We start from the raw sequence: 72,089 nt of genomic DNA, 5'->3' as shown, positions 1-72,089 counted from the left end.
TGTTTAAGTTCGGGTAGTCTAGGACCCAAAAGCATGCTATACTTGGAATATTTGTAATCTTGTTGACAATTTGAATTGCTTAAATCACATCGAATTAGTAAATGAATTTCTAAAAAGATTAAACTTCTTTTCTTGAATTGTTAAAAAGAGATTTGGCTTTTATTTGGATAATTGTTCCCTGATGACTGATTGACTGTCTGGGTGTATTTAATTTTGGAACAGGTCGAATGCCTCGGCAGATTAAATAGATGCATCTATGGTTCGCGCCATTCGACCCTCTAGCAGTGCACAATTTAAATACCTATTGGATCGAGCCGTACGACCTCAACATGTTTTGTGCATGCTTGTAATGCTTGCTTGAGATTTATGAACTGATATTGCCCCCCTGGTCTGAGATAAATTGATAAATAATAGATTATGAATTTGAAGACTTCTTAATATAAAAAGGAATGTTTACTTGTTTCGTGACTTACTTAAATTTATTGCCGCTTTTAATAAATCCATAATTATTTGCATTATTAATATATTACTATTGGACCACTAGTAAGTGTCGAAGTCGACCTCTCGTCTCTACTTCTTCGAGATTAGATGGGATACTCATTAGGTACAAGTTGTTTTCGTACTCATACTACACTTGCTATGCATTTTGTTGCAGAGGCGCATGTAAGTCTAGTGTCCTAGTTTGGCGCAGCGACATGGTTGATACTGGGACTCAGGCGAGCTGTACATCTTGAGACGATCCGCAACCAGTAGAGTCTCTTTCAGAGTATTGTACTGTATTTTTTCTGTCTAACTGTATTCCAGACATTTATTGTATTTTATTTCATTCCCTAGTAAATGTTCATGCACTTGTGATACCGGGTGCTGGGATGACTAAGGGGTATTTGTATTAATTTCCTAAACATTTCTATTTAATTTGAAACGGTTATCTTTTACTAGTAAAATTGAAGGAAAAATCATAGTTTTTAAAACTATTACAACAAGGCCTAAATTAAGTATTTATGATTGGCTTGCCTGACAACGGTGTCCGGCGTCATCACGACCCTAAGTGAATTTTAGGTCGTGACAACATGGTATCAGAGCACTAGGTTACCTTAGATCTCACGAGTCATGAGCAAGTCTAGTAGAGTTTTGTGGATCGGTACAGAGACGTCTGTACTTATCTTTGAGAGGCTACAGGGTTGTTAAGAGTACTTCCTTTCTTGATTCCTCATCGTGCGATTTGATTCCTTTGAGGCTTATGCCCTTGTTTCCTTCCTACTCAATCTTACGCGCGCAAAACGCTTATTATAAATTGAGAATTGAAGAATTCTAGAGGTGCTACAAGATGTGGTGCAGTATGATACTCCCTGCATAGTGGATTAGGCTATTGTCGTCACCTGGCAGAAGGATATTCTTCCATTTCAGCTCGGTAGCTGCACTTTTGAGAGCTTTGAGGTTATACGTAGATTGCTATGATTGCTTATGATTGGTTATCGCACAGTATTGACGTGATAATAGGATACCTGCCTATGTGTTGGGGCAGTGAATAACTTGGAAGGAGGTCTACTCAGCACATGATTCAGAGATTCGGTATTTCATTACCGGCGGAGGAAAAACAGTTGGCTATGAATGTCCAGATTTGGATTGATGAAGTAATGAGACTGGTGTTTTCAAGTGTGGTGGAATTTTCATCTGCGACGTGGTATTGTCGTCCTCGATTGGATGTGTTATGTTCGCGGGTGTTATAATCTTCTACGATTCGCCTTTGGGGCATGTTATTGTGCAAAAGTATTGGAGAAGCGGCTGTCAGATATCGTGGGGTATGGTGGTTCAGGATTGAATCGGTGTTTCTAATGTTGACGGCTCGAGAAAAGATGATCTTCAAAAAAGTTTAAAGTTAGTGATGATCTGTTGGCTCAAATGTTACAAGGATAGAGATTGAATTAGAGCAACAACTGAGCAGCAAAGGATGAGGAAGGACATGTGGGAAGTGTCAGGCGGTGGCTAAATTTTCTAGAAAGCCAGGTGATAACTAGGGGTTTTGATACATTTTATACTCCTTCATGCTAAAGTTTTGATTAGAAATGTGTACAAACTAGTCCCAAAAGGCTCACAAGTTGTGCTTGATTGCAGGTTTGATCAACAAGGTAACAAGATGTCAAAGATCAGCTCAAAAAGGAGTGAAACTTGTACAAGTATCAAGACAAGGCAAAGCTCAGGAAAAAATGGGCCAGTGCGGCCGCAAACCATTCTGTGCAGTCCACACAAGTGAGGTTCAGAGAGGCTGCTATTCAGAAAAAAGGCAATGTGGTCGCACGAGGTTTTGTGCGGTTCGCACTGGGATCAATGCGGCCGCACTCGATTTAGTGCGGTCCGTAGAGCCAAGGTTCAGAGAGTTGCAAATTCCAAGTTTGAAGCCCAATGCGGTCCACGCTCCATTTCATGCGGACCGCACTAGAGGCCACCGCGACCGCACTCAATTTTGTGCGGTCCGCATTGCCCAAGTTTAGAGAGCCGTTTATTCAAGTTCAGAGCCCTAGTGCGGTCGCACGTGATTTTGTGCGATCCGCACTAACCCCGCAGGGGTAATTTTGTCCAGATTTTTCAGCTTAGTATAAATAGCTTCTTTTCCCATTTTTAGGTCATCAAATAGTTTTTGTATTGGGTTGCACTCGTGACTTCGATATGTTTTAGCTGTTTTGAGTAATTTTAGTTTCATTTCAACATTGAATCTTCTAGTTTAATTTAGTAATTAATTAATATGAGTTTTTCTTCATCTATTTCTTTGTTTTCTTCTCTATTTATGAGTAGCTAGACCCATAAGCTAGGGTTGTGGCTCAACCCTAGTGTGGGTAATTGATGGGTCTTGTGTTTTAAGGCTTGATTGGCTATGAGTGTTTGATATTTGGACTAATTTCATGTTTAATTGCTGAATTAGTGGTTGCAAACACTAGTTTGTGTTTAGTTGACTTTGACTTTTCTTGAGAAAGAGAGCCTAAGTCTCTGAAATTGGTCCAATAGGGAATTGGGACGTACTCAAGAGATTGATAGCCCCAATTAAAGGGTTAAACATAGAGATAGTAATACCCGAGTCGAATCTTGATTGCTTGTGCAAATTTGCATACCCAATTGGTCTTGAGAAAGTCAATTCGGGCTAAATCACTCGAACTACCGAGAGGTGTATAGTGAGTAGAATCGTGCAATGGGTATATCATACTCCCCAAATGTGACAATCTAGCTTTAGACCCAAGTATCCGTCAATTGACTACCTAGGCGAAAGTCACTACCTTAGTGCCTTTTAACTATTTGAACAACTCGCAATAGTTTAATCTTAGCTTATTTTAGTTTAATTGAGCATTGTAGTTTTATATAATTAGAAGTAAAACAAAAATCCAAAAATGTTTAGAAGTGCAATTTGGATCAAATACACAACTCCGCTTTAGATAGACACCCGACTCCAACTTCTAGCTCCCTGTGGAAATTGATCCCGACCTTAATCGGGTAAAAGCTGCTTCGACCTCTCTCGCTACTCAATAGTAGTGCAGGGTTGGCCACGATCGCCTTTTTCGCGCCGTTGCCGGGGAGTTAATGGTTTTGGCTATCTATCTAGATAGATTTGTGTATTGTTCTTCTTTCCTTCTTTGTTACTAATTTGTTTGTGTCACAACTTCAGGTATAAAATGGCAGCGAACTTAAACAATGCACCTCTTGGAGATCTTCTGCCGGGAGAGAAAGTAGATGATAATGTTGAAGATGATCTCCCTATTGTGCCTCACGGACAAAGGAGAGGCCACCAAGCTAATGATAATATTCTAGACCCTCCCCCGCCACCTCCAAGAGTGGCTTCTAGAGTGCTTCCGAACCAGGGCTATGCAAGTGCTATTGTGCCACCCCGAATCCGGGCATGCAATTTTCAAATAACCAATATAATGCTAACTTTGCTAGAGCAGCGTGGGTATATTATGGGTGCTGCAAATCAAAATGCTTACAAACATCTCAAGGGGTTTGTGGATACATGTTGGGGGAGCAAGCAAACTAATGTGTCCGAGGATGCTCTCTGGTTGAGACTCTTCCCATTTTCACTTAGAGGGAAAGCACTTGATTGGCTTGAGAGACTTCCCAACTATTCCATCATTACTTGGGATGAGTTGGAGGATAAGTTCATTGCAAAATTTTCTCACCGGGGCATATGGCTGCATTGAGAGATGAGATCTTGGCGTTCAAGCAAGAGCTCACGGAACCTTTGCATGAGATTTGGGAGTATTATAGAACAATGGTGAAGGAATGCCCCAACAATGATATGACTGAGGCGATGATCCAACAAACCTTCTACCGGGGCATTAATACAACAAACCAATGCATAGTGAACCAACTTGCTGGGGGCAACTTTATGAAGCTGTCTTATGATGATGCTTGTGACATTCTTGACGAGATGGCTGACAGTTCTTCTGCATGGCAAAGTAGAGCCAATGTGCCCCAGGGTGACCCTACAGTTACTCATTTGCATAAGAAATTACATGATCATGGGCAGGCTATAGCTAAGTTGACAACTACGATGAACCAACTAGCAAAGGCACAGTTGCAACAAGTTCAAAATCCTCGCCAAGTGAATGCCATGGAGGGTGTTAACATGCTTGTCAACAAAAGAAGACAAAGAGGTCAACAGAACTAAGGAAATTTGGAGCAATTTGACAATGATTGGGGTGGATTTCAAGATGATGTTTTGATGGACAAAGTGAAGAGGTGCAATACGTGAGTAATTATCAAGGCCAAAGGGGCAATTCTTCTAACCAACAACAATGGAGACCCCAAGGCAATTGGGGCAATCAACAACAAGGCAATGGTAACTGGGGGAATAACAACCAAAACTCTAACTGGGGCAATCAGAACAACAATCAAACCAATCAAGGAAATTGGAATGGTAACAACAATTGGGGTGGTAACAACAATCAAAGTGGATAGAATAATGGAAACCAAGGAAATCGGGGGAAAGGCTTTCAAAGGCCCCCAATGTACCAACAACTGAACAATCCACCCCCATTTCCATTTCAAGGTCCAGTTCTTCGAGCAATGATATGGGGAGAATTGAACTGATGTTTGAATAGATGATGAAAAAGAGTGTGGATTCCAATGCTTAGTTGTCTTCCCACAATACCTCGATTCGGAATTTGGAGGTTCAGTTGGGCCAAATCTCACAGTCCTTGAATACTCACCCTAAGGGTGCTCTACCAAGTGATACGGTAGTGAACTCGAAGGGTAGGAACAATCATGTTATGGCGGTGACTACAAGGAGTGGACGAGGCGGTGATATGAATGCCTCGAAACAAAAGCAAGTTTTGAGTGATGATGTTGAGTTGCAAGAAGATGAAGTTCCTTTGGTGGTTGAAAATGTGATTGATGACAATGTAAATGAAGAAGTGAAGATTGATATTCAAGATGCTGAGGTGGAATTTCAAAATGATGTGAACCCGTCTAGGGAACACATAATAGACATGCCGGAACCGGTTGTGCCTAAAGCCAAGGATCCTTTGCCAAGACCACATCCACCTTATCCTCAAAGGCTCGCGAAGCAGAAAAATGAGAATCAGTTTAAAAAGTTCATTGACATGATGAAGAACTTATCCATTAATGTGCCTTTGGTGGAGGCTCTTGAACAAATGTCGAGCTATGCTAAATTTATGAAGGACTTGGTGACAAAGAAGCAGTCTATGCATTGTGAAACTATAAAAATGACTCACCAAGTTAGTGTAATAGTGCATTCAATGGCCCCAAAACTTGAAGATCCCGGTGCTTTCACTATTCCTTACACCATTGGGAGTGCGGATTTTGCTAAGGCTCTATGTGATTTTGGGGCTAGTATCAATTTGATGCCCAACTCAGTTTTCAAAACTTTGGGTATTGGGCAACCTAGGCCGACTTCCATGAGATTGCAAATGGCGGATAGAACGATGAAGAGACCATTGGGTATTATTGATGATGTGCTTGTCCGGGTGGACAAATTTATCTTGCCAGCTAACTTTGTGATCTTGGATTGTGAGGTAGATTATGAAGTTCCTATCATTTTGGGGAGACCTTTCCTTGCTACAGGGAAAGCCTTAGTTGATGTGGAAGCAGGGGAACTCACCTTCCGGGTGGATGATGAAAAAGTGGTATTTCATGTTTGCAAATCAATGAAGCAGCCCAACAACACTGAGGTGTGCTCTTTTGTGGACCTCGTCACATCAGTGATAGTTGATGACACTAGTGCAATGATTAATGTGGAGGATTCATTGGAGGTCGTATTGTTGAATCTTGATGTCAATGATGATGAGGGCCGAGTGGAGTGCGTGAATGCTTTACATGGAATGAGCTTTTACTCTTATGAGCCTAGGAAATTATCTTTGGACCTCGAGAATAGGAAAACTCCACCAACAAAACCTTCAATTGAGGAGCCTCTGGTGTTGGAGTTGAAACCACTGCCTCCACACCTCAGGTATGAGTTCTTAGGCTCAAATTCTACTTTCCCACTTATTCTTTCCTCTTGTCTTACTAACATGCAGGTTGATGCCACATTGGCGGTGCTTCATAAGTGGAAAAAGGCAATTGGATGGACTTTAGCTAATATTCAGGGGATAAGCCCCACAATGTGTATGCACAAGATTATTCTGGAAGATGATGCAAAGCCCTCCTTGGAACATCAAATGAGGTTGAACGAGGCAATGCAAGAAGTTGTGAAAAAGGAGGTGATCAAGTAGTTGAATGCCGGGGTTGTGTACCCCATCTCTGATAGCTCTTGGACTTCACCGGTGCAATGTGTACCGAAGAAGGGTAGCATGACCGTGGTTGCAAATTCACAAAATGAGTTGATTCCTACCAGAATCATCACCGGTTGGAGGGTATGCATGAACTACCGCAAGTTGAATAAAGTGACCCGCAAGGATCACTTTCCTTTGCCTTTTCTTGATCAGATGTTAGACCGACTTGCTGGGCATACCTTCTGCTGTTTCTTGGATGAGTATTCTGGGTACAACCAAATCTTCATTGCTCCAGAAGATCAGGAGAAGACCACATTCACTTGTCCATATGACACCTTTGCTTTCTCTAGGATGCCTTTTGGGTTGTGTAATGCACCAACTACATTCCAGCGGTATATGATGGCCATTTTCACCGATATGATGGAAGACATTTTGGAGGTGTTCATGGACGAATTCAGTGTTGTGGGAGATTCATTTGATGAATGTTTGAAGAATCTTGATAGAGTTTTGGCCCATTGTAAAGAAACCAATCTTGTTCTAAATTGGGAGAAATGTCACTTTATGGTGGAAGAGGGCATAGTTCTTGGGCATAAAATTTCAAAGCATGGTATTGAGGTAGATAAAGCAAAAATTGATGTGATTTCAAGGCTCCCTCCCCTACATCTGTCAAGGGAGTTTGAAGTTTTCTTGGGCATGCGGGGTTCTACCGGAGGTTTATCAAAGACTTTTCGAAGATGGTGAATCCCTTGTGCAAGTTGTTGGAAAAAGATGCCAAGTTCGTGTTTGATGAAAAATGTATGCAAGCCTTTGAACTTCTCAAGCATAAGTTGACCACCACTCCTATCATTACTGCACCTAATTGGAGCTTACCCTTTGAGCTCATGTGTGATGCGAGCGATGTTGCGGTTGGGGCAATTTTGGGCCAAAGAGTGAACAAAATGTTTCATTCGGTGTACTATGCGAGCAAGACAATGAATGATGCTCAAGTGAACTACACGATGACCGATAAAGAACTTTTGGCTATTGTGTTCGCAATGGAAAAATTTTGGCCATATCTCATGGGTGCTAAGGTTATTATTCATACCGACCATGGTACACTCCGGTACTTGATGACGAAGAAGGATTCCAAAGCTAGACTGATGCGATGAGTCTTGTTACTTCAAGAGTTTGATTTGGAGATTGTGGACCAGAAGGGTAGTGAAAACCAAGTGGCGGACCACTTGTCCCGCTTGGAGGAGGAGGGGAGGCCTCGTGATGGCCTATAGATCAATGATTCATTTCCCGACGAACAACTCCTTTCGGTGTCGATGAATGATATGCCATGGTTTGTGGATGTTGCTAATTTTCTTGTGACTGGTATAATCCCGTGTGAGCTCTCTTCTAACCAAAGGAAGAAGCTCAAGCACGATAGTTTGGATTTCTATTGGGATGAGCCGTACTTGTTCAAGATTTGCACGGATGGTGTGATCCGAAGGTGTGTCCCGGAGGAAGAGCAATTGAGTATCTTGGAGGCTTTTCATTCCTCTCCCTATGGTGGCCATCATGGCGGGCCGAGGATGGCTTCCAAAGTTCTCAGTTGTGGGTTTTATTGGACAACTTTGTACAAAGATGCAAGTGAACTCGTGAAGAGGTGTGACAAATGTCAAAGAGCGGGTGGAATTTCGAAGAAAGATGAGATGCCTCTCAATACGATTCTTGAGGTTGATATTTTTTATGTATGGGGCATTGATTTTACGGGCCCGTTTGTTAGCTCGTGTGGGAACACATACATTCTTGTGGAGGTTGACTATGTCTCAAAGTGGGTTGAAGCCGTGGCTTTGCCCAACAATGAGGCCCAGAGTGTTGTTGCATTTCTCAAGAAGAGCATTTTTACAAGGTTTGGTACTCCTCGTGCAATTATAAGTGATGGGGGGTCTCATTCTTGCAATAGAGCTTTTGACACTTTGCTTGCAAAGTATGGTGTCAATCACAAGGTTTCTACTTCCTATCATCCTCAAGCGAGTGGCCAAGTTGAAGTCTCCAATAGGGAAATCAAGAGCATATTGTTAAAGACGGTCAATGCAAGTATGACCGATTGATCAAAGAAGTTGGATGATGCTCTATGGGCTTATAGGACTGCTTACAAGACTCTGATTGGTATGTCTCCGTATCGGTTGATGTTTGGGAAAGCTTTCCATCTACCGGTTGAGTTAGAGCACAAGGCCATGTGGCTTTGAGGAAGCTAAAACTTGAAGGGGATGTTACATCCAATTTTCGTGTGGAGCAGCTTAATGAACTTGATGAATTCCGATTCCATGCCTACTCCAGTTCTTCCTTGTACAAGGACAAGATGAAGTACCTTCATGATAAATATGCTCGTAGCAAGGAGTTCAAAGTGAGTGATTTGGTTCTTTTGTTCAACTCTCGGTTACGTCTATTTCCGGGAAAGCTTAAGTCAAAATGGAGTGGACCTTTTGAAGTGGTGTGTGTGACCCAGTTTGGTGCACTTGATTTAAAGAACAAAAATGGGGAAGTTTTCAGAGTGAATGGGCATAAGGTCAATCACTACTTGGGAAAAATTGATGACAGCCACGTGGTGAAACTTCTTCATCTCAAATGATTGATGGTAACCTGCATCGTGCCACGACGTTAAATCAGGTGCTTCTTGGGAGGCAACCCATGTGTTTTTCTTTGATTTTCATTGTAGGATAGGATTTATTTTTTGGATTGACTGGTTGTGAGATGTTATAGGTTTGTGTTGATGCAGTGCAAGACATGGTGGAAAAAAAATTGTTCAAGTCTCTGAAGTTTTCAATGCGGACCGCACTATATTGTGTGCGGCCGCAAAGAACTCAGTGCGGACCGCATAGATGAAGGATGAAAATACCAGCTCTCTGAATTTTTCCACCGCGGCCGCATTACATTTTGTGCGGACCGCAGTGGTTGCCTTCTCAAACTTCGCATTACACTATGTGGTGCGGACCACATTGCATTTTGTGCGGTCCGCATTGGGGTAGGTAAGCTGGACCCCAGGACTTTTTCTATAAATAGTACCTGAGGCCCAACAGTTGAACTTTTCGATCCTTTTGCTCTCAGAACTCATAAAATCAATGTTCATCATCCCTATTGCTCGTAATTAACTGTTAGGAATCGTTAATCTTCAGTTCTTCTCACAACTGGTAATTTTAACTTTTTTTAATTGTTTTAATTTTGTTATTTTCTTTTAGTTTTTGTTTTTCTTGTTCTTCTTCTTGCCATTCCCTTATTTCTTTCAGTAATGTAGACTAGGGTTAGTAAATTCTTGTTTATTGTTAGATTAGGTAGTTAAAAACACTGGGCAAACACTTAGGAACCTTTCTTAGGTGTAAAATTGGACTAAAAATCAAATTATCTTGAACCCTAAGATTAGTGCTGTGATTGGGCACTTAGTGCGGACCGCGGAGGAAATTGTGAGGTCCGTAATGGATTTTTGTGCGGACCGCATTGCTACAAGTCCTGGAATCCGATCATTGAAGACCACGACATTGCATTTTGTGCGGTCCGCACTGTACAACATCTGCTGCTGTCTACAACCTTTTCTTTTCTGCAACTGTGAACTTAATTGCTTCTACTGATACTAACAAGTTTGATGGTTGTTGTTTGCAGACAATGGTGAAACAAAGAGGCAAGGGTTCTAAACAAGCTGGTAAAGGAGAATCCTCCCGGGGAGGGAAACAAAAGATGCTAAGATTGACTCCCAAAGCCCGGCAAAACATTAAAAATATGAGGAAGCTCATTAAAGCTGCTGATAGGGCTATTGACCAGTCTGGGAGTGAATACGAGCCCTCCCGAGATATATCTTCAGACTCAATACCAGAGTACATCCCTAACTGACCGGAGAGAACCAGACTGAGTGACACTCCTCCCCCTTCCCCCACTGCCCAAGCTTCAGTAAATGTATCTTCTGGGTCGTCTGAGGGCTCAACTGAAGGCAGTGGGGATGAATACTCCACCTCTCCCACAGCTTCATTATCCGAAGAGGGTGCAATAGGAGAAGAGGGGGCAACAGGAGAAGAAGAGGTAGTAGGAGAAGGGAGTGAACCTCAGGTGGGAGGAATTGCTAGAACTAGAAAATCAGAGGTGTGGCAAGACCGGTTTGTGAGTAAGGTGGCCTACCATTAATTCAGAGAATGGTGGCCTGTGAGGAAATTGATTCCGAAGAGGAGTTTTGTTAATAGAGACCTCTTGCCTCACAACCACAATGTGAGAAAGCAGTTTAGAGAGAGTGTGGGCTGGGAATATTTTTTAAACAACTGTGAAGATGCAAATGAGCACCTGGTCAAGGAATTTTACTCCAATGTTGCCCACATTAAGAAGGGCACTAAAGTGACCAAGGTGCGCAATTTGAAAGTGATATTTGATGGGAAAACAATAAATAACTACTTGGGCTTCGATGAGGAGGATGAGTCGCTGTATTTGGCAAAAATGGAATTAGGTGAGGAGGTCTGTCCTTGGTTGGCACAGTATCTGGCAATCCCAGGTACCGCCCTCGATTGGTTGAATGCAGGAGTGAAGATTTTGAGAAGAAGTTTGAATTTTGAGGCCAAGGGGTGGGAAACATTCGTATGTAGCAGATTGGACCCCACTACTCATGATAACTCACTCCCTCTTCACCGAGTAGTATTGGTAGCATCAATCATGGTGGGGTACCCGATTAACGTCAGAAAGGTGATGTCTTGGGTGATTACACAGGTAGGCAGTGAAGGTGACAGAAACTACACCTTCCCCAGCTTCTTAACCATGTACTTCACGGACCTAAAGGTCGAAATGCGGCCATTTGATATCAAAGTGAAAGCAAAGGCCCCGTTCTCATGGTACAACATGCAGGGTGATGACAACCCTAAAAGCAAGAACTACAAGGGAACAATTACTGCTGAAATTGGCCAGTCTAAAGAGCCAGTAGTGGTAGTGACTCCTACTCAACCTTTGTCCACCTCAGTAGACTTGCCCCTTGGTCCATCCACTTCAGCTATTCCAGACATACCCTCTACCCCGGCCCACCCAGTGACTGCCCACCGTCTGAGCCAAGCCCTTCTCAGCATCAACAAGTGGATGCAGATAACTTCCTCTAAGTTGTCTGTCCTTACATCTACAGTGGCAGCTCAGTTAGCACCTTCGCCTTCACAGGTACCATAGTCTATTGAGGACGCCTTCAAGGATATCCTGGATAACCAGAAGAAGATCCTAGACACTTAGAAAGTGGTTACAGAGGCTATGAGTTCTCATGGGAAAGCTCTCAAGGAGCTTGCTAGGGAGGCCAAGAAGATGAGAAAGACTCGGGCTTCCAAGGAGTCCGTGAAGGAGTTGAGGGTTGAGGTTGACAGGTTGAAGGCAGATCATTTGCCTTTGGATTTATTGCTACAGGACCCTGTGGCAGTAGCTCATCCCCAGCCAGAGCAGTCCTATAGGCCTCCCAAGAGGAAGAGGATGATTCCTCGAGCAAATGATGCAGTCATCCAGTTGGCAGACCCACCAGAGACCTCCTCCAGTCATCCACAAGATACAGCCCACGAGACTGTCCAGGTCCAAGCCCAGTCCCAGCAGCAGAGTAGCAAGCCATATGGAACCAATCTGAGGTTCCCGAGCATATTTGAGGACCCAGGGACCACTCAGGATCCCATGCAGATAGACGGGTCATAGGGAGTCTCTATATCCTTTTCCCTTTTATTTTTGGAGCTTATTTGGTTTAGTTGGCATTGAGGACAATGACAACTTTCATTTAAGGGGGTAGGCCCTACATTGACTTGTTAGATGATTGTATATATTTGACAGTTTTTATGCTTTCTTGATTTTTCATCTTTGGTATGTATATAATTTTAGCACTTCTTTAAATTTTTCGTACTTTTTACTTTGGGCTTGTATATAAAGTTTATTTTACATTTTATATATTCATCCCCTCTATTGTATATTCAATTAAATCCCCTCTTGTAAACATTCATTTTACTTTCCACATTTTTCTTTTCTGTAGCTTGCTATTTATGTTCGTAGCTTCTTGTTTTGAACGTTTGCAATAAGCCTTTGATTTTCTTAATGCCACGGTTCCAAAGGTGGAGTTTGTGTGAGCCGGTTGGCTCTTCCCAATAATGGATGGCGTGACAACCTTCTCAAGGGTTTGAGTCCATTTTTCTCTTTGCTTTTAGTAGTTAGTGGTAAGGGTGCCTCAAGCAAAGCTTTACTTGGGCCTAGCACATTTGCCTTTGATCTCATGGTTAAAAACAAATTGTTGATTGTTGTGTTTAGGATGGTGAGAGTCGTGACCTTGAGACTCTTGTGTTGACCGATAATCATCAAATAATTTTTTGGGACCATTGTGTTCTCAAATCTTATCTAAGGTAGTTGTGGCCCCCCGACTCTATGTCTTTAGTGATCCAATAGCTTGTGTGGTGAGAAATTGCATTGCAAGTCCAAGTCCCGAGCCATTGGTCTAGAACTTGCCCTGAATGTTTGTTGAGGCAAAATCCTAAGTGAATATTGACTTGAGACATGATTATAGGCTCTCATTGATCCAAATGATAGCTTGAACACGTCCATAGCCTACCAATGATAAAATCCCTAGTAAACCCTTTTGAGCCTTAGACCTTTTTCCTTCAAGAACCATGATACAAGCCTTTACCCGTTCTAAAAGATACCCTCTCTTGGCACCCGATCTTTCATTAGCATATGGAAAAAGTATAAGTTTGGGGGGAGAGACGAGGATGACAACAAAGTGATAAAAGGATACAAATGAAGAAAAGGAAAGACAATGAAAAAGAAAGAAAAGTAAAAAGACAAAAAGAATGCTCAATATAGAATTGAAAAAAGGGATTCAAGAAGAGCAAAGAATGAAAGGTGTGAAAAGTTGAGAAAGGAGAAATGATTTGAAATATATAAGAAAGAGTGACAGTGTGTCTCTCTAACCCCTTAGAAAGAAGTGAAAAGCTTCAAAAAGTCAAATGAATTTGTGCCAAAATGAAACAAAAGAAGTGCTTAAGAGAAGATGGAACCTACTTAGACCAAACATTGCCTATCCGGAACCAAAAGCCTTCACTATGTCTCCACAAAAGCCCTATATGATCTCTAGTTGAATGAAACTTATATTAGTGGTGACTCACATAAGGGGCAAGTGTATGATACTTAGAGCCAGACTTGTGACTTTTCCTTGAGAGAGATGAGTGATTTTCCATTAATCTCATTCTGGATGCTACTATTCTAAAGGTGAGGTTTGCTTAGGGAGAGCTGAAGATGTGTGAGTTTGGGTTCCACAATGACCAAAGTAATAGAAAGAGTTCTTTGATGTGTTGAGTCAATTCTTGATGCTCTTGTGTCACACTTAATCCATGGTGTTTAAAAGAGTAAATGTTGTTAATGATTCATTTGTATTGAGGGCAATTGTTAGTCCCAATTGATGCTATATGAGGTCACTTTAGGACAACTGAATTTTCTTGGATTTTCTCTTAAGGGATGGGTCTTATTTTGTTTGCTTGAAGACAAGCAAAAGCTTAAGTTTGGGGGAGTTGATAACTAGAGATTTTGATACATTTTATACTCCTTCATGCTAAAGTTTTGATTAGAAATGTGTACAAAATAGTCCCAAAAGGCTCACAAGTTCTGCTTGATTGCAGGTTTGATCTACAAGGTGACAATATGTCAAAGATCAGCTCAAAAAGGAGTGAAACTTGCACAAGTATCAAGACAAGACAAAGCTCAGGCAAAACAAGGCCAGTGCGTCCGCACACCATTCTGTGCGGTCCACACAAGTGAGGTTCAGAGAGGCTGCTATTCAGGCGAAAAGGCAATGCGACCGCACGAGATTTTGTGCGGTCTGCACTGGGATCAATGCGGCCACACTCCATTTAGTGCGGTACGGAGAGCCAAGGTTCAGAGAGTTGCCAATTCCAAGTTTGAAACCCAATGCGGTCCGCGCTCCATTTCATGCAGACCGCACTAGAGGCCACCGCGGCCGCACTCGATTCTGTGCGGTCCGCATTCCCAGGTTCAGAGAGCCGTTTATTCAAGTTCAGAGCCCTAGTGCAGCCGCACGTGATTTTGTGCGGTCCTCACTAACCCCGCATGGGTATTTTTGTCCAGATTTTTCAGCTTAGTATAAATAGCTTCTTTTCCCATTTTTAGGTCATCAGATAGTTTTTGTATTGGGCTGCACTCGTGACTTCGATATGTTTTAGTTGTTTTGAGTAATTTTAGCTTCATTTCAACATTGAATCTTCTAGTTTAATTTAGTAATTAATTAATATGAGTTTTTTTCATCTATTTCTTTGTTTTCTTCTCTATTTATGAGTAACTAGACCCATAAGCTAGGGTTGTGGCTCAACCCTAGTGTGGGTAATTGATGGGTCTTGTGTTTTAAGTCTTGATTGGCTATGGGTGTTTGATATTTGGACTAATTTCATGTTTAATTGCTGAATTAGTGGTTGCAAACACTAGTTTGTGTTTAGTTGACTTTGGATTTTCTTGAGAAAGAGAGCCTAAGTCTCTGAAATTGGTCCAACAGGGAATTGAGGCGTACTCAAGAGATTGATAGCCCCAATTAAAGGGTTAAACCTAGAGATAGTAATACCCGACTCGAACCTTGATTGCTTGTGCAAATTTGCATACCCAATTGGTCTTGAGAAAGTCAATTCGGACAAAATCACTCGAACTACCGAGAGGTGTAGAGTGAGTAGAATCGTGCAATGGTTATATCATACTCCCCGAATGTGACAATCTAGCTTTATCCCCAAGTATCCGTCAATTGACCACCTAGGCAAAAGTCACTACCCTAGTGCCTTTTAACTATTTGACCAACTCGCAATAGTTTAATCTTAGCTTATTTTAGTTTAATTGAGCATTGTAGTTTTATATAATTAAAAGTAAAACAAAAACCCAAAAATGTTTAGAAGTGCAATTTGGATCAAATACACAACTCCGATTTAGATAGACACCCGACTCCAACTTCTAGCTCCCTGTGGAAATCGATCCAGACCTTAATCGGGTAAAAGTTGCTTCGACCTCTCTCGCTACTCAATAGTAGTGCAGAGGGTTGGCCACGATCACCAGGCAAAAGAAGCGAAGATCGAGTAGCTGATTAAAGGAGTGAGTTCCGCCAAAGTGGGAGAGTGGCGGAGTTGCATATGGGTTTTATGGTAGGATGACTACGCACCCTGGAGGAAAGTTTGGAATGATTCGAGAATGTTAGTGGACAGTGGTTGGGTCTACGAATTTAATTTGAAGTATTGGCTATTATTCGGCGGGAGGTTAGATATGACAGAAGGGAGTTGTTTGATATGAAGAAGGATGCAACATGACTTGGGATGTAAGGATATTGTCGCACATTTAATTGATGTCCACGAGGAGTGAATGGACTTATGCAGCTAGAGAGTGAGCTGGGACTCAGGATGAGTTATTGATGTCGTAGTGATTGTACTCCGTGCAGCAGCGTTGGAACATGTCGGCACGTAATTTCCATAGGTGGGTTATCTCCTGTGAGCATATCAGCGGTCGCATGGTTGGAGAAGCTTCTGCGAAGAATTCTATTTGCTATATAGCACAGAGATCAGTCATGCGAATGTGGTTGATGATTTAGAGTATTCGAAAAGGGTTTTACAGAAAGATTCCGAGAATTTTGGCGGTTGATTGCGCAAGGTTATGTCAATGAGAGATAAAGAATATTGGTGGATTCTAGAGTTGTGTAATAGTGACTTCAAGCTAAGTGGGAGAGCCTCACCGCCTATGATTGGGTTGCATGGTTAACTACTTGCGAGGTTTCTGGTTATTAGCATATTGATGGGTTATTTCAGCTAAGGAAAAAGAACAAAAGTGGTAATTAGAGCAAATGAATTGATAAAGGTGTGCTAAAGTTAGCCTTACTGGCTCATGTTCAGGCTTTGGGAAGATTCAGGATTTATGCTTCGTACAGAGGTGATTTGCAAGGGAAGTGATTCAATAAAGTGCTTTATTGAGATGGGTGTCCATGTGCCAGCGAAGCCTCGGAGTTGATTATATTTGGGACCAAGCCAGAGCGGGTGACTCTCAACAACGGTCCTAGTGGATCCAAAGGTTAAAGAGTGGTGTCTAAGGATTTCGAGTCCATAAGTATGGTTAAGAATTGAGCTTTTGCAGCGGATCATGATAAGAGAATCGGAATGTTCTATGAAACTTTTGGCTTGCAGTGTAGCATTTGGAGGAATGGGAGGAAACGGACTTCGAATCCATAGCGGGGTTATCTGAATGGGTATACCGGTTGAGGATGCGGATATGTGCACAAGGAAAGTAAGAGATGGTTTGTGGGATTTGAGACAACACGGTCTCGTGATTCAAGGTTACTCGGGGTGAGAGCGGATGGAGTGTGTTATGTGTCGAATTGAGTTATTATTATTTCTGAGGCAGTTGAGGATAAATTAGAATAGGTTGAATTGGCATGCTGGTGGCAGTGATAAGGTCTTTTAGCATGATTAAGTTATGCATGTGATTTGTGACAGTACGTGTGAGGCTTGATGGCCGCCGTGATTGATCCTATTTTGGAAATATTCAACTATTGTGGCCTGTTATGGGTAGGAAGATCTCGGAAGGGCTATGGTGGCTTAGACCACTACTTGAGGATTTGCATGTTCTACGGTTATGAGGATTCACTCGCGTGATGCTATGGTTCTCTTGAAATGAGTTAAGTGAATAGTTTTTATATGATGAAGTAGTAATCTATTAGTGGTCCAGGAATTATGATGAAATTCTGGTGCTGTCGCATATTGGCGTGGTAGGTGCAGTGAGTGGTATGGAACTTGAAAGTGAGGATCAAGGTTGCAGTTCGGTGTTGACAAGGATGTCACGAGCTCGGATGAGCAGGAAAGGGATTTGAATGTTTAGAGTAAGCTGGCATTGTCTTCAACGTCGCCTGAGATCGGTGATTTGTGAAAAAGGCTTCGCATCCTGGTTAAGGATTCTTGATCGCTTTTCAGCGTTATTGCGGTCGGTGGTATGGATGTACAAACCTGTTATCTGTTATAAAAGGTCGTGAGAGCATGCCCCACGGGGAGGTTGTATAAGTGTGGCATATAGCCACTTGATTGATTGAAGAATTAAACCAAGTATGAAGATTGTGGTGATATTGTTAATTTGAGAATTAATGCCTGGAGGGTACTCAATTTATTGGGTTGTGGACTGCGGAGGATTACTCCGGTTATGATGGTTATTCCTGTGTGTATAGGAGAAAAGAGGGTTATTATGGACCTAGGAAAGATTATGGACTTAGTTCGGTACAATTAGAATCGACTTGAGGTCTGTGAATGGATTTAAGTACGAATATGGGCTTTATATCAGGCCGGATGTGTTCATTTCGGCATAGCGCTCCTTATGGAGGAGTATTCAGACGTTGGATGTAATTTCGTCGTCGGCTATTTCATGTAATGCTATATTGTGCCGTGTGAGTTATGAACGGCTCGATAATTTTCTTATGTGTTGAGATTCCGCGTAGCGATGGTGTTATGTGAGCAGGATGGCTCTTTAGTTTCAGAACATATATCGCACCTCAATTGTGCTTGAGTTTGTGGCTTATGGCGCTATATGTCTCCCCAGGGATGGTATTATGCACTTAGTATGCTTGGGACCGATATTCGGTATTTTGTTGTAATGAACAATTTAGCTCGGTGTGTATCTCCTTATGTGAATTTTATGTGTGGATCGGATGACACGCTGCCATGGGTATGTTGTTTGGATCGGGTTGCACGCCGTAACGGTATGATGTTGAGTACAGTTTTCTATATTCTAATTTTTATGTGTTTTGTTTTCCATTTTCTGAGGAAAGTCCATATTAGCAGCGTGAGTTGAGTAGTCCCTTCCAGACTTCAGTTTCCTTATGTATCGTGTTCGAGTTGGTAGCCTATTAGCACATTGTGACATCATATGAGACTTTTGGTCATGTCAGGGGTGGCTTGTTGCCTGAGCAGTTCGTACTGGGTGAGATAAGATTATTGGATCTAGGATCAGTGCGATCGGATTATATAAAGTATATCAAAGAGAAAATACCATTAAGTGGTTCAGAATGAGGTAATGGTTCTTGTCAGGAGTATAACCTCAATGATTTGTTGACTCGACAGTCGGTTATGAATTTCTGCACGTCTCTTTCGTTGTGGCAGTATTGTTAGAATTGGAACGAGACTTATACATGTCATGAGTGCATTGTGAGCATCAGATTCGGGGAATGTCGGTTATTATGATCAGAGAATGTTAATATGGTCTTGTAGAGGATGTGGTGCATTGTGAGAATTCGGCAAAGGTATGCAGTCATGTTCTGGCACACCGTGTAGTGATTGATACAGTGTTCAAATATTAAAAGCAGGCCTCGCAGAGAATTTTGGATGTTGAAACTGGGTTCTAAGCTTATTTGTTGAATAAAGGAGAATATCTTCAGATTTGATCAAGTTAATGTGCTTAGTTGAGCTGTGGTAGCACGGGTAGGTGCTCAAGGTGTTAAACAGTGATTTCGTACAGCTCCAGTACAGTACTCAGCACGTTCGAGGATGAATGTATGTTTAAGTAGGAGAGAATGTAACGACCCGACCAATCGTTTTGGGCTCTAACACGTCGTTCGACAGTTTGAGGCTGTGAGCAGCTTCACATCAGGTATTGTGACTTGTGCGCATGGTCGGAATTGAATTTTGGGAAGTTCAGAGTTGATTTGGAAAAGGAAATTCTCATTTCGAAAGCTTTAAGTTGGAAGAATTGACTAAGATTGGATTTTTGAGTAAACGACCTCGGAATCGGGATTTGAAGGTTCCAACAGGTTCTTATGATGATTTCAGACTTGGGTGTATGTCCGGATCGGGTTTTGGAAGACCCGGGAATGTTTCGGCACCTATTGTGGAAGTTAGCATTTTGGAAGAATTTCATAAGTTGGGTTGTAGTGCATTTCAGTGTTATCAATTGTTTACGGTGAAAATGGTAACGACAATTAAATTTGTAAATGAGATTCTAAAAATACGTGATCTATTTTTATGCTAGTTGTTAGAGCAGTTGATGCTAGGAATATGAAGTTTAATGAAGAAATACAAGCTAAAACGGGGCAGTAATCAAACTGAGATACTTGTAGCCCGAGCCTCGGATTGGTTGATGAAGGACCTCGAGGTCGATATCTGGCTCGAGCTCGAGCTATCGGGGATAGTCGGGAATGGGATAATAGTTAAGGTATGATCAAACAAGGCTCTTTATGGCCTATACCAAGCAATAAATGAAGAACAAGTAAGAAATCAATAAACGTTAAGAGTGGCCTCGAGCTAATAAGAACGAGCGAGTTAGAGAGAAGAGAGAGAGAGAGATATTATTGATCTTGTGGAGAATAGTTGGAGCAACATCAGCCTCTTATAAAGTAGTGTGGGTTCCCTTTATATAGGAGGGTAACCCGGGTATAGTACAACATACATCAATTATAAAATATGGAGATGGGACGGCTTAGACGTGACACTTCGACATAGGCCCTGGATAGGCCGGCCATGTCAGACTTAGTTGTGTGCCTTGGAAACTTCCCATTCTGCTCTAGCCCTGACCTTTGTCTTCTTTGAGTCGGGGCCCCGACGAGCCCCGAGGGAGGGGACTCGGTCGCAACTCCACGTGCTCGGGGTCTCGAGGTATTCTTCTGAAGTGGTTTGATAGCGAGAAATTGAGTCCTTTGATTTTGCCGCATACAAATAGTCTTTGCGTTTCCTAGAACGGAGCGATGGGAAATGATTCTGACACCTGACTCCACGAGCTTTTTCCGGTGACGTCATACCAATGATGCAACCTGTGGCACGAGATTTTGCGGCAATCGGGATGTCCTATGGACTTGTGTATTTGACATCATTTAATGTACTGTCAATTCCCATTCTCCAAGATGAACGCTCCGCTATTGGTTCGGCTCTTCAAGAATGAAGTAATTGCGTCCGCCGGTCAATCTCCCAAAGCCTCGATGACCGTGATGTTACCACTATAAATCCCTTGGTGTTATTTTTTCTATCCAAGTAACTTCGTCCACTCATCTGCCCATTTCTTCTTATCATCTTCCTCTATCCTTGAATATTATGTTTGGGGTTCATGGCCTCAAGGCTGTTCGGCAGAGCTCCCGTAGGCTGTGTTGTGGCCTCTTGCCGGAGCTTCTCTTTATTGAGCATAACCATGTCGTCCTGTTGTTGTTGTGGTTGTTGTTCCTGCCCTTGTTTGCTTGAGATGATGACATACGGGGGTCAACTTTCCTTGCTCGTTAAAAGCTCTTCGGATTATATATCGCTGCTCAAAAGGGGGCTCGGATTATACTCCACTGCTCACCTTCATACCCCGGCTTGACGTGGCACTCTGCCCCGAGCCGGTAGCTTGTGCGACTAGGTGTTCCAAGAAGTGGACTCTAAGTAGCTGTGCAAGCGGGACCGAGGCTCGCTCGGTCTGCTGTCTCTCTGAGGTTCTCTTGGCCAGCGAGGGTCCTCGACCTTCAGAGAGCTACGACGTTTTTTCATCCCTCCCTGCTTCTCGCCCTATCCTTTGGGGAAATCAGTGTGAAGGGCCGGGATGAGGCTTCTGAGGATGCATGCCCAGAGACGCCTGTTGCAGGAGGCGGACCTTCGAAGGTAAACTAGTCTCTAGGCTTTTATCTCGCATGTGTGCCCTTTTGTTTCTTCCTTTATGCGTAAGAACCTCTTGTGGGCTTTTGTAATTGTATGTAAGGACCCCTCGAGGGCTGTTGTACATGGATATTTATGAATATGAAGATACTTCCTTCTGTTTTTGATTCTTGCCCTATTATTGTATGCTTTCGTGCCCTTCGAGGCCTTTGAATGTTTTCCTTTGTTGTTGACCGCTGATATCTAACTCCGATGCGAGCGTACTTTCTAATCCTCTACCGATTGACATGGCTCTTTCCCGAGCCCATCGTCGTACCTCGGATCAAGCCTGAATTGATCTAATTGGCTCGGGCTATCAAGCCCTCCGAGTTGCATGGAGATAGTACGCTGAGTTTTGGAGCTTTCGAGAGTGGTATCCTGAGAGAAGGTTAGCTTCGGGTACCTGGGGGTCTGCTTTGAACTTGATGCAGATAGCCTTTTAAAGTGTAGTAGATAGGCTTCCGTCGAGGGGTTGCCTATGCTTAGGCGATGCCTCGAGCCCTCTTAGAGCCTTCATGGTCGGAGCTTTTGCGTGCTTATTATTCTTTTTAGAAAGAAAAACCATGACATCGGGTACCGCCTCGAGTTCTATGATGGCGTTGAAGGCTTCCCGAAGCCTGACTTCTTTTTTGGTGGAGATCCTCGAGGTTGGGCACTACCTCGAGACTGGAGATGATACAGTTGACTCCTTGAGGCATAACTTCTTGTCGATGGAAGCCTTTGGGGTCGAGTACCACCCCGGGATCTGTACCGAGGTCGTTGGCCTCTCGGGGCTTTAATCTGGATAGGCGAATCATTGTTGTTTCCACATATATGTGGGGTGGCTTTTGCTTCTTTGGGAGATCTCATTATTTTGGATAATTATCCCTCCACCTTGGCATCGGGTCCTTCGTCTCTTCAGGCACACGTCCTTGCTTAGTCTGTCAATTCTACCATAGCCATGGCAGCTACTTCGGGGCCGGCCCGGCAGGGAGGGGAGAGTTCCACTCCCAGCGTTTAGGATCCGCGGGGGTTCACTCTGAAGACTTCGTCGTTGATAAGAAAGGAACATCTAGAGATGGTGAGGAGATACTGTGGATGGAGCGAGGGGATAATGTCGCAGGTGCTTTCCCTAGAGGAGAGTATCACAGACTCTGTTGATGGATTCTTGAGCGTAGGTGGCGAGATGTGTGCCGTGACAGATGGGAAGTTAAATACCAGGGTATGCGCGTACGCTACTCCTGCCTTGGTCTTCATATATTTGAGATGACATTTTTATCTTTCTTTTGTATCGAATTTGCCGTTGTAGGTATCAGGCGGTTCCTCGAGGCGAGGTTGTGCTATTCCGGATAGGGGAAGGAGTCATCGGCCTCCGAGCTAAGAGACGATGGCGATAAATGAGATTTTCTCCAGTAGTGTGGTGGAGCTTTTAATGGGGCTCAACGGGCCTGTGTCTTCGAGGAGAGGGCGTTGTCTGAGCCTGCTGTTCCCGGAGTGTTCGATTCCAGAACGGTGGTTCCTCCGAGTGAATATGCTTTGCCCGAGGTTGGTTCTCCTGGGGCCGAAGGGGCATGACCAATAGGAGTGTGCTCCGCCTTCGAGGAAGTCCGCCGTCTTCACTTCGTGGTGAGTTTCGGCGCAGTCCTTTTGTATTTCACATCTTCCTTTCTTTATCGAGCTTTTCTTTTGCAGGCCTTTGATAGGCTCAGGTCTGAGCTGCTCCGTCATAGGGCTAGGCTTCGGAAAGCTCTGGATGAGGGTGAGTCCCTTAGGCTCCTTAACAAGGAGAAGGAGGCTGATTTGATGCACTGGCGATATGAGGCGTATCAAAGCTCGAATTACGAGAGCTATTTGATGGAGCAGGTAACCTTTTGTAGCATGCGTTTCACTCTTTTTGACGCTTAAGGTTAATCCCTTTGCCTATCTTAGTTGCAGAAAAAGACGGAGGCTTCGGAGTACCTTAAGGGCGAAGCTGACCGCGTCAAGAATGCTTGCGGTGAACTGAGGGCTCTGGTGCATGCTCAAGCTTTAGAAGAGAGGGGCGCCTTGGCCAAGGTTCCCGCCTTCAAGGCCCAACTCCGCTTGGCTTATGACAATGCTACAGTTCAGGCGGATATGATCGTGAAGCTCGAGTCCGATCTCTCAAAGGTCAGGGCTGAGATAATCGATGCCCGGGCTGAAGCAGCATTAAGCCGAACCAAGGCTGATTAGGAGATAGCAATTCATATGAAGGACGTTACTGATGCCCAAGCCGAGTTGAACTGGACCCTCTATCGTGAGAAGAGGATCGGGGAATATGTTCATTGCAGATCCTGAAGAGAGGTACTCGAGGAGATCGGCGATAAGGGCTTCGTTCTCTCGGAGGAGTTGGCTCGAGCAAGGGCGGACGAGCGTGATGCTCGATCACTTCTTGCTGACATCACGGAGAGTGAATCTGAGGCTGGCAGGTTGTAGCCTTTTGGAACGGAGCGTATATTTTGCCGCTTTTTTGTTTTGTATTTGATATTTGTGGGACATATTTGTAGATGGAGAATGCGCCTTTTGCGTATGTAAATAAGAGAAAACTTGAAGCTTTATCTCTTTTGTATCTCTTTCTGCATTGCTTTCGACCAGGCGGGCTGGTTTTGGTGTTTGGCGGGAGCCCCGTGGGTCCAGAGCTAATTAGGCAGGCCCAGAGGCTCTTAAGTGCGATTTTTGACGTGAGTAGGCGTTAGGGCCTTTGTGCTTTGCCCAGCTGTTTTAGTCCTAGCCTTCGAGTTAGACTTTGACTAAAGCTTACCTGACCTTCAACCTCTTGTGCTTGCATGGGCGGATGATGGTTGTTTTTGTCCTCTGCCCTTGGTCATTTATTTTTTCAACTATTTTGGGTCCAGTCTCTGGGTCGCGTTGCGACTCGAGCTTTAATTGACCCTCAAGTTTTTTCGTGTCTGCATAGGCGGATGACGATGGCTCTTGCGCTTCGGGTCGAAGCGAACTTTTAAGTGTGTGGCCCGGAGGCTTGTTTGGCTGGCGACAATGGCACTTATGTTGTGCCCTTAGGCATTTGTAGTTAACTATTTTGGATCTGGTCTCCGAATTGGGTTATAACTCGAGCTCATTTTAATCCTCAAGTTTTCAAATTTCACGCTAGCGATGGTGGCTCTTACGTTGTTTGGTCGTTGAGACCTTTTAGTGTGCAGCCCGGAAGCTCGTTTGGCAGGCGACAATGGCTCTTACGCTTTTGCTCGTGGGCAGTTTGTAGGCTTTTTTTTCCTCTCTTTAAGATCTTTTTTGAAATGATTTTGCCTGACCCGTCATCGGTTCAGGAAGAACCTCGATTTCAAGTCGTTAGTGGCGATGATCGAGCACCTCAGAAGACTTTTAGCTCGTAGGCTGAGTAGCTCGAAGCATTGTGATTTGGAGCTGACATGGTCGAAGCTCGTTTGCCTGTTGAGGGAAGCCTGTTTTAACCGGTTCTTTTCGAAGTATATTCGAAGTAATGGCCTGTGATTTAGCAAGCGACAGTCGGGCGTCCCATTTGGCTGGAGCAGCTATTTTGACCATAGTCATATGTGTTTGTCCGGAGCCATTTTTGATCCTGAGTGATAGTTTAGGCGTCTACACCGAGGGTATGCCCTTTCGTGATTCTTACAAATGCGACGTACATCCTAAACTTCGGGATTGAGTTTTATGCCTGTAGTAAGGTCTTACAAAATTTTCATGCCTACTGAGGTCTTACAATTTGTCATGCATGTTGAGGTCTTACAGTTTTTGTTGCTATGTAGAATAGTTCTGGTTATACCGAGTTTGCCAGCTCGGGGTCTTACGGCCTCGGGTTTTCCAGTGTATGGCGATTGGCGATAGTCTCCGAGTCATCGAGTTTGCTTAGGCTCGAAGGCCGTTATTTATGAGCTCGGAGTTACCTTGTTGGGGCTTTATGAGCCCGAAGTTCCGACCCTGGGGTCGTGCGGGTGCCAAATTGTTGACGCTAAGTATCCAAGTATTTCGGGACGTGTTTGGTGGAGGGATCCCTGCCGAGAGTATGCCGAAATTTCCTTTTTTGGAGTATGAGATGCTAAAAGATATTCTTTTATTGCTTGGCATAAATACATATCATTTCATTATTGTGAGCTTAGCCCGCGCGGGAGCGGCTCCTTGAACCATTTGGTCTGGTACACGATTCCCTATTGAAACTCAGTCTGCCATTCCCTGGCCCTTCCGAGCACACGACGCCTTCAAAAGGGTGGGGGGTGTCCCTCATCGTTTGATTGTAGAAGAAAACATGTGATCTTGTCGGATCATCCTTAGGGGGTACGTTGTTCCGCCAAGGACCTTGCTAGCGAGACCCTCTTCGGGACGGAAGTCCGACCTGGGGGAAAGAGCACAGTAGGTTCCGTTAAGCCCTTAGGGTCTCTGGGTAGTGTTAGAACTTTCGAATGCCCTAGCCGGGTGTCTGCATATAGGTTAGTGAAAAATAACGAAGGAGGGAGGTAGTTTTCTTTACCGCGGGATGTGTAGGCGACGTTCCGGGGTTTGGTATGTTCCTGCTGTTTCGGGGCATGGACTCTAGTATGGCCCTCCGCTACGTTTAATAGGACTTGGCTGAAGATGTGGTTTGCTTACCCTTTGACTCTTTCGAGAGTGGAGATATTGGTGTCGGCGATGCGTCATGTGATGCAGAATTTCCCATTGTCGCGTATTGCTTCCTGCCAACGGTTTTAATTCCGCCCCTTGCGTGGAATTTCATCTTTGGCGAAGTGGGGGCGGCCCTGTCTTCGGGCGATGCGCCCGCAGTCGTTAGAATAAAGCGTCCGTGTCTTACGCCTCCCTTGGTGATATGGGACTCGGCGTTCCGGTCTGGACCAGTCATGCTGTACTGAGAGAATGGTCTTTCTCCTTGTCGTAGCGATCGTCGTTCGGAATCTGTCAAAGATTCGAGAGGTGGTTGTGTTTTGACCCGGCGGCCCGAGCCGCCCCATCATCCTTGGACCGACAGTGCTGATCGAGCCACCTGCACTCATGTGCACATGTTTTATTTAAAATGAATTGAGTGAGGAAGAAGGTTACCAGTACGTCGTTGTGTGGTCGAGATGAGGCCTCGGTACCCTCTTTGTTGAGGGAATCCTTGGGGGTATATCCCCAGATCTGCCTTTCTCCGGTGACCAGAAATTTTGCTATCCCTTTTACAAGTTCTTGGAAAGGGTCGTTGCACCTCCATTGTCGTGGCAATGCAATGGGGCTCGTTTGCTTTGTTCCTCTCGGTCGACTTCCATACTGGGGACTGAACTTGAATTCGGTCGCTCATCAGTTCTCGGTGGTGATTTTTGTCGAGCGGCTTGGTGTCTTTCCTTTGGAGCTAGTGGCTATCTTCGACCCTGCGGTCGTACTTGCTATGTAGTTCCTGCGCCAGGCTGCAATCCCTTTGAGAGGAATTTGACCGAATTGGTCCGAGCCATTCAACGTCCCTGGTTTCGCCTATGATGAACACGATGTTTGGTATAACGATTTGGAAATTGTACTCTGATGGGCGAAGCGCCCTTGTCGGCCATGCGTCCTCGTCGGATCTGGCTTTGTTAACGATTCATCGAGGATATTGTCCTCGAGCCATTCTCCGATCATTGCGAGGTAGATTGCATTGTGGGGCGTTCTTCCTATCTGCGGCGCACGGGTGGTACATCCTTTTGTTTGGCATTGATTTCTTTGACAGGATCCTGTTTGGGTAAACTAAGCCCGAGGAGGCTCCCGGATGGTCATCCACAACCCTGATTTGCAACTGATGTCAGGTACAGGCATCCGACCAGGTCTTGGCCGGGTACCTGATCAAGTTTTTTTTGAACTTCCCTGAAATCGTCGGGCCTGGTTTGTTTAGGCTTTAAGTGAAGGCCTTTATTTCCCAGTTATCCGAGATTGGGGGCTCACGTTCGTTCCATCAGGGAATGAGGTGCGAATTCCCGTGGCATTTCATTCCCCCTTTGTTCGGACCTGAATGTGTCGGGCTCCCTCGTTGTTGCTTCGATGGCATCATCGTGTGTCTCTATGGAGGAATATGTCGGTATGGTAAGCGAGTTTATGGGGTCGGGCGCTAGGTTATGATGCCACATCATGGTTTCTTACGAGAGTGTTTCCCCGAACCTCTTCAAAAAGACGGGCTCGATCTCATCATCTTTTGGGTCGTTGCCTTTTCTCGCGCCTGTATAGGCGGTGATGTGTTCGCTAGGATCTGAGGTCATGTTGTATTTAGGGAGTTCTGGCGTTCTGGACTTCTTTGAAATGGGTTCCGGGGCCGCTTCCTCGTGGAACGCCCATTGCACGAATTTCCACAAACCTGGTTCGATCCTTTCGGAGAGATCCCCAAGCATCTTTGCTATGGCAAGGTCAGCTATCGATCCGTCATTGCTTGATCTCTCGGGTACTTGCTCGGAGCTGCTTCCGGCGTTGCTGTGTTGGAAGTCTTCGGATGGCTTTGTAACCGAGCAATGGCCAACTGTTGTGCCTGCAACATTTCAAAAATAACATGAAGACTAATTTCCTGTTCTTCCCGAGCTGGGGTCTTTTGGCTTCCTGTTGGTCGCCATGTTGTATGCTTCCGTTGGTGCGTGAAGTTTCGTCAACCCGCTGCATGTCTCGCGAAATCGCATCCGCTGGAATTGGTCCAGGTGTGTTACCAGGGTTCTGCGATGGCGCGCCAACGACTGGAACAGCCAAACCGTTTTCTCCTTGATTTTCAAGGTAATCGTTCTTAACCCCGTTTGCCGAGCCAGACATTTCGACCTGAAATCAAGAGATCTTGGAAAAGAAAAAACGTGAAAGATAACTTGCGTTTGTGTAATGAAACTAGCAAGAAAATAATCACTATTATTTTTAGCCCCACGGTGGACACCAAACTGTTTATCGTGAAAATGGTAACGACAATTAAATTTGTAAATGAGATTTTAAAAATACGTGATCTATTTTTATGCTAGTTGTTAGAGAAATTGATGCTAGGAATATGAAGTTTAATGAAGAAATACAAGCTAAAACGGGGCAGTAATCAAATTGAGATACTTGCAGCCCGAGCCTCGGACTGGTCGATGAAGGACCTCGAGGTCGATATCTAGCTTGAGCTTGATATATCGGGGATAGTCAGGAATGGGATAACATTTAAGGTATGATCAAACAAGGCTCTTTATGGCCTATACCAAGCAATAAATGAAGAACAAGTAAGAAAGCAGTAAACGTTAAGAGTGGCCTCGAGCTAATAAGAATGAGCGAGTTAGAGAGAAGAGGGAGATAGAGAGAGAGAGAGATTATTGATCTTGTAGAGAATAGTTGGAGCAACATCAGCCCCTTACAAAGTAGTGTGGGCTCCCTTTATATAGGAGGGGAACCCGGATATAGTACAACATACGTCAATTATAAAATATGGAGATGGGACGGCTTAGACGTGGTGCTTAGGCATAGACCCTGGATAGGCCGGCCCTATCAGACTTAGCCGTGTGCCTTGGGAACTTCCCTTTCTGCTCTAGCCCCCACCTTCGTCTTCTTTAAGTCGGGGCCCCGAGGGAGGGGACTCAATCGCGACTCCACGTGCTCGGGGTCTCAAGGTATTCTTCCGAAGTGGTTTGATAGCGAGAAATTGAGTCCTATGATTTCGCCACATACATCGATGTCTGTTGGGATTCCGAGACTGGCAATAGCTCCGCATGGTGATTATGGTATTGGGAGCGCGATCGTAAGTGAATTCGGAGGTTTGTAGGTTGTTTTGGAGTCATTTGGCTAAAGATAGAAATTTGAAGTTTTGAGAAGTTTGACAAAAAGTGGAATTTTTGATATCAGGGTCGGATTTTGACTCCGGAAGTTGGAGTAGGTCCGTAATGTCAAATATGACTTGTGTGCAAAATTTGGGGTCAATCAGACGGGATTTGATAGGTTTCGACATCGAATGTAGAAGTTTGAATTCTAAAGTTCATTAAGCTTGGATTGGAGGTCGATTCATGATTTTAGCGTTGTTTGATATGATTTGAGGCCTCAAGCAGGTCTGCATTATATTATGGGACAGGTTGGTATGATTGGTTGGGGTCCCTAGGGCCTCGGGAGGATTCCGAATGGTTAACGGATCAAATTTGGAATTTGAAGAAGGACTGAAGCACCTGGTATCTGGTGTAACCACACCTGCGAGGTTTTGGCCGCAGGTGCGGAGCCGCAGAAGCGGCGTAGGTGCCGAAGAAGCGGAAGTGGCTGGGCTAGGCTGGGATCGCAGATGCAGTCATCTTGCCACAGAAGCGGGGTCGCACCTGCGAAAGGAAGGACACAAATGCGGAAGTTTGGGGCTTAAAGGAGGACCGCAGAAGCGGTTAGTAGGTCGCACTTGCGCAACCGCAGAAGCGGTCAAGTGACCGCATGTGCGAAAATGTTGGAGGCAGTGAGGTTCTTTTAAATCGGGGGTTAGATTCATTTTAACCTTATTTCTTCCATTGGAATCGATTTTGGAGCAACTTTGAGGTGTCATTTTCACCACCAAGCATGAGGTAAGTGGTTTATGTTAATTTTGAGTTAAATACATGATTGTATATGGATTTGAGCATGAAAACTTGTGGAAAACTTAGGGTTTGAGGGAAAACCTAGAAAATTAGTATTCTTGGATTTTGACCACGATTTTGAACATGAAATTAGAGTAAATTATATATTTGAGTTCGTGAGGTTATGGGTAGACCTTATCTTCAAAAAAATTCGGAATCCGGGCACGTGGGCATGAGGGCATTTTTGTCAACCTTTCGATCGGAGTTAGGAATTGTTATAAATTGGATTATAATGAGTAATTGAACATATACTAATGGGTTTACATAATTATTGGCTAGTTTTGGAGCGTCGTGCATCAATTTGAGGATTCAGAAGGACGTGGGATACCGGTGATGGCTCTTCGGAGCGAGGTGAGTTTCCTCTCTAACCTTGTAAGAGGGAATTGTCCCCATAGGTGAATTAATTGGATTGTGCTTCTATTTGTGGGGGCTACGTACGCACGAGGTGACGAGAGTCCGTGCGTAGCTACTATTATGTTTAAGTTCGGGTAGTCTAGGACCCAAAAGCATGCTATACTTGGAATATTTGTAATCTTGTTGACACTTTGAATTGCTTAAATCACATCAAATTAGTAAATGAATTTCTAAAAAGATTAAACTTCATTTTCTTGAATTGTTAAAAAGAGAATTGGCTTTTCTTTGGATAATTGTTCCCTGATGACTTCTTGATTGACTGTCTGCGTGTGTTTAATTTTAGAACGGACCGAACGCCTTGGAAGATTAAATAGATGCATCTATGGTTTGCGCCATTCGACCCTCTGGCAGTGCACAGTTTAAATACCTGTTGGATCGGGTCGTATGACCTCGGCATGTTTTGCGCATGTTTGTAATGCTTGCTTGAGATTTATGAACTGATATTGCCCCCCAGGTCTGAGATAAATTGATAAATAATAGATTATGAATTTGGAGACTTCTTAATATAAAAAGGAATGTTTACTTGTTTCGTGACTTACTTAAATTTACTGCCGCTTTTAATAAATCGATGATTATTTGCATTATTAATATATTACTATTGGATCACTAGTAAGTGTCGAAGTCGACCTCTCATCTCTACTTCTTCGAGATTAGACGAGATATTCACTAGGTACACGTTATTTTCGTACTCATACTACACTTGTTGTGCATTTTGTTGCAGAGACGCATGTAAGTCTAGTGGCCTAGTTTAGCTCTGCCGCATGATTGATACTGGGACTCAGGCGAGCTGTACATCTCGAGACGATCCGCAACCAGCAGAGTCTCTTTCAGAGTATTGTACTATATTTTCTTCTCTGTCTAATTGTATTCCAGACAGTTATTGTATTTTATTTCAATACCTAGTAAATGCTCATGCACTTGTGACACCGGGTTCTGGGATGACTAAGGGGTATTTGTATTAATTTCCTAAACATTTCTATTTAATGTGAAACAGTTATCTTTTATTAGTAAGATTGAAGGAAAAAACATAGTTTTCAAAATTATTACAACAAGGCCTAAATTAAGTATATATGATTGGCTTGCCGAAATCTTCCTAGTGCAAACTGGGGTAGAAAATTTTATTTGTTTTGTTGTTTTTGATTGCAGACACCCACCTGGAGAACGAGGGGCAACATTTCGGAAATCGATTTTAGGTTCAAGTCAAAGAAGCACCAAGAACCCACCTGAAGAACGGGGTCAAATTTCAATTTCGTTCAAAATCAAGCAGGAGGATCCCGCCTGAAGAGTGGGGTCAACTTTCAGTTTACAAGTTCAAGTTAGGGAGGCATCAGGAGTCCGCCTGAAGAACAGGGTCAACTTTCAGTTTTCAAGATTCAAGTCGGAGAGATATCAGGAGCCCGCTTGGAGAACAGGGTCAACTTTCAATTTCAAGTTAGAGAAGCGTCAGGAGAATCCCGCCTGAAGAACAGGGTCAACTTTCAGTTTGCAATTTCAAGCCTGAGAGGCATCATGAGCCCGCTTGAAGAACATGGTCAATTTTCAATATTCGAGTTCAAGAAGCATCAGGAGAATCCCGTCTGAAGAACGGGGTCAACTTTCGGTTTACAAGTTCAAGTCAAAGACTGCAGGAGTCCGCCTGAAGAACAGGATTAACTTTCAGTTTCAAGATTCAAGTCAAAAACAGCAGGATCCCGCTTGGAGAATAGAGGCAATTTTTAATTCAAAATCAGAAAGTAGCACAAGCTGCCTGAGGAGAAAGGTTTTCAAGCTCAAAGTCTACTCCAAGTTCAAGTTTATTTCAAGTGCAAGTAGCAGGATGCCCGACTGAAGAACATGGTCAACTTTCAGTTTTCTTCAAATTCAAGTCAGTAGGATGTCCACCTGAAGAACATGGTGAATTTTTTGTTTCATGTTGAAAGAGCAAGTGGAGATTCAAAGAAGATTCAAGACAAGAAGTAGATGAGATCTTGTGTTTTTTTTTTTGCTGTAATTTTTCTTTTTATTTTTATGTAATGGCAGGAACCGCGGACCGGAACCTCGACGACATTTCACTAGACTTCCACCTCGGTATACCCTATCACTATTCCTACTTCTGAACTACACGTGACCTGATTCCTTTATAGCCAAGGATATGTAGGCAGCTCAGACACCATGGCTCGGTCATATTCTTTTTAATTTTGATTTTTGGTCTCTCTAAATAAGGGTCAGATCAAAAAACCTATCTCATAGTTCTTTGTCTGAAAACTCTTCATGTTTCCAGTAAAAGAGGGGCAGCTGTAGACATGTAATTTTTGACCCTCCCGAGGTTTTACACATTACCTTTCATAAAATTAAAAAAAATATATAGAAAATAGTATTGATATTATATTTTTCCAAAAAAGATAAGAAGAAAAATTTTAGACTAAATGTGTCTTGTTTTTATGTGAGAACTATTATTTTAAGCTTGACTTGGCCCAAAAGAGGCCCAAATTTGGCCAAGCCCACTACTCAATATCCCCCATCTCTAAGATATACCCTATTTCCTTCTATATAGAGCTAACCTAATTCACTAGACAAAAAGATCGACAGCAACACACTCAAGAGAAAGAGAGACAACGACTGCTCTTTCTCCTTCTCCAAGACCCAACGGCCAGAACTCCTTCCAAAACTTCATCTCCGCCACACACCGTCAAAGGAAGAAGAGAACGAGCCTCACCCACATCCCTTAGAGAAAAGAATGGCATCCCACCACCATAAAAAAAAGACGCTGCCTTCTTCCAAACAACCCCAAAACCCATCATACTTTTAACCCAGCTCTGTTGTCCAATAATAAACTTAGCTTCAGTTTTTACATCTTTCTTCTTTGATAATCAAATCAGTCCAGAAAGAGGAAAGTGGTTGATTGTTAAATATTCAATCAAATATAAGCAAACGTATACATAAATAAACGGAGGGAAGGGAAGGACGGACGAGAGGGCAACGGCCAAAGAAACAAAATCTCCAAAACTAGAGCAGCCATCCATTCTTCAAAAACGCAGCATCGGCTTTATGCTCTGTTCGTTGGTCACTAGTTTAGTTTAAGTATTCCGGCAAACTTCGAGGTCGTTGAAGGTCGTGGTCCGAGGTCTTTGTTCAGTAGCAATTTTCCGTCGAGTGAAGCCCATTCCGATTCATGTCCGACTTTTATTTGGTACTTCGAACTGTTTCTTTGCTTTCAATAGGTAAGCTCTTCATTTTTGCCTTCTTTAATTTCCAGTTTATCTCTCTACCTCTTTTTGTTGAATAGTATTTGATTTGGATATATGGAATCTTGTTGTATTTCACATTCTATATATTTGTTCTTTTTCTTTGTGTGGCAATCTTTATTATTCTATGTATTTAATTAATGTGGATTATAAGATTTGGTTTGTAAATTCAATTTATTTTTTTTGAATATATATTAAAGTCCAATAAAAGCCTTCATCGTTGAAATGTATGCAAGTGGAAACGCCGCCTTGAGTACAAAAGTATATGTAAAGCAAAATATTGGAGGAATTCTAATTCATAAACTCTTCAAATCTTGAACTATTTGAAAATAAACAGAGTCAATCAAGGTGGACAATTAAACTGCAACTCGCCTAAAAAGTATACAAAATGTGTGCCCCAAAGTAAATCCAAGAAAATGAAAAGAAAAGATAGGATGCAATTACAATATAGAATAAAGGATTGAGACGAGGAAATATGCTTTTCTTCTATTATTTTTACAAGTAATTCATATCGTTAGTATGCTTCTAGGTACGCTCTTAATTAAATTATAGTAATTATGTATACGTTCGTGTGACATGTTTACGATTTTCAAAATAAATCGAGGTATGCGTTCGCGTAACATCGGCCAATCTTTCTTAATATTAACAAAGCGTGATTGATTGTGTACACGTACGTGTGACATGATTCCTAATGCGCCAAACGAAATGAGTACACGTACGCGTGACTCGTTTTAAGATGATTCCAAAATTACGAATAATCAAGCAATTAAAAGCGAAGGTGAAATGCACATAGGTTCTAAAACACGTAATTAAACAAATTGATTAAGCTACGCATGATTAAAGCGACCGTGCTAAAACCACAGAATCCGGTAGTGTCTAACATCTTCTCTCGGGTTAACAGAATTCCTTACCCGGTCTTCTGGTTTCGCAGACTTTAAAACAGAGTCAATTGTCCTTAATTTGCAATTTAAAATAAATCGGGAACTTGAGATACCATAAATTATCCCAAGTGGTGACTCTGAATTAATTAAATAATCTCATTTCGATTATTGTCACTTAAATTGGAAAAACTCTATATCCCCTCAGAAAAAAGGATGTGTGATAACGACCAGCCGGGTCGTTACATTCACCGTGCATAAAGCCTACAACTTATGCTTGCACACTTGATTCAACCTGTAGGTATTGCTAACTAACATGTCTTTACAATATATTTCCTCTATCTACATCTTTCAACTTCTTTCAAGCTGAAGAAGATACATAATAATAATAATATTAACTTTCATTTAGAGCCTTAAACAAGACCCATCAAGGTAATTGCGAACGTATCAATTTTGAAAGATTGGAATTTCAAAAGACGGGATTATGTAGAATATTTTATATTTACAATAAACTTTTGTCTTAAAAGATGATTCACAATTACTTAGAAGAAAGATATACTCTTTACATCAAAGCAATATACTAAAGTAGAATTTAGTATTAATAACAAAGAATATAAAGTGAACACACACTTATGGAATAAGATAATGTGTCATTGTAAACAATTTGATTGATACTGGAACCAAGCAGAAAAATCAGGAACTTTATTTTTTTGATTTTTTCCAACTTGAAGAGCGAAATCATAGAAATGCAAAGGATATCCAAACAACTTTTATTTAGATAAAGCATAAGAACACTTTGATATCCAAATAAGAACCTATAAATATTTTTCTCCCCCTATTTGAACCTGCAATTGCCTTTGATGAAGAAAAGTTGATGTTGGTACAAAAAAATTTCCTTTGAGGTTTTACATTCAAGAGTACATCCATCTAGCATGCACGAAATTACTATCAAACTCACAAATATAAATTGTATGCATCTATCTTTGATGTAGAATCGAGAATTGTTGGTGCTATAAAAGCCTCCACGTTGATATGTAACTACTGCTTTAGACTAAAAAATAAATAAAGCATACCATCACTTAAGAAAATAACCATGCAATATAATTATTGCGAATGCTAAAATTCTTGATTTGCCTGCAACACACAATAAAGATGCCAGTATTGCCTTATCGGTTGCCTAATTAGTATTGACAGAGAGAGGTTTTGAGCCTTACGGGGCATTCTGCATAAACTTGCAAAGTCCTCCACCAAGTATACGTGAGCCACGAAAAGACACCATATAATCTATCCATTACAGGAGTTTTGATGACTCACAAATCAAATTCTTAACCAGATTGGGGAAAGCTAATGGTTGATGTTCCATCCAACTGATTTTCGTGGAGGTTAAGCAAAAGAGTACATACTCTAAAACAGTAAAATAACTTACAAAATTAGCTTTTGATATCATCTGAGGTGTGGGGTTCAGTAACATCTCAAAGCCAAGATATGGGCGTTGTCATTTGCTCAACTTGGGCTTTGTACTGTTAGACATTTATTTTCAAGCGTTTCATAGAGACTCTTTATTTAATAGTCTAAATTTTGTATCTTAATATTTATTCCTAAAGTACACCCATCTATACAGTATAATATGAAATATAAAGCACAACCATTTAACATTATCATATAAAATTGGAACAACAAAGTCAGAGTTTGTAATTATTCTCAACCCAAAAAAAGAAGGTTAGAGCAGCAGAAACAAGACATTGATACTTCTTATTGATGAAAAACTCTCAACAGCACATCATATGATGACTACTATTTGGAGAAATACACATAAGGAAAAATCATTCATAACTTAATAATGTGCGAACTAAATGGATCACAAATAATCGTCCAATCAGGCATTATTGCCTTCAAAAGAATTCTCAGAGAATCAAATAACTATAGTTATGAAAAACATAGCCATAGATTTATTATCATCTATCTACTTTTTTAGTTTCCAAAGATAATTAAAGGTGATTTATTAGTAGATGATGTGATCATGAATCCACTTTTCCGCATACAATTTTATTATAAGAAAGCTAACTCCCAACCACACTCTTAAAGCCACTTGTTTAATTAACTTATTTAGTTGCTTCAATCAGGCCCCTGTAACTAGTGTTGAACTATTTGTGGATTTTGTCTGCTCCTTAGTTGTCCTGTAAGTTTTTGTATATGAGCAGACAATACCTTTATGTTGTAATTTTTGCTATGCATCTTCTTAATGCCATTTAATGAAATTCCCCTACTTCATCAAAAAATAATTATTATAAGAAAGCTAGATTATAAAGCAAAAAAAATTAATCCAAATATAAAATTGTCAGGACTAAGCCCCACAATAAAGACCCTTTATGATCAAATAAAGGCATATTTGGAGATGTAAGAATACATTCTTTTCGCACAAAAAAAAAATATCACTGTAACGACCAGGCCGGTCGTTTCATGAATTACCGCTTCGTTTTCCCCATTTCTGCTTCTTATTGCTTTGTTCAGTTGTATTATATGTTATCGAGTTAATTGGTTCGGGTTCGGACAAGTTTTGGTAAGGTTTGAGACACTTAGTCTCTTTTAAGTAAGCTTAAGTTGGAAAAGTCAATCGGATGTTGACATATGTGTTAAAAGGGCTCGGATGTGAGTTTCGATAGTTCGGATAGCTTCGGGAGGTGATTTGGGACTTAGGAGCGTGATCGAAATATGTTTTGGAGGTCCGAAGTAGATTTAGGTTTGAATTGGCGAAATTGGAATTTTGGCATTTTCCGGTTGGTAGGTGAGATTTTGATATAGGGGTCAGAATGGAATTTCGGGAATTGCAGTAGGTCCGTTGTGTCATTTGGGATGTGTGTGCAAATTTCAGGTCATTCAGACGTGGTTTGATAGACTTTTTGATCGAAAGCAGAATTTAGAAGTTTTTGGAATTCTTAGGCTTGAATCCGATGTGATTTTGATGTTTTGATGTTATTTTGGGCGTTCCGAAGGTTGGAACAAGTTTGAATAAGGTTATGGGATATGTTGGCATGTTCGGTTGAGGACTTGAGGGTCTCGGGTGAGTTTCGGATCGTCGAACAAACCATTTTAAGTTAAAAGGAAGTTGCAGATTTTGGATTCAGCGAGGGGTCCCGCGTTCGCGAAGGGTCGGAATGGGAAGCAATCGCGTTCGCGAGATGCCTGACCGCGTTCACGATGGTTGGTGAGGCTGAGGCATCGCGTTCGCGATGATGTGGTCGCGTTCGCGTAGGAGAATTTTGGTCAATGGAATTTTTGTGCTTCGCGAATGCGAGGCTTTGATCGCGTTCGCGAAGATGGACTTCTGATCACTGGGCAGAATGTTTAAAAGGCCATTTTCGTGAGTTTTGGCCTAAGTTCACCATTTTTGACTCGGTTTTGGAGCTTTTTGAGAGAGATTGAAGAGGGAATCAAAGAGAACTTGTTGGAGATAAGAATTTTGGACTTAATACTCAATCCTATTATGATTTCTACCTAATTAAGCATGAAATTTGGGGAATTTGAAGCCTAAATTGGGGAGTTAGGGCTTGGAAACTTGAGACTTTAATCTAGGGATTTGAGGGGCCATTTGTGGTCGGATTTTGGTATTCTTGGTATGTATGAACTCGTAGGAGGATAAGGATTCCGTTGATGTAATTTTCATCGAGTTTTGGGATGTGGGCCCGGGGGTCGGGTTTGGCCAATTTCGGGATTTTTGGTATAATTTGATTATTTTCGCTTGGGCTTCGATTCTTTAGCATATTCTGATGTTATGATTCTAATTTTGGGTAGATTCGGCACGAGTTGAGGCCGAGGCGAGAGGCAAAGTCGTCGTGGAGTAGTAATTCACCCGGTTTGAGGTAAGTAACCATTGTAAATCTGGAACTGAGGGTACAAAACCCCGGTATTTCGAATTGTTTTGATAAATGAGGTGACGCACATGCTAGGTGATGAGCGTGTGGGCATGCACCGGTAGAGATTGTGACTTGGTCCATCCCGTAGCGGCTATTAAGCCACGTACTTGACTTGAACCCTTATGATATCTCATGTTTTAGACATTTATACTGTATTATAGGTTGTATGCCATGTTTGGGGCCTTGTGTCGACCTGTTGAGACCCTTAGGGGCATTTTTACTGTTTTTCCTCACTCTATTTGATTAAAAGCATATCATCAGTCATGTTTTACCTATTTATTGCTTTAAACTGGTTTTATCCCTCTACTTCTTAATGTGAGAACTGTTCGGACTGAGTTCCCTAAATTCTATTGTTACGCCCGAGTGGCTGTGAGGTTAATGACTAAGAGAGGTTGAGGACATAATGATGAGGACTATAAACATTATGGATCGGGCTGCACGCCGTAGTAATACTTATATGGATCGGGCTGCACGCCGCAGCAATATATATATATTGGATCGGGCTGTGCAGCGCACCGATATGACGCTTGGGCTGTAGGAGCCCCTCCGGAGTCTGTACACCCCCAATGAGCGTAGTTGACTATAAACTATGGATTGGGCTGCACGCCGCAACTGTTATTATGATTATTACTATTATGAGGTGTATTTGAGCCTGAGTGCTGAGTGTGAGACAGTTAGATTTGTATATTTAGAGGCTCTAGACTCGTGACACCAGATGTTTGGGCTGTGTTGGTTTAATGTTTTATTGATTTCCGCACATTTTTAGCTATTTTATACATTTCTTATGAAAATTGAGATTTAAACCCGTGTTAGAAAATGGTTTTATAAAAGAAATTCGTTGTGATTAAATGTTTGGGTTGGCTTACCTAGTAATGTGATAGATGTCATCACGACCGGGTAGTTGGGGTCATGACAATCACATTGCAACATGTATTCGAATTGGTGGAGTAAAAATGAACTATATATATAGTACGCACATGAGATGGTTCTCCTATATACAGAGTTGATGCCTTATTATCGCCTTGAAAATTCATTTATTGAATTGCAGGCATATAAATTCTATTGGAATTAAATCCGTAAAGTAATTTAGACTATATTTTAAATTCAAGATATATTAGTTCAAATAAATATTATGGGCTAATATAATTGAATTAATTATATAAGTCCAATGTATATGGATTAAATAAATAAGTCTTAATCTATTGAGCTAGCCCATTTAATTAGGCTAAAGTGATGAGCCCAATTCATTAAGCCCAAGATGTCATGTTCCTAGAGGCCCAATTTGGTGCCACGTGTCAAATGATGTGGCACGTCCAATCAAACGGAAGAGCCAATAGGATCATGCCACTTGTCAAAATGACAAGGCATGCCAAGTCACATTAAAAGGCCAATAAAATTGCGACACGTGTACAAGTGACATGTTCTGGCCAATCAAATGCAGCTTTGTCACACTTTAATTTGATTGGTCGGAAAGAGTTTGTTCTTATCATAACTCCTCCCTTCCACAACTATAAATAGGGGTCTTCATAACCCAGAAAAGACACCAGAAACTTAACAAGAAGCAAGAAAGAGCTCGTGGATCAAACGCTGCAAATTCCTCCACAAGTTTCAAGCTTCAAGCAGCCAAGTTCAAGTTCAAGCAATCAAGCTCAAGCTCAAGAACGAAGAACAAATTAAATTCAAGCTCAAGAATGAAGAACAAATCAAGATCAAGTTCAAGCAACCAAGCTCAAGCTCAAGAATAAGATCATCGTTGGTGGCAATAAACATAGATTCAAGATCAAGCTCAAAGGCCCTTGAATTTATTTATTATTGAAAAGAAGAATCAGAGGATTCACAGAGATTGTAACACTCAAATATTCAAAATAAAATACTACGATTTTTGCAATATTTTCGGTTTTGATTTTATTTTCTCGACGCAATTTATTGTCTACATGACTGAGAAAAGACAGATCCTAATATTTTTTTGACATTGTTAATCTTCTCTTTCAAAAAACTCTATTTTTCCAGTTCTATTCATTTTTTTATTTCTTTGCGCCTGCTTATATGTATGGACAAAAAGATACTTCGCAATCACGGCAAGAAGAAGGTGGATAATAAGAGAATAAGATAGTTGAAGATGGGTTGAAGAAGCTTAATACTCATACTCCATCTTAAAATGGTAATGGATGCTGAGTTTGAGTTAGTTTCTTCCTTCCTGTTTATTTCCAATGGCCCATTACAGGCTTATGTTCTTTTCGTTTAATTTTCTTAGAATTTTTAAGTATCTTAATTTATTTATTTTCTTGGAATGAAAATATGAAGGAATTGTTTGGTTGATTCAAATATGTATTATAAAAGTTTTTTCTACCGTCAAATAAAAAAAATAAAGAACAAGAATCAAAAGAACTTTATGCAATAGTTTGCATTTCAACTATGCTATTTCAGTTTGTAATTAATCTTTACCTTCTTTCCAGCTTCCAGCTCTAGAATTCTCTCTGTCTTACTCCTCTATTCTAATGGCTATTCATCCAAATCAAAGCTGTAGATGCAGATTTGGACTATGAAAGCAAGGAAAAAGAAGAAAATGAGATAGAATATTAGTAACACTCACCGATCAAAAGCAGTGAAATAACATAAATCTTCAAGCGAAGGTAGCCGCAAAGGACTGTAAGAATAGCCCAGTACCAAGAGCAACTATATTGTATACAAAGGATAATACAAAAAGCTTCCTACGGCATAGGGGGAAAAAGGCGCAGAGAGATGCTAAAACGCTGGGAAGGCGATGAACAAAAAATTCAGTTTAGGGCAAAGCCGCCGTTTATATATAAAAAACTTAAGTGGCAAAGTAAATAGTAATAATAAATAGATAATAGATAAATAGAAATTATTATTATTTGCAAAACCCATTATAATTACAGTTAAGGGTCTGATTTGCCCTTCTACTATCATAAACATGCCTTATTTATCCCCCGTTTGAGTTTCTTATCAAAAATATCCCCACCGTTATACATTAGTTGCACATTTATCTATCACGCCCCAACCTCGGGAGGCGCGACCGACACTCAATCGAGTGAACCCAACTGAGCAAGCCTTATCAAACACTTCCTACCCAACTCAATATGAATAAGGAAACCATGCTTTCATTTATTTAGACGAGGAAATATAGTACATTCAACGTTGTTAGATCATTTTATATCATAACGTTAAGCCGTAGTTAAGTTCCAAGATTCCATACAATTACACTTTAGAGAAGCGAGAGTTAGAATTACAACATAGTTCGTAGACTCATCCAACACCCGTACATAACCCACACATATGTCTACGGAGCCTCTAAAGATGTAAAAGACAAGTATGACAATGCCGGCAATAAGGCCCCGGCTATACCTCAAAAGTGGAAGTCCACAACAAAAGATGTGCAATATAACCCCTTGAAGGAGAAAGGGGCTCACCAAGACTTTGAGAAGAAGGTACTCCGCTACGCGCGATCGACACTATCCGCAATGGAGCCACCTACATTTATTTAAAAATGTAGCACCCCCGGCAAAAGGGACGTTAGTACCATGGAATAGTACTAGTATGTATAACTAAACACCATCTAGTTAGAAAGAACTTTCATACCAAACATAAGGAAAACACAAGTATAACTCAAAAGCTTTAAACGATCACAACATTATCAATGTAGAAGAATCATACAATTTTCGCATTATGTTTCCATAGCCTTTAATTTGGGCCATTTCATATTGTTCATCATTGTTCGCTATACCACCGCTAGCTTCAGTGGAGTCCGATCTCGATGCGATCGGCTAGGTTGCCTCATTTGAGACATACACTTCAATCACAATCTCATTTTTCCTCTTTTTATCCGGGGCTCAATATCAACACAATACCACCATGTGTGCGGCATGGCGTCCGATCTCGGCCCGATCGGCTAGGCCGCTTTACCAAGGCGTTTCCCTTTTCCATCAATCATCTCAATTCAATCTTTGTATCACATATATCATTTCATAGACACTTGGAGCCACAGCTATCACGTCATATATTTGGCACTAGGCCACATTTCACATCATTCCCAATTTCAATGTTAGATTGGTAATTTAGGATAATATGTGCACATAAGAGCAAATAAAGTTGTAAGTGTAGATGAGACTTCACATAGAAGACACAACATATACAACTTCAATCTCAATTTAAGGTCTAAGCATTTCAGTACATGATTCATATTCCTGGCAGTCTTTCAAATTATCAAGAATAACACATTTATCATATTGAGACACATCTTTCACGCATATAAAGTTGTAACCCCAAATTCATGTGAAACAACAATCCATACAAACAGTTCAACTTTAATCTTACCATAATTACGCAAACACCGACGGAGCTCGATTTTTAAAAGACAGGGTTTTAGCCATACATACCTCAACTAAGCTTTCCTTAATCCTATAACGTTCCGAAATGTTCGCACTTCAATCTATTTAAGTAATATAGCACAATTGAACCCATAATCTGGAAAAGATCATAATCTAAGCTCACTTGAGCATTTTATCAAGCATTGAGTGTTCATTACGGCCTTATGGTCCTTTTATGCAAGATTACACTTAGCCCATTCTCCATGCCTCTCTATTTATAATTTTTCCATATCTTCTAAGAACACATGCATTCAAGGCAATCACCCTTATTCTCATGAATTTCCTCACTAATGACTCCTTATAGCTATGTATAAAATTAAGAGCTGAGGTGATGAAGTCTTACCTCCTGGGATGAAGGTTTTGGTGCTCCACTTGATTATTTTTAATGTTTTTAACAAGGATTTGTGGAGCAATTTTGATGAAAGGCACTTGCCCTCTCTTACACCCTCCTTCTCACTCTAAAAGCACCAGGAAATAGGCTCAAAATGAGCTATTGCACAGAGTATAACGATAGGGGGTCGGGTTTAAAATTTAGAAATCTGGAGCCCCGACTCAGATCTGCGATCGCATAAAATTGACATGCGGCCCGCAGAATGGACCGCAAAAATGCTCCCAAAAACCTGAACAATCTTCCTGGGTATGCGATCAGAATGCGGTCCGCATACCCGTTCTGCGGTCGCAAAATGCACCACAGAACCGCTCCTCGCAAAAGTTCCAAGGGGATTATGCGACGACTATGCAGCCCTCATATCGACTATACGATCGCATATTTGGCCGCATAGTTGACCTCAAAATTAACCTTCGCACTGCCTGACTTTGCGGTGACTATGCGGTCCGCATAGCTATTATGCGACCGTAAAATTGCACTTTTCTGGAAAACACTATTCTTTAACATTTTAATGCACATATCAATCCAAAGGGTCCTAACCACGGCAAGCAAGCTCGCCGCGAAGAATTTTATGAATTCATAACACATGATCCTTACTTGACACCACAAGACTCGGGTTTTTGAGCAGAAATTTCATGGGGCCTTACATTATCCCTCACCCGTTAAAAACACTCTCTCGGATTTTTTAAGGAGTACGTGGCATCCTCTTATTGGACCAACTAACCCGCCCCAAATTTAAATTAAAACCCGCCTGACCCAACCAATTAAGTTAGACTCATCGTTACAATTTAGTCCATTTTCCCATCGCTATTTTCATCTCCCTCAGAAAGAAAAGACTTAGGGTTCATTCCCATCGCTGTTTTCATCTCCATTGTAAACTCTTTCTCTCCCATTTTCTTTCTTCTTAACTTCATACATTGGGTTGTGAAGGTTTTCCACCATAGCAAGTTTCCTCATATCACATTGTTATTCATCAAATAGGAGGTGCCATATAATTCCATATAATTCAACGACTCCATATAATTCCGGAAGGAGATTCTTTAAGTGCCCTAAACTTGATGTATGTATTATTTCTTTTATTTTGGTTCCATTTGATTTTTTTCGATAATTTAATTATCCCCCTTGTATTAGTGGTTCATAATTACAAGTTGTATGCTTTGTGTTGGTAGATAAGCTCATGCGGTTATTGGGAATGGCAAGATGATGTTGTTCCAGATCGAGTGCTCATTACAATTAACAATATGAATTACAAATTGGATGTCGCTAATATTAAACTCAACAATATGAAGTCGACGTTGGATGTGATTATTCTTGAAAGGGACAGATTAAAGGAAAGAGTGGATGTCTTGAAGGCTTTAAAGAATTCGGAAGTGAACAAAGCCCGTAAATTGGAAGAGAAAGCCCTAAATATGAAGATCTTCATTATGATTTCATGGGCAATATTTATAGGAGTTGTTGCTGCAATGCTAATGAATTGAATTTGATATATGAAGTGCAACTTTTTAAGTTTCTATATTGGTACTTAAGTTGTAAACAATGAAGAGTATTTTAGTGATGTTTTAACTTGGTATTGGTACCAAGTCCTAAATATGAAGTCTTAACTTGGTGCCTAAATATGAAGTCTTAGCGTGTATTCTGTAGTTTCTGGTAAATATGTACTTGGTAAATATAAACTTGGTGTTTCTAGGTTCTTTAGTCTAGAATTGTTATCTGCTTATTGAAATGAGACACTTTGTTCATTTCATCCTTACTCATAAGAGTAGCAGCAACACTAGTCCACAACAAGTAGATAACTGCGTATTGAAAATCAGCAACACTTTAAAAACGAACTGCATATTGAGACACTGAAATAAGTAAAGCATACTAGTTACTGAAATGAGATAATTTTCATATTACTTACTGAAACTAAATAAATTTGCATCTGCATATTGCTTACCAACAACACTAAAATGATATAAACTTCAACTAAACAAATCTGCATATTGCTTACTGAAACTAAACAAATCTGCATATTGCTTAGCAGCAGCACTAAAATGATACAAATACTAAAATAAACTACATAATACTTAACTTAGCAAATTTCTGTTTGATGGACTATTGGATGCAAAATTATGACCCCCAAAAACTTACAGACCCTTGGTCATAATACGACCTCCAATTTACCATCAAATTAAACAAAAAAATAGCAGTTTGATTATATTATCAGAATGCAGTAACTACAAGCCCAAAATACTTGAACTACCACACATCATTTGTTTCTCTTCCTTGGCACCAACTTCTCAATTCTTTGCCTATTTTACATTTTCAATTGTCTTCCAGTAATATCAGCTTTTCCCTTCCATGTGAGGGTGTCTGGTGAGTAAGAAAGATTTGATGAAACACTTAAACCATTATGATCACCTTTGAATGTAATTACCCTTGATCTTGAAGGTTGTGATGGTTGTTGTCTCTGTTGAAGCCTTGTATTTTCTTCAAATACAACCATAGGCCTTATAGCTGGTTTTATTTTGAGTTTTGGATGCTCAAAAGCTGGAAATGAACTACAATTTGTGTTTATAAGTAAGCATGTATGCTTCTTTACTATACCACCAATTTATTTCCTTCAAAGGATCCATCTTCTTGTACTGGATGGCTTTAATGGCATGGGGGCGTGGAATTCCAGTAAGATCCCATCCCCTACATGTGCATCCCTTTATAGCCATATTGATAGTATGCCTATCTCCCTCTTCTCTGACTTTATATTCAAATTCACCATTGGAGTTAACAACACATCTATTAGCTATCTTGAGGTATTCATTGTATAACTTCTTGCTATGTGGACTGAAAGATGTAGTCCATAATCTAGCAGATTCTTCTCTCTCCCTCAACTGGTTCATTAGCTTAGTCCTTATATCCTCAAGCATGTTAATGATTGGCTTCTGCCTAGCTTCTAAAATCCATGTATTTATGGATTTTGTGAAATTATTGCAACTCTTTGATTCTTACACATTGTGTCAAAATAGGCTCTACACCAAGCTTGAGAAGGATATTTAAGTAAGGCTTCTGCAGCTTCCTTATCCATTTGACCAATGCTCTTCATTGGTCCATGAATTCTTCCTCATATGAGCACAACAAACACCACCAGAAGAACTTCTTGAACTCATTTGTTTTCCATTTTTTGCATCAGTTTGCCTCAATGTGTTTCACACAATATCTATGATTTGACTCTGGAAGCACATTATGGATGGCCTGAATCAATCCCTACATAAAATAAAAGTAAAAAGAAGAATAGTTAAAGGACACAAATAAGATAGACTTAACAGTAAGGAAATAAATAATTAGAATGGAAAGACTACCTTCTGCATGTCTGACTTGAAGGTAATTCCTTCACCCTCTTTGGGATCCAATGACCTTTGAAGCAATTCCAAGAATCAATTCCATGTTCTCTTAGTTTCCTTATCTACAATTGCCCAAGATAGAGGATAGGTTTGGTTATTACAGTCCAAACTAACAATAATTAACAATTGACCTTTGACTTTCCCTTTAAGAAAGGTCCATCCAAGCCAATGAAAGGTCTCAAACCTTCTTTAAAACCCATCTTAAGAGCATGGAAGAAAATATACATTCTCAAAAATCTTCTAACACCTTGAGCAAGTGCATCCTTTGACAAGTTAATGATCACATCACTCCCTGAATTACTTTCTTTAAGTTCATTGGCATATGCCTCAATTTTATTGTAGCCATCTGTAAAACTGCCTTCTAGTTTCTCTAAAATCAGTCTTTTAGCCCTCTTACACTTTCCATAACTGACATTTATATTAAACACATTTTCGATATCTGCTCTCATCTCTTTAATCTTATACATAGGATTATCTTGTAGCTTTTTCTTGAAGTAATGTGCAATTGTATGATAATCAACCCTACTATTATCAAATGCTTCATCATAAGTATGCTCTGATTTTAATATCTTTATCCTAACCCCTGGAAGGTTTCCATCCCCAGAAATGAGAACAACAAAAGGGCAACCAGGAATACATTTGTACCTTAATCTTTCTTTATCTTTTTACTTGCTTTAAATCCTTTTTGTTTGCCAGGGCATAAAAGTTAATACATTTTCTTGCTTTAGGTATGTCCTTGAAGCTCATGCCCTTATACATTTCCTTGTAATTTTGCAGTCCAACATCAATTTCTCTATTTTTTTGACAAGCAATTGATTGTAATTCCTCAGAATCATACACTACCTCATCACCCTCACTTTCATTATTACTCTCACTCTCACACTCAACCTCACTACAATCTGTACCAACTTCAGTTATTGATGCATGTGAATCAAAATAATGGACAATATTAGGAACATTCGCAGATAATTCACATTCATCTACTGCATAGAAGTTAAGACACTTAAAATCATCAGATATTAAAGACAGTAAATGCCTTATCCCAGAATCATCTACCACTTCATAATAGTTACTAGAAGGTCCATTTACAATTAGTTGTTGAACAACTAAATACATCAATTCCCCAGTGTACTCATTTACTAGACCAATAAAGGAAAGAAGGTCAGAGTCATAACCTTCCCAAGAGTGAACAAGCTTCTTTGAATATAACACATGGGGTTTTATGATCCAATCCACACCATGATGGAACATTATGTCCACCAACGTCATCTTTAATATCCTGAAAAATTAAGAAAATAAATTAGAATGAATAATAATGTGCAATGGCTATGGCAACAAAACTGTTATACAGGTTAAACAATAAAGAAAATCTATCTCGGACCACATAAAAAAATGTTTAAAAAAGGTTAAACTGAAAGCTCTAAAAAATGATTGTTAAATAATAAAGAAATATTATCAAATAATAAATTAATGGACCACAAGGAAAGATAAACATGGGGGACCAGAAATAAAAAAATAAATATGCAACAACAGGACCACATATAATAAGAAAGTGAAGTCCCACTAGCTTTAGAATATTCAGTTGGGGGTCAATGTCACGACCCTAAACCCGGACTGGATCGTAATGGCGCCTCTTATGAAAATATGGCCAACCAACACTCTCCCAATTCATTTTTAAGCAATTAAATAATAGAACTAAGTCTTAATCAAAATAATAAATCCCAAAATAAGGTAATTAATACAGTTTGCAGAAAAAGATATAGCCCGACATCGGGGTGTCACCAGTCATGAGCGTCTATCATAAAAATTACAAGTTTGAAAAGAGTGTACACAACTATTACATAACTAAAACAGAATAAAATAAGATAGAAGGAGAAACACTGGGCTGCGAATCGCCGGGCAGCTACCTAGTGAATCTTCGGAATCTGCTAGAAGCTCTCTCAACCCTCGCAAGCAGGACCTGATGCGCCTGAATCTACACACAGGGTGCAGGGAGTAAAGTGAGTACTCCAACTCAGTGAGTAATAATAATAAATGCAGACTGAGTAATAAAAAATCACGTAAAGGCACATCAACAGGCTATAAAGAAGCAGTAAAAGCCAGTAAAAACAATGAAGCAATAAGAATATGTGAAGTCACTTTAGTTCAGTTTAAACTTCTTAAAAATGCTTTTTTAACAATTAAGCAAGTAAATGACAGACAACTAGGAAAGATAAACACATAAAGAATCGCCCATCGGGCACAATACCAACAGAAACAATACTAGCCCCTCGGGCTATATCTCACATCACATAGGTACTCATGCTCACTGGGGGTGTGCAAACTCCTGGAGGGGCCCCTTATGATCCAAGTGCAATATCAAGCAATTTCGTGGCATAATCAATAGTCTCTCGGCCTCATATCAAGCCACCTCGTGGCGTACAACTCAGGCCCTCGACCTCATAATCATAATCAGTGTATCCTCACAACACATGCCCTCGGGCTTACTCAGTCAGAATCTCTTAAGACACTTGGGCAACAGTAAAACATGATGCTCAACCCAATTTATCATTGAAAATATCATTTAATGTCTAAAACAGAGTAAACATGGCTGAGTTATGAAAACAGTAGAATATAGCATGAATGAGTACATGTGTAAAGTCAAAACAGTGAGGAAATATCAGTAAAAATTCCCTAAGGATCCAAATAGTTGGCACGAGGCCCAAATATGGCATTCAGCCCAAAACATGATGATAGCCAATAGTTTTCAATCAAATACGCGGTAAAACAGTCATTCGGGATGGACTAAGTCACAATCCCCAACGGTGTATGACCCCACGCTCGTCATCTAGCGTGTGTATTACCTCAATATAGCACAACAATGTGCAATTTGGGGTTTCGTACCCTCAGGATAACATTTATAATCATTACTTACCTCTACCCGGTCTAAATCTCTAGCTCGCGATGCCTTTGCCTCTCGAATCGGCTTTCGGATGCTCCAAATCTAACCAAAATCAGTGCAAAATCATCAAAATATGCTAAGGGAACAAAGCCCACTCGAAAGAATCAAATTACAACACAAATCCCGAAATTGGCCAAACCCGACTCCCGGGCCCACGTCTCGGATTCCGATAAAAATTACATCAATGGACTCCTTATCACTCCCCAAGTTCATTCATACCAAAAGCATCAAAATCCAACCCCAAACGACCCCTCAAATCCCAAATTCTAAGTCTCAAATTACAAGCCCTAGTTCTTCAATATTAGGCTTAAATTCCATGATTAATTATGTAGATTTCACATTAGAATCGAGTATTAAGTCCATAAATCTTACCTCCAAGTGTTTCCCCTTGAATCCCTCTTCAATCCTCTTCAAAAATCTCCAAAATCACTAAAAATGGTGGAAGTTAACCAAAAAATCGCGGACCAAATGGCTATTTAAACATTCTGCCTAGGCATCAAATCATTCTTCGCGAACGCGGTCAACGCCTCGCATTCGCGAAGCACAAACTTACTTTGACAAAAATTCCTTCATCGCGATTGCGACATCCAGCTCGCGAATGCGAAGGCTTAGCACCCTTACTCACCGCGAACGCCACTCCCCTACCGCGAACGCGAAGAACAATTCCACCTGAACCCCAGCTACTCAACTTCCTCTACGCGAACGCGTCCGATACCTCGCGAACGCGATGCACAAAATCCCAGCCCTTCGTGAACACGGAGCCTCCCTCGCAAACGCAAAGGCTAAATCCTCAGGCTAACCCGCTAACCCTCCGCAAACGCGATGGACTACTCGCGAACGCGAAGGTCATTTGTCTGCAACACTGAACATCAATTTTTCTGCATTTTTCCAAAACATGAAATGGTCCGATTGACCACCCAAAACTCCCCTGAGTCCCCTGGGACCTCAACCAAACATGCCAACATATCCCATAACAACATTAAAACTTGTTCCAAACTTCAGAACGCTCAAAACAATATCAAAACACCAAATTCGCATCGGATTCAAGCCTAAGAATTCCAAAATCTTCTAAATTACGCTTTTGCACAAAAAGTCTACCAAACCACGTCCGAATGATTTGAAATTTGGTACACACATCCCAAATGACACAACGGAACTACTACAATTCCCAGAATTCCATTCCGACCCCTATATCAAAACCTTACCTATCAATCAGAAAACGCCAAAAATCCAATTTCGCCAATTCAAGCCAAAATCTAATCCGGACCTCCAAAACATATTCCGATCATGATCCTAAGTCCCAAATCACCTCCCAAAGCTATCCAAACCATCGAAACTCACATCCGAGCCCTCTAACACGTAAGTGAACATTTAGTTGACTTTTTCAACTTAAGCTTCCTCAAAAGAGACTAAGTGTCTCAAACCTTCTCAAAACCTTTCCAAACCCGAGCCAACCAACCTGATCACATATAGAACCGATAAACAATGCAATAAGAAGCAGAAATGGGGGAAATAGAGCGGTAACTCATGAGACAACTGGCCGGGTCATCACATCCTCCCCCTTTTAAACAAACGTTCATCCTCGAACGAGTCAAGAAACATACCTAAAGCCTCAAATAGGTGAGGATATCTGCTCCGCATCTGCCGCTCATCCTCCCAGGTAGCCTCCTCCACAGGACGACCTCTCCACTACACTTTCACTAAAGCTATATCCTTTGATCTCAACTTTCGAACCTGACGCTCCAAAATAGTTGTTGGCTCCATATCATAAGTCAAATCACCATCCTACTGAACAATGCTGAAATACAGAACATGAGACGGATCCCCAATATACTTCTGGAGCATAGAAACATGAAATACTGGATGCACACTTAACAAGCTAGGTGGCAAAACAAGCTCATAAGCCACCTCCCTAATTCTCTGAAGCACCTTAAAAGACCCAATGAACCAAAGATTCAATTTAACCTTCTACCCAAATCTCATAACACCCTTCATGGGCGAAACCTTCAACAGAACCTTCTCACCAAGCATGTAGGACACATCTCGAACCTTCTTGCCAGCATAACACTTTTGTCTTGACTGCGCTGTACGAAGCCTCTCCTGAATCACCTTCACCTTTTCTAAAGCATCCTGCACCAAGTCTATCCCCAATAGCCTAGCCTCACCCAGCTCGAACCAACCAACTGGAGATCTACACCGCCTCTCATATAAAGCCTCATATGGAGCCATCTGAATACTCGACTGGTAGCTATTGTTATAAGCAAACTCTGCAAGTGGTAGAAATTGATCCCATGACCCTCCGAAATCAATGACATAAGCACGCAACATGTCTTCCAATATCTGAATAGTACGCTCGGACTGCCCATCCGTCTGAGGGTGAAACACTATGCTTAACCCAACCTGAGTACCCAACTCTCGCTGTACCGACCTCCAGAATTGTGAAGTAAACTGAGTGCCCCTATCTGAAATGATGGAAATTTGGACACCATGAAAAAGAACAATCTCCCAGATATAGACCTATGCCAACCGCTCTGAAGAATAGGTAGTACACAAAGGAATAAAGTGTGCGGACTTGGTCAGCCAATCCACAATCACCCAAATAGCATCGAACTTCTTCAAAGTCCGTGGAGCCCAACTACAAAGTCTATGGTGATCCACTCCACTTCCACTCCGGAATATCCATCTGCTGAAGCAAGCCACCCGGTCTCTGATGCTCATATTTCACCTGGTAACAATTGAGACATCGAGCTACAAATCCCACAATGTCTTTCTTCATTCTCCTCCACCAATAATGCATTCTCAGATCCTGATACATCTTTGCGGCACCCTGATAAATAAAATACCGCGAGCTATGGGCCTCCCCAGAATCAACTTCTGAAGCCCATCCATATTGGGCACACAAATCCGGCCCTACATCCTCAACACCCCATCATCACCAATAGCCACATCTCTGGCATCATCGTGCTGAACTCTGTCCTTAAGGACATGTAAATGAGGATCATCATATTGGCGCTCTCTGATGTGATCATATAAGGAAGACCAAAAAACCACACAAGCTAATACCTGACTGGGCTCCAAAATATCTAACCTCACGAACCGATTGGCCAAGGCTTGAACATCAACTACAAGAGGTCTCTCCCTAACTGGAGTATATGTTAAACTCCCCATACTCACCGCTTTTCGCCTTAAAGCATCAGCCACCACATTGGCCTTCTCTAGATGGTACAATATAGTGATATCATAATCCTTTAGCAACTCCAACCACCTCCGTTGCCTCAAATTGAGAGATCCTTCTGGTTGAACAAGTATTGGAGGCTACGATGATCAATAAACACCTCACAAGACACACCATACAAGTAATGCCTCCAAATCTTCAATATGTGAACTATGGCAGCCAACTCCAAATCATGAACGGGGTAGTTCTTCTCATGGGGCTTCAACTGACGAGAAGCGTAAGCAATAACTCTACCCTCCTGCATCAATACACACCCAATACCAACTCTCAAAGCATCACAATACACGGAATATGAACCTGAAGCTGACGGCAAAATTAACACTGGAGTTATGGTCAAGCCTGTCTTGAGCTTTTAAAAGCTCTCCTCACACTCATCCGACCATACAAATGAAGCACCCTTCTGAGTCAACTTGGTCAAGGCCGATGCGATAGATGAGAATCCCTGAACAAACTGGCAATAATAGCCCGCCAAACCAAGAAAGCTGAAAATCTCTATGGCTGAGGACGGTCTGGGACAACTTTGAACCGCCTCTATCCTCTTCGGATCAACCTGAATACCCTCGCTGGACACCTCGTGTCCAAGAAAGCCACTGAACTTAGCCAAAACTCACATTTGGAGAACTTTACATAAAGCTTCTCCTCCCTTAATCTCTGCAACACAACTCTCAAATGCTCCGCGTGCTCCTCCTGACTACGCGAATACACCAGAATATCATAAATGAAGACTATGACAAATGAGTCGAGATAAGGCCGGAACACGCTGTTCATCAAATGCATGAACGTTGCTGGGGCATTGGTCAGCCCAAAAGACATCACCAAGAACTCATAATGAACATATCGGATCCTGAAAGTTGTCTTAAGAATATCCGAGTCCCTGATCTTCAACTAGTGATAACCAGAATGGAAATCAATCTTGGAGAACACTCTCGCTCCCTGAAGCTGGTCAAACAAATCATCAATGCGAGGCAAAGGATACTTGTTCTTAATTGTTACTTTGTTCAACCGCCTATAATCAATGCACATCCTCGTAGTGCCATCCTTCTTCTTCACAAATAGAACCGGCGCACCCCAAGGCGACACACTAGGCCGAATGAACCCCTTATTAAGGAGTTCCTCAAGCTGCTCATTTAACTCTTTCAACTCCACTGGTGCCATTCGATATGGCGGAATAGAAATGGGCTGAGTGCCCAGCACCAGGTCAATACCAAAATCAATATCTCTGTCAGTGGCATGCGTAGTAGGTCTGTAGGAAATATATCGGGAAACTCCCTCACAACTGGAACATAATCAATATTGTGAGTCTATGCACCGACATCCCTCGCAAAGTCTAGATACGAAAGACAACCCTTCCCAACTATACGCTGGGCCTTCAAGAATGAGATTACCCTACTGGGAACATAATCAGTCAAATCTCGCCACTCGATCCGTGGCACACCCGGTATAGCCAATGTCACTGTTTTAGCATGACATTCCAGAATAGCACAACACGGAGATAGCCAATCCATGCCTAAAATAACATCGAAATCCACCATACATAATAATAAAAGATCCACTCGGGTCTCCAGACCCCCAATAGTCACCACACACGACCGGTACACATAGTCTACAACAATAGTATCGCCCACCGGAGTAGATACATGAACAACTGAAATAAGAGACTCATGGGGCATATCCAAATAACGAGCAAAGTATGATAACACATAAGAAAAGGTGGAACCGGGATCAAATAATATAAAAGCATCTCTATGGCAGATTGAGACAATACCTGTAATAACAACATCGGAAGCAATAGCATCAGGTCTAGCTGGAAGTGCATAGAAATGAGCCTGACCACCACCTGATCGACCCCCCCTCTAGGGCGACCCCTAGCTGACTGACCTCGACCCCTAGCTAGCTGGGCGGGTGGTGGTGAAGTAACTGGTGCTGAAGCAAATGGCTGGCTCCTCTGCTGAGATGAACCCGCAAGGCGATGAGGACGCTGCCTCCACATGTGTCCCATCTCTCCACACTCATAGCAACTCCCGGGTGCTGGAGACGGGGACTGAAGGGAAACCCTAACACCAGAATGACTAGCAGATGCACCTGGCATAGAAGATCCTGAACTGATTTAGCACGGGACGAACTCTGAGCTGGAAGGGCACCAAGTGATGACTGGCCCTGATGAGAACTGTGAGAACCATGACCCGATAATGCCCCATGATAAACTGGGCGAGCTGGCTGAGCATGCCTGAATCTCTCAAGCAATGTCTACAACCTTCTCAAAAGTAGCACAAGTCACCCTCTCTCTGGTCATAAGAATACGAAGCTGATAAGTGAGGCCATCAACAAACCTCCTAATCCTCTCTCTATCTGTCGGAACCAACCAAATCGCATGGTGAGCTAACTCAGAGAACCTCATCTCATAATGCATCATAATCATCTCTCCCTGACGCAACCACTCGAACTGCCTATGTAGCTCCTCCATGCAAGACTGCGGCACATACTTCTCCAAAAAGAGAACGGAGAACTACTTCCAGGTTAGGGGTGCTTCACTAACAGGCCTACGCCTCTCAAAAGCCTCCCACAAAGTGAAGGCAGCTCCAGAAAACTGATAAGTAGTGAAAGCAACCCCGCTAGTCTCCAAAATACCCGATGTACAAAGCATCCTCTAACACTTATCCAAGAAACCTTGGGCATCCTCGCTCTCTGCACCATTGAAGGTCGGAGGCTGAAGTCTACCAAACCTCTCCAACCTACGTTGCTCGTCCTCTGGCATGGCAGGAACTACATAGTCCTGAGCAGTTGTAACCGGCTGGGCTGGATGTGCCCTCGATGTCTGAAGTCCCTGCATGACCTACTCAGTTGTGCAAGCGGTGGGAGTTTGAGTGCCTCCCCCAGCCTGAGAAGTAGCTGCAGTTGTAATAATTGAGACTGCCTGAGCTAGGTCAGTGCATACTGACAGAATCTGAGCCAAGGCCTCTTGAAGACCCGAAATCACAATGGGCACAATGCTTGAGCTGGTGCTGCTGGAGCATCCACAACCGGGACCTATCCTGAACTGGGGCGACTGGTGGATCTGTAGGTGCTGCCCTAGCTACTATGCGGGCCACACCCCTGCTCCTACCGCGACCACGACCACGTCCTCGGCCTCTAGTGGCCACAGCTGGTGGTACTGGTGGTCGTCCATCCCGACCGGTAGCACGTGTCCTCACTATCTATGAGAGAATAGAATAATAGAACTTTAGTACTCGGATCAACAGATTCGCACGGCAAGAATTTCAAGAATATGAAGCTTTTCCTAAAAGTTATGTAGCCTCTCGAGGATAAATACAGACGTCTCTATACCGATCCGCGAGACTCTACTAAACCTGTTTATGACTCATAAGACCTATGTAACCTAGGTTCTGATACCAACTTGTCACAACCCTAAACTCGGACCCGATCGTGATGGCGCCTCTCATGAAGACAAGGCCAGCCGACACTCTCCCAATTCATTTTTAAGCAATTAAATAATAGAACTAAGCCTTAATCATAATAATAAATCCTAAAATAAGGTAATTAATACAGTTTACGGAAAAAGACATAGCCCGACATTGGGGTGTCACCAGTCATGAGCATCTATCATAAAAACTACAAGTCTGAAAAGAGTCTACACAACTATTACATAACTAAAATAGTAGAAAATAAGATAGAGGGAGAAGCACTGAGCTGTGAATCACCAGGCCTACCTAGTGAATCTCCGGAATCTGCTGGATTCTCTCTCAACCCTCGCAAGCAGGACCTGATGCGCCTGAATCTACACACGAAGTGCAGGGAGTAAAGTGAGTACTCCAACTCAGCGAGTAATAATAATAAATGTAGACTGAGTAATAAGAAATCACGTAAAGGCACATCAGTAGGCTATAAAGAAGCAGTAAAAGCTAGTAAAATAATGAAGCAATAAAAATATGTGAATTCACTTTAGTTCAGTGTAAACTTATTAAAAATTCATTTTTAACAATTAAGCAAGTAAATGACAGGCAACTAGGAAAGATAAACACATAATAACCGTCACTCGGGCATAATACCAACAGAAACAATACTAACCCCTCGGGCTATATCTTACATCACAATGGGTACCCGCGCTCACTGGGGGTGTGAAGACTCCTGGAGGGGCCCCTTACGGCCCAAGCGTAATATCAAGCCATCTCGTGGCATAATCAATAGGCTCTCAGCCTCATATCAAGCCACCTCGTGGTGTACAACTCAGGCCCTCGGCCTCATAATCATAATCAGTGTATCCTCACAACATAGTAAAACATGATGCTCAGCCTAATTTATCATTAAAAATATTATTAAATGTTTAAAATAGAGTAAACATGGCTGAGTTATGAAAACAGTAGAATATAGCATGACTGAGTACAAGTATAAAGTCAAAACAGTGAGGAAATATCAGTAAAAATCCCCTAAGGATCCAAATAGTTGGCATGAGGCCCAAATATGGCATTTAACCCAAAACATGATGATAGCAAATAGTTTTCAATCAACTACGCGGTAAAACAATCATTCGGGATGGACTAAGTCACAATCCCCAATGGTGCATGACCACACGCTCGTCATCTAGCGTGTGTGTCACCTCAATATATCACAACAATGTGCAATCCGGGGTTTTGTACCCTCAGGATAACATTTACAATCATTACTCACCTCTACCCGGTCCAAATCTCTAGCTCGCGATGCCTTTGCCCCTCGAACTGGCCTCCGGATGCTCCAAATCTAACCAAAATCAGTGCAAACCCATCAAAATATGCTAAGGGAACAAAGCCCACTCGAAAGAAATCAAATTACAACACAAATCCCGAAATTAGCCAAACTCGACCCCCGGGCCCACGTCTCGGATTCCAATAAAAGTTACATCAATGGACTTCTTATCACTCCCCGATTTCATTCATACCAAAAGAATCAAAATCCAACCACAAACGACCCCTCAAATCCCAAATTCTAGGTCTCCAATTACAAGCCCTAGTTCTTCAATATTAGGCTTAAATTCCAATATTAATTAGGTAGAATTCACATTAGAATAGAGTATTAAGTCCATAAATCTTACCTCTAAGTGTTTCCCCTAGAATCCCTCTTCAAAAAGCTCCAAAATCGCTCAACAATGGTGGAAGTTAACCCCAAAATCGCGGACCAAATGTCTATTTAAACATTCTGCCCAGGCATCAAATCCTTCTTCGCCAACATGGTCAATGCCTCGCATTTGCGAAGCACAAACTTACATTGACCAAAATTCCTTCATCACGATCGCGACACCAAGCTCGTGAACACGAAGGTTAGCACCATTACTCACCGCGAATACGACTCCCCTTCCGCGAACGCGAAGAACAATTCCACCTGAACCCCAGCTGTTCAACTTCCTCTACGTGAACGCGTCCGATACCTCGCGAACGCGATGCACAAAATCTCAGCCCTACGTGAACACGGAGCCTCCCTCAAGAACGCAAAGGCTAAATCCTCAGCCTCACCCGCTAACCCTCCGCGAACGCGATGGACTACTTGCGAACGCGAAGGTCATTTGTCTGCAACACTGAACATCAATTTTTCTACATTTTTCCAAAATATGAAATGGTCCGATTGACCACCCGAAACTCACCTGAGTCCCATGGGACCTCAACCAAAAATGCCAACATATCCCATAACAACATTCAAACTTGTTCCAAACTTCGGAACGCTCAAAACAACATCAAAACACCTAATTAGCATCGGATTCAAGCCTAAGAATTCCAAAATTTTCTAAATTACTACAACTCCCAGAATTCCATTCCAACCCCTATTTCAAAATCTCACCTATCAACCAGAAAATACCAAAAATCCAATTTCGCCAATTCAAGCCTAAATCTACTCCGGATCTCCAAAACACATTCCGATCACGCTCCTAAGTCCCAAATTACCTCCCAAAGCTATCCAAACCATCGGAACACACATCTGAGCCCTCTAACACATAAGTCAACATCCGGTTGACTTTTTCAACTTAAGCTTCCTCAAAAAAGACAGTGTGTCTCAAACCATCTCAAAACCTTTCCGAACCCGAGCCTGTAAGCACGTGATTTTTGCCCTATATGAGAATTACTCCCAAAAAATTCAAAAATAAAATGATTTTCCTTGGTGTGATATTTTGTGACATTTTTGGATAATTATTTGTGTTTGTCTGTGCATGTTTATTTATTAAATTAATAAAAATACAAAAATATGTCGCATTTTGCATGTAGGATTTAATTATACAATTGTTAGTAATTATGTTTGTTTTACAAAAATTAAAAATTACAAAAAATAGGCATCTTTTGCATTTTTAGCATTTAATGTCCAAATATGCAATTTTATGCTTAATTATTACTTAATTGTGCGTTAATTGTTATTGGGAGTTAATTTGCGCTTTTATAACTTACTTTAGTTCTTAATAATAATTTAAGGATTTTTAGAATTTAGTTTTAGAAAAATAAAAGAAGAAAAGAGAGCAAAAATACAAAGAAAAATCGGATTGGGCCACTTCTTCAAATTTCAACCCCAGGCCCAAACAATTGTCCAACCTTCCCCATGACCCAGTCCATTTTAAACCGGGTCGACCCGGTCCATAACCCAAAGACCCAACACCCCTATTATCTAACATTTTTACAAAACAAACAAAAACCCAAACCCTAAAAACCTAAACCATCCCCCCCTATCTTCTTCTTCTCCAAGCTTTACCAAGCTCCAACCATGGCTGCCCAACGTCAACTACCCTCCAGTCCACCAGCCTCCGCCTCACGACCAGCTCCTCCGCCGCTGCTTCATCTTCTTCTCCGCCGGAAAACCCTCGACCAAAAAACCTGAAACCCCATCGCTGCCTGCTTCATCTTTTTCCTCGACGAGCCGCTACTGCTTTTGTTTCTGCTTCATCTTCCTCTTCATGATGCTCATCGACATCACTGTTTCCACCATGGCTGCTGTCTGCTCACGCAGTTGCTACTGCTGCTCACGCAGCTGCTACTGCTTCAGTTTTCTCCTTCACCTGCTGCTCGCGACCGCTGCTGCTTCTTCGCCATGGCCAGCTTCTTCTGCTTCACGTTTCTGCTTTTGATGTTGCTTCATCTTCTTCGTTTCGTCAAAGTTCGAGGGTCTTTCGTTGAGTCGAGGTCCAGTACGTCGAGTTTTCTGTTCGAGTTTTGGTTGGGGGTCGTCAAAACAGTCCCTACATAGTCCGAGGTCGTTGTTGGTTAGTCGTTGTTCGTCGTTTCGATCCGGTTAGTAGATTTTGAGTTTTATTTTTGTCCGTATTTCGTTTTGATATTTCTCGAATCTAAAATCGGTAGATGTTTGATTTTTGTTTTGTTCATGTTCATTGTTTTGTTAATTTTTCAGTTGTTCATATGAAATTGTTAGTTTAATATTTGTTAGATTCAAATTGAAATTTAATTAATTATTTCTTCAATTTGTTTCATGTATTTTATGTATTTTTCAGAAATTGTTAATATTGTTAGATTCAAGTTTAAGCTCATAATTGGTTCTTGTTCGATCTTGTTATTTGTCTAAAAAGAATTTAGTTGTAGTCGGGGAGTATGTTGGTTTAATCATGTGAATCCGTCATGTTTTGTTGTTTAAAAATAGATTTAATTCATGTTCATCTTTGTTTGAAGTTCGTTTTAAATTCAGTGATTTAATGTGAAGTTATGTTTTAATTTTTTGGAATCATGTATCTTTGTTATAATTTTGTTGGATTTAATTTTAAAAGATCAATTGATTATTTGAAGTTTAGTGATTTGAATAAGTTTATTTGTTTTGTTTAAACTTAATACAAGTTTAATTCGAATTTGAAAAAAACTTGCTTGTTATTGTTGTTGAATCTTTTCATTTATGTTCATACTTTGTTTGATTATTCTTGATTCCGAAATTAGTATAAGTTTGATTTTTCTTATTTATTGTTCATCATTTATGATTATTTCTTGAGTTTGTCTCATAATCTTGTTTAAGTTTAATATAGGAATTGTTGGTTGTAATGTTGTTAGAGTTGATTTTAAGTTCAAATGATTATTGAATTTAGAAATCTGAATATACTTGTTTGTTGTTGTTGTTGTTGAATCTGAAAGTAGGTTTGTTTGTTGCTAAAAATATCGTTCAATCAAAATTTTAGTTGTTCTTTGTTGTTCAATTTGTATTCATGTGATTTGTTGTTGAATTGGTTCAGAAATCGTGTTCATGTGATTTGTTGTTTGAATTTGTGTAGAAATTGGTCATATTGGCTATATTTTGGTTGAGTTTGATTAATTGATTTGTTATAGCTGATGGGGGTAGTTTGGTAAATTGCAGTACATTCGGGGTAAAATGGTAATTGCAATAAGGTCGGAGGGGTAGTTTGGTAATTGAACATTTTTGAATAATTCTTTATGTTAAGCATGGGGGACAAAATGTAATGGGGTGTGGGTGATATAGTTGTTTAATATAAATGGGGGACAAGACAAAATATAGTGGAGGGGAATATGGTAATTGTTTATGGTAGGCATGGGGGACAAGATGTAATGGGTTGATTTGATATATTAGTTTAATGTAGTGGGGGATGAGTGGGAAGATAATGGGTTTGGTAGGAGAAAGTGGTTGATTTTAATTGATTAAAGGGTTTGGGATGGGAAATAAATAGAGAGGTCTTAAATCAGAGAATATGAGGAAGAGAAAAAAAAACGGACAGAAAAAACGGGTAGAGAGAGAAAAAAGAGCTGAATATTTAAGAGAGAAAGAAAAATTCCGAAAAAATATTAAAACTTTCAAATAAAAAAAACTAAAAAAAAAATCTTCTGCTTTCTTTCATTGTTTGAAATCAGCATTAATTGTTGTTGTTTCATAAAAGCTTGAAGCTTTTGTTTTGGGATTACTACTCTACCGGTTTGCAAACTCTGTTCCTGGGTTGTTACTGTTGCTGGACTGTTGCTGCTGTGCTGTATTGTTATTACTGCTGCTGATTCTCATCTTCCTCTTCTTTTGTTTCCAATATCAAGTACACAACTGATACGCTGGTTATTGTAATCCGAAATATGAAGCATAAATACGAAAATGAAGAGTTGAAATTCTAAATTTACTTTAATTATATTCTGAATTTTATTTGTATGTACAAATTATTTAGCTTGCAAAAATCAGAATCATGTAGCTATTTAATACATATAGTGGAACATCCGACGATAGCTTAACAGATGAACTATCAATATATATTGCCTAAAAATAAATAAATGGTGTAGTAACTCCGTCGAGTCAAAAATTAAACGAATAGGCCATCTAGTAGGAACTTGGTAGGAATATTGTTTAGTTAACTAATATTGGTTAATTTCAGCATGTAAATGGTCTAGGATTAAAATTAGATTGCTAAGGCTTTTTTTTAATTTGACAAACTGAGAACATGCCTAGTATAATGTAACTAGGTAGTAACATGTGAATAAGACGACCCAGGTCTAGTTTTATGTCATACACGTTAGGCCTGGGCCCGCAGTGGCAATGGACTGTTCGGTTTGCATCATTTTCAGATTTATGAATCATATTCGAAATCCATCTATAAAGTATGTAAATAATTTAAGATATTTTCTCTTTTATTTTGTAGAGACAAATTTAATAAGAGAAAAATGTAGGCATTTTAGGATTGTCCTTTAAAAATAAAATGAGATGAGCCTCGCCCAATAAAATGCACCAATTGCGGGGCCCTCAATAAATATTTAATTGAGTATTTAGAATTCGGGATGGACTGTTTAGTGAATTCCACGGTCTTACCCAGAAATAATAATACGCTAATCGCTTTAGGCACGATTTTAATAATAATACATTCCTAAACACGGGTGCGCATTTATGCGATCCAAATCCAAATCCCAAAACATTGAATAAAAATACGTTCCGGATCGCGGGTGCATTTTATGTGACGCAATCCAAAGACATGTTTTTAAACGATGTTCACATTCTTGTAAAAATAATAATAACAATTATGAAAGCGGTAAAAAGATAAAATTTGCACATAAGTTCATATTTGTATAAAATCAGATAATCAAGCCGAATATAACAGTTGAGCGACCGTGCTAGAACCACGGAACTCGGGAATGCCTAACACCTTCTCCCGGGTTAACAGAATTCCTTATCCGGATTTCTGGTTCGCAGACTGTAATACAGAGTCATTCTTTTCCTCGATTCGGGATTAAAATTGGTGACTTGGGACACCCTAAATCTCCCAAGTGGCGACTCTGAAATAAATAAATAAATCCCGTTTCGATTGTCCTTTAATTGGAAAAAACTCCCTGTACCCTCGCGGGGGCGGAAAATGGAGGTGTGACAGCTCTGGCGACTCTGCTGGGGAATTTAAGTGCTAACCCAGAACCACTGATTCAGGGTTTAAGAATTCGAGCTTAAAATAACTGTTATAGTTGGCTTTATTTATTATCTGATGTTTACGTGATATATGCCTAATGTGCTAAATGATACTTTTACCGCTTTAATATTATCTGAATTGTGTATATAAAACTGCTACGAAACCCTTCTTCTTTCTGAGTCTTCTGAATTTATGGTGCACACGTGCGCGTGACCCACCTTTCTATTAGAAGTCATACCAAATAGAACGAAGTTGGGACAAGTAACTAGGCCGGGTAGACTTTCGTGCTCCCGGTACGTTGCCCCCACTTCGGCTCAAGCTGTCCACTTGGGTAAGCCAGGGCTAGAACAATATGCCTCAGGTTTTTCACTTAGAATAACTCAGCTTCATGCCGGATCCCTAGTAGGAACGTTTGTTTGCATCACGTGCATTTGACTTTGGAGGCTCAACACAGGGGTTGGGTCTGTCTAGGACAGGTGTACCAAAAATGAAAATGACCATCCTGATGCATCTTACTTGCTGCTACTTGCGCATTTATTTAATTCGGACTTGTGTGTTGACAAACTTTTGAATATCAGGAATAATATTTTGAAATTAAAAAAAGAAAAAAAAAAATAGCGGTTAGGGAATTGATTGTTTATTTTTGAAAAAAACAAACCAATGCCCAAATATTGTCAAAACTCTGCCAAAATTTCGAGAAAATGAAAAAAAAATGTTTTATTAGTTTGTTTTACTAAAAAGCAAAGGAAAAATAGAAGAAGAAAAAAAGTCGTTGTTCTGTCTTATTTTTCAAAAAAAAAAAAGGAAAATAATTTGTCTTCCCCTGAAATGACAATGAAAAAGAGTCTTACTTTTAAAATAGTTTTTTTATTTGTTTCTGAAAATGCCAAAATGAAAATGAAAAGAGTCGTGCTTTGAAAGTGGTTTTGTTATTTGCTGCCGAAAAGAGCGGGTTTGATTCTCACCGGATGTGAGATACGTAGGCAACCCTCATCGGGTCCAACCCCCTTTTTTGCTAAAATAGCCAAAAACCAATAAATAAATAAAAAACGTGTCAAAATTTTAATTTTGTCATAAATAAGTCGGGCGGTGTCCAACCTCCCCTTTTGCTAAAAAATAGCCGAAAAAAAAATATGTCAAATTTTAAAAGAGTCATAAAGAAGTCGGGTGACGCTGTTTTATCAAGACATAGCCGAATGTTCCCGAAAGGGACGCCGGAAGGCTGACTTTGCATAAACAGCCACCTTTTGGGTCATGTTTAGGATTTTTGGTCCAGTTGACCCACACAGCCTTAAAAAATCTTCGTCCCCGAGGCGCTGAAGGGCCGTGTTTGCAACACCCGGTTTTTATTGTAATTTGAAAAAAAAAACAAAAACAAAGAGTCAACGGTCAGGTGAATACCGTTTGGATTTTTGGTCAAAATAATCCGAGCCAGCTTCGGCCGCATCTTAAACCGTTCTTGCCGAAATAGCCTTAGAGTATCTTTCAGTTGTCGAAAGGCTATTTTCGTAAAAGAACGGACAAGTTTGTAAAGTGTCAAAAAATCCTCCCCGACCTCAAAATTCATGTGAGATTTGGAAGGGGCCACATTTGCAAAAATAGCCGTTTGGTTGCATTTGTCAAAAGGGAAAGGAAGCTGGCCTTTTTGTTTCGAGGTTATAAATCTTTAATTAGAATATGTGGGTTGTTTGATTTCCCAGTTTATTTTAATATGAAAATTGAAAAAATATGATTAGTATTGTTTATCTTTTATTGGTCCGAACTACGCAAGGTCTGATTCATGCGGGGTCATGATACGTAGGCAATCTCCATAAGATTCGACCACCACTGAAAAAGAAAAAAAGGAAGAAAGAAAAATAAAGGAAAGCGTGAGTGCATCGCATCTCTGATAGAACGGTTTAACTGCTTAGGTGCATTGCATCTCTGATATATGATTATCTGTCAAATGCCCTAACACTAACGTGATGGCTTCCCTTTGCTGTGTTCATATATAGAAAAGTGGTTGGTTGTGGTAACTCCTCCCTGCAAAGCAAATGACACAGAACCTCAGAACAGGGTGGGTCGGTACTGATGACCGACAACAATTGGTCGAACAGAACAACGGGTTGGTAGAAGAAGTGAAAATGCTGAGACAACATGTGGCAGACATGTATCAAGCATGGATAACTGGGAAAGCACCACCCCCACCACCGCCAAGCTTTTCAAACTCTGGCATTACCCATCCCCCATACTCTCCATCCCAACCCACTTATGACAGCTTTCCTAGCTACCCGAGTAGCTCCATCACTCGTCCACGCTACTCCCCTCCCCAATGCTACTTCTCTCCACGAGATTCCCAAAGACGGGCTTCACTTTCCAAATACCCAGCTCCACAGAAGGCCTATCCACCCTCACAAGCCTACCGGAAGCCCCCTGGATCAGGTTTCCGGCCCAATCAAGCATTTAGGAACGAAAGGTTGCTGAAACGAGGAAAGGCTCTCACCCCTATCGGAGTATCTTATGCAAGTCTGTTTGAAAGGCTAAAGCATGCTGGCTTGATTGAGCCGCTCCCCGCATATACTCCAGATCCACATGCAAGAAACTTTGATCCGGCAGCGCAATGCGCGTACCACTCCAATGTCATAGGGCACAACATTGAGAGTTGTCGTAATTTGAAAAGGGAAGTAGAGAAAATGATCCAAGAAGGGCGGATTGTGATCGATAACAGTAACATGGAGCACTCGAACCCTATCGAGAACTTGTTGACGGAGGTTGATGATATGGAAGCTGATAATGGTCTTGGCAATACTAATGCAAAGCTTAGTGGCTAAGATGCCAATTTTGATAAAATGGGAGGACGCTCCGTTCCTTGGTTAGCAAGAGAGAAGCTGTTGGTGGTTTATTTTGTTGTCATTTCTGTTATCCGGATTATTCTTAGGGTTGTAATCCGAATATTGTCTTGTGTCAAACCTTCTTATCTTTCCATTTTTGTCGTATCAGTTTGTTTAAGTCTCGTTGATGTTGTGTTAAGATTTTATTCTGGTTGTTTTGTTTGTTTTTCTAACCATTTCGCCGGAAGTTTAATACAAAAGCCGGTCTTTTATTATTTCCAGTCATCTTTTTATTTAGTCCTTTTGTCATTTTCGTTCAATGCCGATTCTAGGGACATGACATGCGCACACAGTTTGGGCCTAGTCTATAAAGTTAATCATAAAACCCTGGGAAGGTGATCAAAGCATTTAAAGGAAATAAGAACGGTTTGAGATTATTTGAAGCCCGAGTCATGTGGAACTGGGGCAAGTAAAACATAAAGAAAACCGTTAAATGCAAGATTCGCCAAATTGGCATGAGGGTCGTGCATGAGAGTGAGAGTGTCGCCCAGCAGTGCTTTAGAAATGACAAATGAAAAAGCAAACGTGTGAATATAATTGTCAAGTTCAGCACCATCAGAAGAGGCTACAAATCTTTGTTTAATTATGTTGTTTGCACTTGACATGTTTTGAAGACTGGAATGACGAAGGCATTTTGTTCTGCTACCTAAACACTTTATCCTTCGTTAACCCCTTTTTGAACCTTATTGTTTTTCTTTCGTACCCCTCGTTCGGAATCAGTAGAAATGACTAGAAAACGCAAGCATGGCAGGTAAAGAAAAAAAAATGAGAAAAATGATAACAGAAAACAAAGGAAATTCAGAAGAAAACAGAGGAATTGGGAACTACGTTTGACCTGATTCCGCAAAGAGGATACGTAAGCGCTTCACGGCTCGGTCATAGGGTGCATAGTATGCATAGTGTGCATGGTGTAATAAAAAGTAAAATAATAATAATAATAATAATAAATAAATAATCCCCAAGTAAGAAACTGGGGCAAGGGTTGCGCTTGTTGTAAACAAATATGGTTCCGAAGGTTGTAATTTTGAACCCCAAATTGATTTGTTTTTTGAGCCTTTAATACCCTTTCTTTCTAGCCTATCCAAAAAAAACACATTACGGTCCAAAGAAAGACCTTCTGATCAGTCTTCAAAAGATGCCAAGTCAGATAAATGAGAGTCTTATCGGTGAACATAATACTCTGTTCCACAATAGAACGGACTCTAATCTCCAGCAGAGAGAGTCATACTGGTAACACTCCAAATTCCCAGTTGGAAAGTGATACAAATGAGAGAGTCTTATCGGTAAAAATCTTCACGGACACCATAAGGCGATGAAAGCTGAGAGAAAAACCAAAATGAGAGAGTCTTGATAGTGAAAACCCTTCGGGCACTACAAGTCGAATAAGATTGGGAATCAGATGGGGGATAGTCAAGGGAAGATCTTGAAAGACGATTGACGACGGAGGATAGGCCACATATGCATGTCATGACCATTAGAGTCGGTGTCTGCGTTTGATAGGTTTTTATTTATAGTTTCTTTTGTTAAAGAGTCATCTTTTTCCTTTGTCTTTTATTCTGTTCCTTTTTATCTTTCTCCTTTCATAGAAAATTCCCCAGTAGAGTCTGTTTGGTCAGAACCAGTGGGAAATGACTTCAAAATAGGCCATCAGCTTTCCAATTATGCAAGATGAGATATGGCTAGTACATCCAAGTGGTATAGTCAGCAAGGAACAAGCGCAAGGCCAGTGTCAAGAAAGATATCCCCAGCAAAAGGGAATTGACAAAAGGATTGACGAGTGTCAAGAGGGATACCCTTGCCGAAATCAAAGGTTATAAACCTCAAGGCCAAGGCCTGTGGACAAATTAAGGAGAGCAATGAGCATGATTTGGGAAATTCATGCGAGACTAAAAGGTCGAGAAAATGACAGTTTCCGAACTATGCCACGAAAGAAGAGGGATATCCCCGTCAGAAAGGGATCATTCCCAGCAAATAATATCACCCCCAACAAGTTGTGGAACGCAGAGCAAGGAAGGAGAAAAGGAAATGCCATCCCAGTAGGAGTATCACAACCAACCACCACGTTTTAAACTAACAAATTTTGTTTGATTTGAAACAGGTAAAGGAAATGGCATTGATGACAGAAATGCATGCCATAAGGGAGACTGTCAAACTGGGGCAGAAAATTTTCCTTTCATTTGGAAAATTTTCTGGAAGTCAGGTACCCATTCGAGGAAGAATAAAGATAACACCAGTCTCAAGGGAAGTAGTCTTTGAACCAGTGTTACCCCAACATAATAAGTTTCAATGGAAGAAGTTATTCCCCAGCAGACAGAACAAAGGGATGACACTTGTGCTCAGAAAAGCAAAAAGCCATTATCATCCCCAGCAGCTTCCAGAATAATGAAGCATCGATTTGTAGGGATAAAATTCCCCAGCAGTATTATCCTCAACAACGTTATCCCAAGAAGATAACACTTTTATCCACAGCAGCGTTGAGAGAAAAAAAATGAATTTGAAGGAGGGGAAGAAAGGAGACTCCCCCAGTGGTATTATCCCCAGCAAGCAGGCGTCCACCTGGAGAACAAGGAAGAACAGTGGAAATAGCAAGCAGACGTCCACCTGGAGAACAAGAGAATATAACTCAAATTTCAAGGTCAGGAGCCCCCCTGAAGAACAGAATGGCGATTTATTTTTGGCATTATTGGTTGAAGTCAGGAGCCCCCCTGAGGAACAGAATGGCGATTTATTTTTGACATTATTGGTTGAAGTCAGGAGCCCCCCCTGAAGAACAGAATGGCGACTTATTTTTGACATTATTGGTTGAAGTCAGGAGCCCCCTGAAGAACAGAATGGCGATTTATTTTTGACATTATTGGTTGAAGTCAGGAGCCCCCTAAAGAACAAAATGGCGATTTATTTTTGACATTATTGGTTGAAGTCAGGAGCCCTCCTGAAGAAAGGAAAGGCATTTTATTTTTAAAAGTTGTTAAAATCTCGCCAGCCAAAGAAAGGAAAGACATTTTATTTTGAAAAGTTGTTGAAATCAGGAGCCCGCCTGAAGAGAGGAATGGCATTTATTTTTAAAAGTTGTTGTTGAAATCAGGAGCCCCCCTGAAGAACAGAATGGCGATTTATTGGTTGAAGTCAGGAGCCCCCTGAACAGAATGACGATTTATTGGTTGAAGTCAGGAGCCCCCCTGAAGAACAGAATGGCGATTTATTTTTGACATTATTGGTTGAAGTCAGGATCCCGCCTGAAGAAAGGAAAGGCGTTTTATTTTTAAAAGTTGTTAAAATCTCGCCAGCCAAAGAAAGGAATGGCATTTTATTTTGAAAAGTTGTTGAAATTAGGAGCCCGCCTGAAGAGAGGAATGACGTTTATTTTTAAAGTTGTTGTTGAAGTCAGGAGCCCCCCTGAAGAACAGAATGGCGATTTATTGGTTAAAGTCAGGAGCCCCCTGAAGAACAGAATGGCGATTTATTGGTTGAAGTCAGGAGCCCGCCTGAAGAAAGGAAAGGCATTTTATTTTTAAAAGTTGTTAAAATCTCGCCAGCCAAAGAAAGGAATGGCATTTTATTTTGAAAAGTTGTTGAAATCAGGAGCCCGCCTGAAGAGAGGAATGGCGTTTATTTTTAAAGTTGTTGTTGAAGTCAGGAGCCCGCCTGAAGAGAGGAAAGGCGTTTTATTTTTCAAAATTATTGCTGAAGTCAGGAGCCCGCCTGAAGAAAGGAAAGACGTTTTATTTTTAAAAGTTGTTGAAATCTCGCCAACCTAAAGAAAGGAATGGCATTATGTTTTTAAAGTTGTTGTTGAAGTTGGGAGCCCGCCCATATAACAGAGGAATACATTTCAGTCTTTACATTTCAAGCGTTGAAGTTGGGAGCCCGCCCATAGAACAGAGGAATACATTTCAGTCTTTACATTTCAAGCGTTGAAGTTGGGAGCCCGCCCATATAACAGAGGAATACATTTCAGTCTTTACATTTCAAGCGTTGAAGTTGGGAGCCCGCCCATAAAAACAGAGGAATACATTCAGTATTACATTTCAAGTGTTGAAGTTGGGAGCCCGCCCATATAACAGAGGAATACATTTCAGTATTACTTTTCAAGTATTGAAGTTGGGAGCCCGCCCATACAACAGAGGAATACATTTCAAGATCAAGTCAGAAGACAGTAAAACAGAGGGTTACAACAGGAATCCCCAGCAGGAAATAATAAAAATCCCCAGCACCGGGAAGCAGAAGGTTGCAACAAGAGGTCCCAGCACAAATTCAAGCGCCTGAGTCAAAAGGAAGAAAGGATGCGTCTTGAAAGAAGCGGCTGGAGAACGTTAAATCATGCCCAACATAACAAATCTGATGAAGAAAGTCGTATCCCCAGAGGAACCGCCGAAAAGCTTAATAAAGAAAGCCATGTCCCCATCGGACCGAACAAAATGATGAAAACTGGTATTCAGAAAAGCAAAGGGCCAGAAGCCTCGGAAGAAAAGCATCGGAAGAAAAACACCGGAAGAAACGTAAGCGGACAAGAAAGCAAGGCAACAAGAACAAATTGCAGTCTAGCCTAGCTTCTTGTTTTCTTTTAAGCACGGTGTAACAAGGAGATCGGTAAGCAGTGGTAATAACATGCAACAACAGTAACATTGCAGTCCCACGGTAGTCCCAGCTACCAAAACTTCCTGAACTACATTGACCTGATTCCTGTTTAGCCCAGGATATGTAGGAAACCTTTGAAGCAAAGGTTCGGTTAAATCTTTTTCAACAAATGCTTCACATGGAGTACTCGGATGGGCAAAAATCGCTCGCTTTATCTTTGCACGAAAACCCTTCGTGTCTTCAGGCAAAGAGGGGCAGCTGTAAGCACGTGATTTTTGCCCTATATGAGAATTACTCCCAAAAAATTCAAAAATAAAATGATTTTCCTTGGTGTGATATTTTGTGACATTTTTGGATAATTATTTGTGTTTGTCTGTGCATGTTTATTTATTAAATTAATAAAAATACAAAAATATGTCGCATTTTGCATGTAGGATTTAATTTTATAATTGTTAGTAATTAAGTTTGTTTTACAAAAATTAAAAATTACAAAAAATAGGCATCTTTTGCATTTTTAGCATTTAATGTCCAAATATGCAATTTGATACTTAATTATTACTTAATTGTGCGTTAATTATTATTGGGAGTTAATTTGTGCTTTTGTAACTTACTTTAGTTCTTAATAATAATTTAAGGATTTTTAGAATTTAGTTTTAGAAAAATAAAAGTAGAAAAGAGAGCAAAATACAAAGAAAAATCGGAATTGGGCCTCTTCTTCAAATTCAAGTCACAGGCCCAAAAAATTGCTCAACCTTCCCCATGACCCGGTCCATTTTAAACCGGGTCGACCCGGTCCATAACCCAAAGACCCAACACCCCTATTATCTTACATTTTTACAAAACAAACAAAAACCTAAACCATCCGCACCCCCTCCCTATCTTCTTCTTCTCCAAGCTTCACCAAGCTCCAACCATGGCTGCCCAACGTCAACCACCCTCCAGTCCACCAGCCTCCGCCTCATGACCAGCTCCTCCGCCGCTGCTTCGTCTTCTTCTCCGCCGGAAAACCCTCGACCAAAAAATCTGAAACCCCATCGCTGCCTGCTTCATCTTTTTCCTCGACGAGCCGCTACTGCTTTTGTTTCTGCTTCATCTTTCTCGTCATGATGCTCATCGCCATTACTGTTTCCACCATGGCTGCTGTCTGCTCACGCAGTTGCTACTGCTGCTCACGCAGCTGCTACTGCTTCAGTTTTCTCCTTCACCCGCTGCTCGCGACCGCTGCTACTTTTTTGCCATGGCCAGCTGCTTCTGCTTCACGTTTCTGCTTCTGCTGTTGCTTCATCTTCTTCGTTTCGTCAAAGTTCGAGGGTCTTTCGTTGAGTCGAGGTCCGGTACGTCGAGTTTTCTGTTCGAGTTTTGGTTGGGGGTCGTCAAAACAGTCCCTACATAGTCCAAGATCGTCGTTGGTTAGTCGTTGTTCGCCGTTTCGATCCGGTTAGTAGATTTTGAGTTTTATTTTTGTCCGTATTTCGTTTTGATATTTCTCGAATCTAAAATCGGTAGATGTTTGATTTTTGTTTTGTTCATGTTCATTGTTTTGTTAATTTTTCAGTTGTTCATGTGAAATTGTTAGTTTAATATTTGTTAGATTCAAATTGAAATTTAATTAATTATTTCTTCAATTTGTTTCATGTATTTTATGTATTTTTCAGAAATTGTTAATATTGTTAGATTCAAGTTTAAGCTCATAATTGGTTCTTGT

At 41.1% G+C, this 72,089-nt stretch overlaps 1 long non-coding RNA gene across 1 annotated transcript; it reads right to left on the bottom strand.

Annotated features, from left to right (window-relative positions):
- Positions 1 to 35,119: 35,119 nt before the first annotated feature.
- LOC138886519 (uncharacterized) lies at positions 35,120 to 41,044 on the bottom strand. Its single transcript, XR_011405394.1, has 2 exons — positions 40,871 to 41,044; positions 35,120 to 40,798 (listed from the first exon to the last, which is right to left on the bottom strand). It is a non-coding gene; the product is annotated as an uncharacterized lncRNA (long non-coding RNA).
- Between the last annotated feature and the right edge of the window lie 31,045 nt (positions 41,045 to 72,089).

Source organism: Nicotiana sylvestris, chromosome 2 (assembly GCF_000393655.2).
Source record: "Nicotiana sylvestris chromosome 2, ASM39365v2, whole genome shotgun sequence".
In the NCBI taxonomy this organism is placed as follows: Eukaryota; Viridiplantae; Streptophyta; class Magnoliopsida; order Solanales; family Solanaceae; genus Nicotiana; species Nicotiana sylvestris.
The sequence above is the reverse complement of the archived record's forward strand: the minus strand, read 5'-3'. Positions and strand labels throughout refer to the sequence as shown.